The following is a 72,089-nucleotide window of genomic DNA, read 5'->3' as shown; positions in this document are numbered from 1 at the left end:
GGGCCCTTTTGCATTGTGCCACTCGACGCGCCATCCCGGCCACTAGCCACGCGGCCAGCGGCCATCTTGGCGACGAACCCGAAGATTTAAACAGCAGGTCTGGTTGCTCCAGACCTACCCAAGCTCCTGTGAAAAGGAGCACTCGCTCTGACCTTGCTGGTCCGAGTGAACAGCATCTTTCAACTTCTGCGTGGCTTGCATTTGCCAAGGCCTGTTTGCTCCGATCAGGTCGCCGACACCGCCAACAGCGAGAAGCCTACGTGGGACAGCTCGGGACCGACTCCTGGACGTCCTCGACCCCGGGTATCCACGTGGCTGCAGAAAGAAGCTACCCGACAACGCCTGTTTGCACCCGACATCGCCTGGTTCCAATCTGGTTCCACGGTAGTCACTGGCTAGTGACTTTGAACACTGTCCCCTCTGCTTTCAGGTCTTCAACTCTTCTGATCCACCCTTGGATCCACCGGAACTCTTCTCATCGAGCCGCCTGCAGCATCTTCAGCTCCAAGCACCATCGACCAGCGTGACGAAACCCGACACATCTTCGACCCTGTGCACCCGCTTCCTGTGGGTGAGGTAACTCAGCTCCGCCGGTGCTCCTGCACTGGTACACATCCCAAAGGCCTGTGTTTTAAGTTTCAGCTCCGTAGGTCACTCGGAAGGTTCCTAACTTTCTAACTTTGTGCTTTTTACGCACCATAGACTTTGTATTGAGAAGTGCGTGCACTTTGAACACTGCACCCGAGTCCCGTGGGCCTTTCCCGACTTAGTTAACTCCAGTCTCGAATAGCTCCAGCGATTCCCAAGGCCCTAGGCCTCTTCACTTTCCTTTAGGTATCTCTTATACCACTTATTTAGTATATGGTTTAGGTGGCCCCTAGGGCTCATCCATATTGTGCAACTTCTGTGTATTTTAAACTGTCTTGTGATTTTACGCTTGTGCTTCTGTGCTCATAAAGAGTCCAGGGGATTTTAATAGTTAATAAATCAATATATATTTTCAATATATATCTGTGTGGTGTCCCTTTCATTTGGTATTCAAGGGGGTTGTGTATGGTATAACAGCTGGCTTCACATGCCTTTCAGAGTTTAGCCTAAGACTGCTTTGTCCACGTTACCACTAGGATAACTGGTCTACAAGGTTGAATTACAACCATCATCATAAGGGTTGCTTGGCATGGTACAAAGTGATCACTAGAATTAATGAGCATTATATACCAGGCCAACTTCTCACACTGGTGAGCAGCGGATTGGGATCTGAGCTTGCTGTTGTTTTACCATTACAATCTTTGAGATTATCATTTGAAAGATCATACAGGTACCTGCTAGGTACATATAAAACAAGACTAGTATACTTAAGTTCTACTGAACTTAGTGTTGTAGAGCAAAGGGAGTAGCACACCCTAGCTACAACTACTAGATAGGTTTAGTAGGTAAACACCAGTGTAGGTAGATTGCAACACATCCACCCACACTAGAGCAATGTCTGGAGCAGAGGGGTCCAGTGGACTTACTCCTGTTGAGAGTGACCCTCCAAGGGCACCATCCAAATTTGCTATTTTTTCCTTTAAGGAATTAAGACAGCTTTGTGTCTTAAGGGGTCTGAAGACAGGGCCTTCCCCTACTACAGACCACCTAAGAGAGCTCTTAGACCAGTCTGAGACTCTAAAGCCCTCTAAGGCAAACCCCACAGGGGATGCTGAAGGAGGCCATCCTTCAGAGGATGACACTGTAGACCCCCCTGCCCCTATCATCCTAGTAGATGAGGAAGCCTCCACCACTGGAGCTCCTCAAGTAGATGTAGAGGAAGAGGAAGAAGAAGAGGAGGAGGTGGAAAGCAGTGAGTCAGATGATGACAGAGATAGTCAGGTGCTGGTCAGTAGACTGAACCAGGCTAACTTAAGTCAACTTGGGAATGAATCAGGTAACAACCCATTCAGACCCCCAGGTGGACTTAACCAGGGCCATAGGAGGAGAAGGCATCACTCAGGTGAATCCAATACCTCCCATGTCTCTAGAGGCTCTCATGGTCACTCCAGAAAGGAGATGACTAGCCCTCAGAGAAGGGAACATGAGGCCAAGATGAGAGAGGCTGAGCTTAGGATCCAGAGGCAAGAGTTAGAGGTTGCCCTGGCTAAGGAGAAACTTGCTAGAGCAAGACAGCCTAGAGAGAGTGGGGTAATAGAACCCACTGGTGGCAGCAATATCCACAAGGATAAAGACAGGTCTTTTGATAATAGAAACCTGAGTAAGATTGTGCCCCCCTACAAAGCTGGGGATGATATCCATAAATGGATTACTGCAATGGAGAGAGCCTGCAGAGTACAGCAGATCCCTCAGGAGCAGTGGGCAGCAATCTTGTGGCTCTCCTTTGAAGGTAGAGGCCGAGACAGACTCCTCACAGTTAGTGATGGGGATTCTAGAAACTACCTGGTCCTGAAGAGTGCTCTGATTGATGGGTTAGGCTTAACCACTGAACAGTACAGGTTAATGTTCAGAGATACCCAGAAGACACAGACTCAGGACTGGTCTGAATTTGTTGAGTGTGCCACTAAGGCTCTGGAGGGCTGGTTGCTGGGAAGTAAGGTTACTGACTATACAGGATTGTATAATTTAATTATGAGAGAGCAAATCTTAAGTAATTGTCAAAATCAGCTTCTACATCAGCACCTGGTTGACTCTGATCTGACCTCCCCACAAGAATTGGGTAGGAGGGCAGACAAATGGGTCAGAACCAGGATCAGGCCTAAGAACCAGGGTGGTGACCAAAAGAAAGAGACTACCAAGCCTCAAGAGAAGGGTGGGGATAAAAGTAAGGAAAAGACTTCCCCAGGGCCCCAAAACTCCAAGAATGGGGGTGGGTCCCAAGACACTTCTACATCCCAGAAAAAGCCTTATTGCCATACCTGTAAACAGGTGGGGCATTACAAAACAGATAGCTGTTGTCCCAAGAATGGCAATAAGGAGAATATACCTCCAGGTAAGGCTCCAACACCTCCTGTCACTGTTAGCAGTGGTCCCCCAGGTGGTGGGAGCACCCCCAAGAATTTGGGTGGGTTTACTTTTGGAGGACAGGTGGACTCTGGCCTATCCAGGTCCCCTAACTCAGATACTCTTGTCTATGAGACTGGCATGGGGTTTGCCAATTTCACAGCTTGCCCAAACACTTTGAGCAAGTATAGACAGGAGCCCCTCATCAATGGTTTGAAAGTTGAGGCCTTCAGAGACACAGGGGCTAGCATCACCATGGTGGCTGAATGTCTAGTCCCCTCAAGGCAACTTTTACCTGATGCCAGATATCAGGTGACAAACATTGATGGCATAGAAACCAATCATCCCATGGCAGTAGTCAATCTTAGCTGGGGAGGTGTCACTGGCCCAAAGAGAGTGGCAGTGTCAGCAAACTTGCCTGTAGATTGCCTACTGGGTAATGATTTGGAAATCTCAGCCTGGGCTGAGGTTGAACAGCAAACCCATTCTAGAATGGTAAATCTCCATGGAAAGGTTAGTGGGGCTGTAATGGCTACAGCCCCAATTCAAGATGTCCTTCCTGAAAAGGTTGGGAGGGCTGAGCAAACCTCAGCCCCATCTTTAGATAACTTCCCTCCTGGAAAGAGTAGCAGGGCTGTACTGGTAACAGCCCATACCCAAACTGAGTCTCCTCCTGAAAAGGTTGGAGGGGCTGTGATGGCCACAGCCCAAACTCAAACAGATACATGGGTAGTGAAGCCTGAAATGATGGATCACTCCACCCAAACAGAGAGCATGGAGGAGGAAGAGAAATCTCCCCCTCACCAGACTTTAGGAAAGGATCAGCCTCCTCAGGGAACTGATCTTACCCCTGATGAAGGAACTGTCCCAGAGGTTGTTAGGCCTGGCCTGACAGAACCTCTGATGGCAGTGGACCCTTCTCAGGAGGGACCCAGTCTGGAGCAGGTAACCTGCCCCTCTCTACCTTGCCTTACTCAGCCCAGGGCTGCAGAGGACAAGAAGGACAGTGAGACCCAAAGGGCCCCCTGTCAAATAAAGCACCCCCATCAACAGATTAGGGGCACCGAAACTAGTAGCCCTAGTGAGGTGAAAACTTTAAAAACTCCTGAGGGATCCCCCTTAAAAGTAGTTAGGGACCTTCCCCAGATGGATATTGTTGGGCACAGCCAAACCTGGGACCAAAAGGCCCCAAACCTGACCTGTCCCTCCAGTAAGCCAAACAGAGGGACCCAGCCTCCAGCTTTAGGTAGCCAGAGGTTGACCCTGAGAGCACAGTGCAACTCAGTCAGAGAAAGAAAGGCACACATGGTGGAGAGTGATTGGAGGAAGCTGAGCCCTACAGAGGAAACTCACTTCAGTACTCCATCCCAACACCAGCCTTTGACTTTGCAAAGACACACCACAGGTAGAGATTCCCTATGGTGGAGACCCTCAGATGCCCTTAGGGTGAGGGATTGCTTAGTGGACCATGAGACAGGGGGTTACCAAGCCAGAGCTGGTACTTCCTTATATGGCCACTTAGGCAATATAGGCTTACCTGGTCAAGGATAGCCTTATCTCCTTTCGTTTGGGGGGGGGTTATGTAGGAAGGTGGATATCTGACTATGGTTACCCCCAAACTTTTTGCCTGGTGTTTAGCTGGTTTTTGACTTAGTTGGCCTGGGATCCTGCTATTCAGGGCCCCAGGCTGATTGCTCTCTCCTTAAAATGGACTCCATGTACCTTAGGTGCATAACACAATTGGAATTGGTTCACCTTATAGGCCCCTGTAACAGTGTACCATAGGTACCCAGGGCATAGGTGTAGCCAAGGCCTGCCAGGGGCTGCAGCATGTATTGTGCCACCCCTGGCCTGGCCTCCATATTTGACACAACTGGCTGATCACTCAGCTGGGGTAAGTTGGTGTAATCACCTCTTACTTAGGTACAGTATGTCTGTGCCTAACCCTAAATTGGACACATATGTTCCTATCAGCCACTCCTATGGAAGGCCTCATCAATCCTGGAGGCAGAGTGCTTGGAAATATGTGAGATGGTGCTCTGGCATGAGCTGAGCCTGTCTGCAGCTGTCGGGAACCACTCCCTAAGCTGTTCCGGGATATTGCCATACCATATACTCTTAAGTGCATTATAATCCTCGCGGTTAAATGCTATCTTTGGTTTGGCTTTATCAAAACATGTCGAGTAAGGTGTCATACGAATTGGAATACTATCCCCTCGCCAATTCTGGCGACGGGGATAGCATTCCACCCTTCTAGAGGGACACGACATGTGTGTAGCCTTAACCCCGGTTAAAGTTAAACAGAGCCTCAGCTTCACAAAATGGACGCTGCCACCACAGACACAAGTCTGGCCTCCTGCTGCTGACCGAAACTCGGCAGATGGTGGCCTGGACAAAGGGTTTCCTGCCTTGGGAGGTGCGAGCACCACCCCAGACAGGATTTTGTGTATTAGGTAGGACAGGGCTGAAAAGAATCAGACATGCCCGGGGCACACAAGGTGTCCCCGTGCATAGGCCAGTCCAAACCGGTTCTGGGGCCTTCCAGCCCCAGTCCTGGCGCGGAGCTGGACAAAGGAAAGGGGGTGTAACCGCCCCCCTTCCTGGTTCCTCCCAGAGGAGGGACCTAGTAGGTGATCCACCCCCAGTTTGGGAATAAGAGGGGGAGCAGTGCCATTGCACAGCAGATCATCCCGAAATCAACTTAAAACTAAGAAGAAGACTGGACTTCGACATTCTGCTGCACAGAAGACTGAAGAAGAATCTCCCTTGTGGCCAAGGAGTGACCACCCTGTGAACACAGGTACCAACCAGCAACTCGACGTCTGCTTTGCCGCCGCCTCCCGCCGGAGACCGAGCCCAGAGCCCGACAAGAACCAGACTCCCAGACCTCTCAGAGCCCGATCCACAGTCCCTGCGAAGAAGGGACCCGTGGAGGCACCGAGTGACGTGGGACCGGACCTCTTGAAAGACACCCGAAAAGCTGACTGCGCAGCTTCTGAGGCATCCTCGACGTTGTGCTTTGGGGACTGAGAACCCCCACCACCGAGCAGCCCTTGCACCGAAGATCAGCCCTCCAGCATCTCCACGATCTGCGTGGGGCCCTTTTGCATTGTGCCACTCGACGCGCCATCCCGGCCACTAGCCACGCGGCCAGCGGCCATCTTGGCGACGAACCCGAAGATTTAAACAGCAGGTCTGGTTGCTCCAGACCTACCCAAGCTCCTGTGAAAAGGAGCACTCGCTCTGACCTTGCTGGTCCGAGTGAACAGCATCTTTCAACTTCTGCGTGGCTTGCATTTGCCAAGGCCTGTTTGCTCCGATCAGGTCGCCGACACCGCCAACAGCGAGAAGCCTACGTGGGACAGCTCGGGACCGACTCCTGGACGTCCTCGACCCCGGGTATCCACGTGGCTGCAGAAAGAAGCTACCCGACAACGCCTGTTTGCACCCGACATCGCCTGGTTCCAATCTGGTTCCACGGTAGTCACTGGCTAGTGACTTTGAACACTGTCCCCTCTGCTTTCAGGTCTTCAACTCTTCTGATCCACCCTTGGATCCACCGAAACTCTTCTCATCGAGCCGCCTGCAGCATCTTCAGCTCCAAGCACCATCGACCAGCGTGACGAAACCCGACACATCTTCGACCCTGTGCACCCGCTTCCTGTGGGTGAGGTAACTCAGCTCCGCCGGTGCTCCTGCACTGGTACACATCCCAAAGGCCTGTGTTTTAAGTTTCAGCTCCGTAGGTCACTCGGAAGGTTCCTAACTTTCTAACTTTGTGCTTTTTACGCACCATAGACTTTGTATTGAGAAGTGCGTGCACTTTGAACACTGCACCCGAGTCCCGTGGGCCTTTCCCGACTTAGTTAACTCCAGTCTCGAATAGCTCCAGCGATTCCCAAGGCCCTAGGCCTCTTCACTTTCCTTTAGGTATCTCTTATACCACTTATTTAGTATATGGTTTAGGTGGCCCCTAGGGCTCATCCATATTGTGCAACTTCTGTGTATTTTAAACTGTCTTGTGATTTTACGCTTGTGCTTCTGTGCTCATAAAGAGTCCAGGGGATTTTAATAGTTAATAAATCAATATATATTTTCAATATATATCTGTGTGGTGTCCCTTTCATTTGGTATTCAAGGGGGTTGTGTATGGTATAACAGCTGGCTTCACATGTCTTTCAGAGTTTAGCCTAAGACTGCTTTGTCCACGTTACCACTAGGATAACTGGTCTACAAGGTTGAATTACAACCATCATCATAAGGGTTGCTTGGCATGGTACAAAGTGATCACTAGAATTAGTGAGCATTATATACCAGGCCAACTTCTCACACAAGATGACTAGTAAATTCATAGACTTAGGGCTTATTCTGGCCAAGCGGGAGATCACTAGAAACTGGAAGTCCAAAGTGGGGCCCACGTATAAAAGATGGTATGGGGAATGTCTGAGATGGGCCGCGTGTGAAAGTACCCTACGGTACCAGATGGCCTGGAGGTTGAATGACGAGAAAGCTCTGGAAAGGGCGACTGCATGGGAAGTGATGGTGCAGGCGCTCCGGGATGTGGACGAGGAGGGGCAGGATGGCGAGAGCGAACTGGACGGGGCAGACCCTATCACTACACAGGAGAACACACCTTAGTGAAAGATTACTTCCTCCTGCATCACACCGGACACTTTTACACTATTAGTCCAGCGCAGAGCGACCACGGGGGAGGGTGGGTAGGAGGCTGTTTTGGAGGGATGTTGGGGTACCGAAAATTGGGGAGGGGGAGGGGTGAAAATCGCAAAAGCAACCCAGGGTTAGTTGCCTAATTGTAGGAGAGTAGGGTCTGCTATCCTATGGTCACCCCAATTTTTGCTTTTTGCTTCACTGGTTTTCGACTTACTGAGGCTGTGGGCCTGCTAATCAGACCCCCAGCCTGCTGTTCTCTCTCTAAATTCATAATACATGTGCTATAGGTACATACCACAATTGGAAATGGACTCCTTGTCAGCCCCTGTACCATGCGCTATAGGTGCCCAGGGCATAGGTGCCACCAAGGCCTACCAGGGGCTGAAGCATAGCTTTTGCCACCCCTGGCTGGTTCTTAAATTGACACAACTGGCTGATCACTCAGCTGGGGCAAGTGGGTGTAATCACCCCTTGCTTAGATATAGTATACCTATATCTAACCCTATATCTGGACACATATATAGCCTGTAAGCCACTCCTATGGAAGGCCTCATCAATCCTGGAGGCAGAGTGCGTGGTTTTATGTGAGATGGTGCTCTGGCATGAGCTGAGCCTGTCTGCAGCTGTCGGGAACAACTCCCTAAGCTGATCCGGGATAACGCCATACCATATACTCTTAAGCGCCTTATAATCCTCGCGGTTATATAGCAACTTTGGTTTGGCTTTATCAAAACATGTCGTGTAAGGTGTCATACGAATTGGAATACTACCCCCTCGCCAGTTCTGGCGACGGGGGTAGCATTCCACCCTTCTAGAGGGAGAAGACATGTTACTTTACTGAAACGCGGTTGATTTAAAATGAGCCTCAGATCCACAAAATGGATGCCCCTGCCACAGACACGGGTCTGACCTCCTGCTGCTGACCGAAACCCGGCAGAGGAGGCCTGGACAAAGAGTTTCCTGTCACAGGGCGGTGTCAAACCACCCCAGACAGGAGATAGTGGATTGGAGTAGGGAGGTTTCAATGAAACCAGACACTGCCTGGGGAGCACAAGGCTGCCCCTTGCAGGATCCGGCCAAACCGGTTCTGGGGCCTCCCAGCCCCTGTCCCAGCGCGGCCAGGATCAAAGGAGAGGGGTGTAACCACCCCCTTCCTGGGTCCCACCCATAGGAGGGGACCTAGCAGGATGTCCAACCCCCGAGATTCGAATAAGAGGGGGAGCAGTCCCAACGGACCTCAGATCATCCTGAAGAAACATAAGAAACGAAATCTGGACCCTTCGACTTTCTACACGACGTGAGAAGACTGAAGAATCTCCCTTGTGGTCAAGGAGTGACCACCCTGTGCAAACAGGCACCATCCAGCCCTCGACCCTTGCTTTGTTGCAGTTCCCGCCGGAACTCGAGCGACAGAGATCGACGAGATCAAGCTTGCCTGCCTTCTACCTGCCCGATCCACAGTCCCTGCAGAGCTGAGACCCGTGGAGGCGACCGGAAGCGTGGGGCACGCCATCTTGAAAAGGCCACGAGACGCTGACCGTGCGGCCCACGAGTGACCCTCGAAGCTGTACACCGGGGTTTGAGAAGCCCCAGCCCCGAGCTCCACTTGCACCAAAGCTCACCCCTCCACACTCGCTGAGTGCTGCGTGGGGCCCTTCTGCTTGTGTGCGCTCGACGCGTTGGCCCGGTCACTTGCCAGCTGGCTTGTGGCCCCTGTGCCGACGAACTTTGAAATCCGACTTGCTTTTCTGGTTGCTCCAGATCTGCACCAGCTCCTGTGAAAAGGAGCACCCTCTCTGACCCTCCTGGTTCGAGTGATAAGCAATCTCCCGGTTCCGCGTGGATTGCTTTTGCCAAGTGCTGTTTGCTACAATCTTCAAGCCGACGGTGCTGACGGCGAGAGCCTACGTGGGACAGATCGTGACCTGCTCCTGGACGTCGCAGATGCCCCAGAGCCCACGTGACAGCGGAGAGAAGCCTATCAACAACCGCCTGATTGCGCCCGACATTGCCTGGTTCCGTCCTGGTTCCACCCTGGTCACTGCTGAGTGACCCAGACTCTGTCCCCTCTGCTTTCAGGTACTTTTCTACTTCGATCCACCCTTGGATCGCACCGGACACTTCTGCTTCACAGCGCCTGCAGCTGCAACAGCTCCAAGCACCAAGAACCTGCGTGACAGAACCCGACGCCACTTCGACCCTGTGCACCCACGGCCTGTGGGTGAGGTAACTTTGCAACGCCGGTGTCTTTACACTGGTACACACCTCTAGGGTCTGTGTCTAAAGTTTTGTGTTCCTAGGTTCAGCGGAAGTATCTTTTAATTCACTTTAATTGACTTTTACGCACCATTGACAGTGCATTGGTGCGCGCCGCACTTTCCGTGCTGCACCCGTCTCCTGTGGGCTACTCCCGACTTCTTCATTGCTTGTCCTGACTGCTCCCAGCGAATCTCTAGGCCCTAGGCCTAACCATTGTTCGTAAAGTGTTACTTATACCACTTTTTTGATATATGGTCTGAGTGGCCACCCGCCCTCATCCATAAACGTGCAACTTTATATGTGTAACAGTGCTTTTGATTTAACGCTTGTGCCCCTTTCCTCATAAAGAGTACTGGGGAGTAATTTAGAAATAAATACATATATTTTTATAATATATACTTGTGTGGTGTCCTTTCATTTGATTACAGGATTGTATGTGGTAAAACAGCTCGCTTAACACGACCTCTTAAGTTAAGCCTTTAAGGCTGCTTAGTCCATGCTACCACTAGGATAGCTTGTCTACAAGGTTGACTTACAACCTGACATCTTTGGGGTTTGTTTGGACTGATACCCAGTGGTTCCAGAATTGGAAACACTACATATCAGGCCAACTTCTCACATTGGTGTGCAGCGGTGCGGATTTGAGCTTGCTGTTTGTTTTACCATTGCAATCTTTATCAAATTGAAAGATCACATCAAGTACCTCTAGGTACATATAAATCAAAAGCTTAGCATATTAAGTTCTACTGAACTTAGTAGTTGTAGATTAAAGGGATTAGCACACCCTGACTACAACTCACTAGCAAGGTACAGTAGGAAACCACTTAGTGTAGGTAAGTGCACCACTTACACCTCACTAGCAGTCATGTCTGATACAGGTAGAGCTTCAGGCTCTGCTCCTGTAATAGTTGATCCTATAGGGACAACATCCAGATATGACAACCTTAGCCACAAAGACCTGAGTGCCTTGTGCACAGCCAGGGGGCTAAAAAAGGGCAGAGGCCCTACCATTCCTTCCCTAGTAGCTCTCCTAGAAAAGGATGACCTAGATAAGGTGAGTCAGTCTCCCTTAGAAACAGAGGAAGGGATAAACTCCCCTGAGAATGAGGATCTTCAAGATGATGTAGTAGAGGAGGAAGAAGAAGAAGAAGGCTCAGATGTAGATGAGCCTGAAGATCAGGATCAGGGGGGAAACCAGGTACAGGTTGCCAGGCTTAACCAGGCCAACTTGGACCTACATGGGAATGGAGGGGGCCAGCACCACTCCAGATCTCATAACCAAATTCTCCCAGGTAATAGAAGGGAGAGATCTCTGTCAAGGGACTCTCACCTTTCTAGTGCCTCAAGAGAATCTCAAAGAGGAATGACTTCCTCCCAGAGAAAAGAGCATAGGGCCAGGATGAGGGCTGTCCAACTCCAAATAGAAAGGGAAGAGGTAGCCTTGGCTCAAGCTAAACTTGCTTTAGCAAGAGAGAGAAAATTGTGTGGCTTAGATGCCACTGGTGGCAGCAAAGTTCCTAAAGAAAAAGACAGGGCCTATGACAATAGAAACCTGACAAAAATTGTGCCCCCCTACAAGGAAGGGGATGATATCCACAAATGGATGACTGCTCTTGAGAGGGCCTGCATGGTACAGCAGGTCCCTGAGGATCAGTGGGCAGCAATTTTATGGTACTCCTTTTCTGAGAAAGGGAGGGACAGGCTCCTCACTGTTAGAACTGAGGATGCCAAAAACTACTCTGTTCTGAAGAGTGCTCTTATTGAAGGGTTTGGCCTAACCACTGAGCAATACAGGTTGTTGTTCAGAGACACCCAAAAAGCACAGACTCAGGACTGGACTGATTTTGTAGATTGTGCCACTAAGGCTCTGGAGGGTTGGCTGCAGGGAAGTAAAGTTTCAGACTATACAGGATTGTACAATCTTATGATGAGAGAACAGATCCTTAATAACTGTCAGAACCAGCTGTTGCATCAATACCTTGTTGACTCTGATTTGACCTCTCCCCAAGAATTGGGAAAGAAGGCAGACAAATGGGTCAGAACAAGGATTAAGCAGAAGAACCAGAACCAAGGTGACCAGAAGAAAACAGACCAGAAGGGTGGGAATCAGAAAGATAAAGAAAAGGACCAGAAGTCTTCAGGCCCCCAAACTAGCAATAAGGAGGGGGGTTCCCAAAATGGAAACAAGAAAAAGAAGAATGATGGCCCAAAGAAACCTTGGTGTAATACCTGCAAATCAGTTTCACACTGGGGCAGTGAATGCACTAAGAAAAATCCAGTCCCCACCACTGCAGCTCCTAAAGCAACTGCACCCCCTAGTACAGTCAGCAGTGGTGGTACACAGCCAAAGGGTTTAGTAGGGTTGACCCTGGGTACTGAGGTGGAATCTGGCCTAGTCAGAATCCCCACACAGGCAGTTCTCCTATATGATGTGGACATATCTTTGCCCACTGCAGTAAGCCCCAGTAACCTGGGCAAATATAGGCAGACTCCCTTAATTAATGAGAAACTGGCTCAGGCCTACAGGGACACTTGTGCCAGTGTCACAATGGTGACACCTGGCTTTGTGGACCCTGGACAGATTGTACTAGGTGAAAGTTACCTAGTGACCAATGCAAGCAACTCCACTACTTCCCATAGTGTGGCTGTTGTGAACTTCTCCTGGGGAGGGGTAGATGGCCTAAAGAAAGTTGTTGTGAGTGCAGACCTCCCAGTAGACTGTCTGTTAGGCAATGATCTTGAAAGCTCAGTTTGGTCAGAAGTGGAGTACAGGACTCATGCAGAAATGCTAGGGATTTCAGCTCATGTCCTTGCAGTGACAAGGTCACAGGCTAAGAAGTGCCTTCCTGAACCAGTGGTGGATCTTGAAACAATAGACCAACCACAACCCAAGAGAAGGAGCAAGAGGGTTAAGGCTGTGCCTTCCCACTTGCCCCAGGTTGAGGATCAAGTTTCACAGGAAACTGATTCTGCAGTCCAAGAGGAGACTGTCTCAGAGGAGCTTGAACCTGATCAGGTTGAGTTTCTGGGGACAGGGGGACCCTCAAGGGCAGACCTGGGGCAGGCCCAACTAGATTGCCCTTCACTTGAACCCCTCAGACAGCAAGCTGCTGCTGAGGCTGCAGGGAATGCTCAAGGTACCCATAAAGTGTATTGGGATGAAGGACTCCTTTATTCAGAGGCTAGAGACCCCAAGCCTGGCACAACCAGGAGGTTGGTTATACCTTTGAAGTTTAGGGGCTTTCTTCTTACCTTGGCCCATGATATTCCCCTTGCAGGACACTTAGGCCAGAATAAGACTTGGGACAGGCTTGTTCCACACTTTCACTGGCCTCACATGTCAGAAAATGTCAAGGAGTTTTGTCGCTCCTGTGTCACTTGCCAAGCCAGTGGTAAGTCAGGTGGCACAACAAAGGCCCCCCTGATACCACTACCTGTGGTGGGGGTACCCTTTGAAAGAGTTGGAATAGACATTGTGGGTCCCATGGATCCTCAAACAGCATCTGGGCACAGATTTATACTGGTGGTAGTGGATCATGCCACCAGGTACCCAGAAGCAATTCCCCTGAGGACCACCACAGCTCCTGTGGTGGCAAAAGCCCTCATTGCAGTTTTCTCAAGAGTGGGCTTTCCAAAGGAGGTTCTTTCAGACAGAGGTACTAACTTCATGTCTGGATACTTAAAAGCAATGTGGAAAGAGTGTGGAGTAAACTATAAGTTTACCACACCCTACCATCCACAGTGCAATGGGCTTGTGGAAAGGTTCAACAAGACCCTAAAGGGAATGATAAAAGGGTTACCAGAGAAGCTTAGGCGGAAATGGGACATCCTTTTACCCTGCTTGCTCTTTGCTTACAGAGAGGTCCCACAGAAGGGGGTTGGCTACAGCCCTTTTGAACTTTTGTTTGGCCACCCTGTGAGGGGTCCACTGAGTTTAGTGAAGGAAGGATGGGAGTTACCTCTCAAAAAGCCTAAACTAGACATTGTGGACTATGTACTTGGTCTCCGCTCCAGGATGGCTGAATACATGGAGAGAGCATCCAAAAACCTTGAGGCAAGTCAGGAATTACAGAAAGCCTGGCATGACCAAAAGGCTGTTCTGGTTGAGTACCAGCCAGGGCAGAAGGTGTGGGTGTTGGACCCAGTGGGGCCAGCAGCTCTCCAGGACAAATGGACTGGACCCTACCCTATCATTGAGAAAAAGGGAGAAGTCACCTATGTGGTTGACTTTGGCACCCCTAGGAGCCCCCACAGGGTGCTCCATGTCAATCGTTTGAAAGCATTTGTTGACAGGGAGGACATGAGTCTCCTCATGGCCACAGATGGGGAACAGGAGGAAGAGAGTGACCCTCTCCCAGACCTGCTTTCCCAGAACCCTGATGATGGTTCAGTTGATGGAGTAGCCTTGGCAGGCAGCCTCACTGAGCAGCAACAGGTGGACTGCAGACAGGTGTTGCAGGCCCACAGACATTTGTTTTCACTCACACCCAGTCAGACTAACTGGTGCACCCATGAGGTGGATACTGGTGACAATCTGCCTGTGAAGAATAAGATCTACAGGCAACCTGACCATGTCAGGGATTGTATAAAGGCTGAGGTGCAAAAGATGTTGGAGCTTGGAGTGATTGAGCCATCAGAGAGCCCATGGGCTAGCCCAGTGGTCCTTGTGCCAAAACCTCATACCAAAGATGGGAAGAGAGAAATGAGGTTTTGTGTGGACTACAGAGGTCTCAATGCTGTCACTAGGACAGATGCTCATCCCATTCCAAGAGCAGATGAGCTCATTGATAAATTGGCTTCTGCCAAGTTTCTGAGCACATTTGATTTGACAGCTGGCTACTGGCAAATCAGACTAGCTGAAGAGTCAAAAGCCAAAACAGCATTCTCTACCCCTAGTGGGCATTATCAGTTTGTGGTAATGCCCTTTGGTTTGAAGAATGCACCTGCCACTTTCCAAAGGTTGGTGAACCAAGTCCTTGCTGGGCTGGATGACTTTTGTGCAGCATATCTAGATGATATTGCTGTCTTTAGCTCCACCTGGGAGGATCACCTGATCCACCTGAAGAAGGTTCTGGAGGCCCTGCAAAAGGCAGGCCTGACTATCAAGGCGACAAAGTGCCAGATAGGGCAGAGCAAGGTTGTGTACTTGGGCCACCTAGTAGGTGGGGGTCAAGTTCAACCACTGGAGAGCAAGATCCAGACCATACAGGACTGGGCTCCTCCAACTACCCAGACACAAGTCAGAGCCTTCTTGGGCCTGACTGGGTATTACAGAAAATTTGTAAAGAACTATGGGTCCATTGTGACACCATTGAATGACTTGACATCCAAGAAGATGCCCAAAAAGGTTCAGTGGACAGTTAGCTGTCAAAAGGCATTTGATGACCTGAAGAAGGCCATGTGCTCTGCACCTATCCTGAAGAGTCCTGACTACTCCAAACAGTTCATTGTACAGACAGATGCTTCTGAGTTGGGGGTGGGAGCTGTGCTTTCACAACTTAATCAAGATGGTCAAGACCAGCCCATTGCTTTTATTAGCAGAAGGCTGACCCCCAGGGAGAAACGTTGGTCAGCTATGGAGAGGGAGGCCTTTGCTGTGGTTTGGGCCCTGAAGAAGTTGAGGCCATACTTGTTTGGTACTCACTTCCTAATTCAGACAGACCATAAGCCCCTCTTATGGCTAAATCAGATGAAGGGTGAAAATCCCAAACTGCTCAGGTGGTCCATTTCCCTACAGGGGATGGACTTTACAGTGGAGCACCGCCCAGGGACTGACCATGGTAATGCAGATGGTCTCTCCAGGTACTTCCACTTAGAACATGAAGACTTATCTGGTCAAGGTTAAGTTTAATGTCCCTGCGTTTGGGGGGGGGGGTTATGTAGGAGAGTAGGGTCTGCTATCCTATGGTCACCCCAATTTTTGCTTTTTGCTTCACTGGTTTTCGACTTACTGAGGCTGTGGGCCTGCTAATCAGACCCCCAGCCTGCTGTTCTCTCTCTAAATTCATAATACATGTGCTATAGGTACATACCACAATTGGAAATGGACTCCTTGTCAGCCCCTGTGCCATGCGCTATAGGTGCCCAGGGCATAGGTGCCACCAAGGCCTACCAGGGGCTGAAGCATAGCTTTTGCCACCCCTGGCTGGTTCTTAAACTGACACAACTGGCTGATCACTCAGCTGGGGCAAGTGGGTGTAATCACCCCTTGCTTAGATATAGTATACCTATATCTAACCCTATATCTGGACACATATATAGCCTGTAAGCCACTCCTATGGAAGGCCTCATCAATCCTGGAGGCAGAGTGCGTGGTTTTATGTGAGATGGTGCTCTGGCATGAGCTGAGCCTGTCTGCAGCTGTCGGGAACAACTCCCTAAGCTGATCCGGGATAACGCCATACCATATACTCTTAAGCGCCTTATAATCCTCGCGGTTATATAGCAACTTTGGTTTGGCTTTATCAAAACATGTCGTGTAAGGTGTCATACGAATTGGAATACTACCCCCTCGCCAGTTCTGGCGACGGGGGTAGCATTCCACCCTTCTAGAGGGAGAAGACATGTTACTTTACTGAAACGCGGTTGATTTAAAATGAGCCTCAGATCCACAAAATGGATGCCCCTGCCACAGACACGGGTCTGACCTCCTGCTGCTGACCGAAACCCGGCAGAGGAGGCCTGGACAAAGAGTTTCCTGTCACAGGGCGGTGTCAAACCACCCCAGACAGGAGATAGTGGATTGGAGTAGGGAGGTTTCAATGAAACCAGACACTGCCTGGGGAGCACAAGGCTGCCCCTTGCAGGATCCGGCCAAACCGGTTCTGGGGCCTCCCAGCCCCTGTCCCAGCGCGGCCAGGATCAAAGGAGAGGGGTGTAACCACCCCCTTCCTGGGTCCCACCCATAGGAGGGGACCTAGCAGGATGTCCAACCCCCGAGATTCGAATAAGAGGGGGAGCAGTCCCAACGGACCTCAGATCATCCTGAAGAAACATAAGAAACGAAATCTGGACCCTTCGACTTTCTACACGACGTGAGAAGACTGAAGAATCTCCCTTGTGGTCAAGGAGTGACCACCCTGTGCAAACAGGCACCATCCAGCCCTTGACCCTTGCTTTGTTGCAGTTCCCGCCGGAACTCGAGCGACAGAGATCGACGAGATCAAGCTTGCCTGCCTTCTACCTGCCCGATCCACAGTCCCTGCAGAGCTGAGACCCGTGGAGGCGACCGGAAGCGTGGGGCACGCCATCTTGAAAAGGCCACGAGACGCTGACCGTGCGGCCCACGAGTGACCCTCGAAGCTGTACACCGGGGTTTGAGAAGCCCCAGCCCCGAGCTCCACTTGCACCAAAGCTCACCCCTCCACACTCGCTGAGTGCTGCGTGGGGCCCTTCTGCTTGTGTGCGCTCGACGCGTTGGCCCGGTCACTTGCCAGCTGGCTTGTGGCCCCTGTGCCGACGAACTTTGAAATCCGACTTGCTTTTCTGGTTGCTCCAGATCTGCACCAGCTCCTGTGAAAAGGAGCACCCTCTCTGACCCTCCTGGTTCGAGTGATAAGCAATCTCCCGGTTCCGCGTGGATTGCTTTTGCCAAGTGCTGTTTGCTACAATCTTCAAGCCGACGGTGCTGACGGCGAGAGCCTACGTGGGACAGATCGTGACCTGCTCCTGGACGTCGCAGATGCCCCAGAGCCCACGTGACAGCGGAGAGAAGCCTATCGACAACCGCCTGATTGCGCCCGACATTGCCTGGTTCCGTCCTGGTTCCACCCTGGTCACTGCTGAGTGACCCAGACTCTGTCCCCTCTGCTTTCAGGTACTTTTCTACTTCGATCCACCCTTGGATCACACCGGACACTTCTGCTTCACAGCGCCTGCAGCTGCAACAGCTCCAAGCACCAAGAACCTGCGTGACAGAACCCGACGCCACTTCGACCCTGTGCACCCACGGCCTGTGGGTGAGGTAACTTTGCAACGCCGGTGTCTTTACACTGGTACACACCTCTAGGGTCTGTGTCTAAAGTTTTGTGTTCCTAGGTTCAGCGGAAGTATCTTTTAATTCACTTTAATTGACTTTTACGCACCATTGACAGTGCATTGGTGCGCGCCGCACTTTCCGTGCTGCACCCGTCTCCTGTGGGCTACTCCCGACTTCTTCATTGCTTGTCCTGACTGCTCCCAGCGAATCTCTAGGCCCTAGGCCTAACCATTGTTCGTAAAGTGTTACTTATACCACTTTTTTGATATATGGTCTGAGTGGCCACCCGCCCTCATCCATAAACGTGCAACTTTATATGTGTAACAGTGCTTTTGATTTAACGCTTGTGCCCCTTTCCTCATAAAGAGTACTGGGGAGTAATTTAGAAATAAATACATATATTTTTATAATATATACTTGTGTGGTGTCCTTTCATTTGATTACAGGATTGTATGTGGTAAAACAGCTCGCTTAACACGACCTCTTAAGTTAAGCCTTTAAGGCTGCTTAGTCCATGCTACCACTAGGATAGCTTGTCTACAAGGTTGACTTACAACCTGACATCTTTGGGGTTTGTTTGGACTGATACCCAGTGGTTCCAGAATTGGAAACACTACATATCAGGCCAACTTCTCACACTAATGAAGCGGTCAGACGTTGTAAGGAGCTACGAGAAGTGGGCAGGGATGAGGTCACCCGCGCCAAGGTTAAGGTGAACCCCCCGGATGGAGATCGACTAGATCACACTGAGCCTGTACATGTTGTATTCTGACTGATATTTATATTGTCTGTACAGTTCTATTGGTGATGCAATAAAAATGATGTTAAAAAAAAAAAAATGATACAAGCAAGCCGCTTAACATGCAAATCCCTGCTCCATCAATGCCCTCTTTGATGATATTTACTATCATCACTAATAATGGAACCAGATGCCAACTTTTCACATTTCACCCATTTCAATCTCTTCAAACTTTCTATTCAGCCTTTTCTCTGCATCCTTATTAGGATGAGAATTTTTCATCTTTTTATACATTTTATTTTTCAACTCTTCTAATTAGAGTTCATCAACATTTCGTTTCATTCTTCTCTTATTCACAGCATACTTCTTTTTGTGTTTTTGACATTTGCAGCAAATTATTATGATGAGCACAAATAAGCCTATTCCCGCTATTGGCATTAGTATTTTACTCATAAGACTTTTACCTAAGTTAGAAAACCAATTACCTACAGAGGAGAGTCTCTTCCAGGCACTATCAACCTCTAGTGGTTTGAGCTCTTTTTCCAAATTAGTTATGTTTCTCACATATTTCTTAATTTCAACACTTTTGTCAGGAATGTAAGTGCAACAATGTTGCGCTGTCAACATTCTACAGACTCCGTTCTCTTTTGCTAATAGGGTGTCAAGAGCAAGTCAATTTTGTAAAACCATAGATCTGATCGCCACCAATTCGGTATTGACCATCAGGAAACCTCCAGCAGTGTCAGTTGATAACCGATCTACCACTGTAGACAATTTTCAAATTCTGTGTGTATTCAGAGCCACTCCCACTGTTGGTATCAATGCACAAAATATATCACCTATTATTTCTCCTACACTTTCTCTTTTACTACGCACTAATCCATTTGTGTTTTCATTGCTTCCAGCGACTTCATTCACATGGTATATTTTTGGGAAGACAATTCCAAAATAACAGCTTCCATACCAGTGATCTGGCAATTTGAAATAGGCCTTGTTTCCACATATATAATAAATTCTGGGAAACACAGGTTCTGACCCATTTTTGAAACCCCAACCTTCAATTACCTTGTAATTGTGTTCGGATTCAGTGGAACCAATGAATATGTTATTATAGTAACTAGTCTTTTCTCTGTGAAGCAAAGCTGGTGCAGGAGCTCTACACACCCTGCACTGAGGGCAGCAGGGGGGACAGGTGCAGGTTCAGTGATGACAGGTGTGAATGTAACTCGTCCCCTCTTACTGACACGGACACGGGCAGCCCCAGATTAAGTGGATGGGAGGCAGGGCACTGGCCGCTGTGTGGTAGATGATATTGCAGACTCCCCATCCCCTGTGCCTGCCAATATGGAAGCATCACCACTGGCATCACAAGATGTAGTACTCTGTGTTTCAGCCACGGATTCCTCCTGCATACTACGGTCCCCTTCAGATGCGCTGGTGAGCTCTGTGTCACTGGCCTCCTACGCAGCTGTGGTGCTACTCTCGCCACCATTGGTTTCCAGTTCCCGTTCCTCCATGTCCAATGGCAATTCTGCATGAGAGACAGATGCAGGGTTGTGTTAGTGTCATCATCAGGACAAAGAAATCATATCAATGCAGTACAGGAGATGCCCAATTACACATGGGGACCACCACACCTTGCAATCACATTGCAGCAACACACTACATAGACCACAACAGTTCCAAATGCAAAAAATGGAAGGTGCACTCAATGAGAGTCCAAAGGAAAGGAAGTATATTGTATATCTTCTCCTTTATTAGCAGTTTTTTTCAAATACAGGCACAGCCAACGCGTTTCGTTCCATTAACCTTGTGGAACTTCGTCAGGGCTGTAAAAAGCGACAAACATATATATACATAAATATACATAAAAAGTCTTACAAGTACCAAAAAAAACACAACATTAGACAAACGATCATGACCCAAGACACACATATTGTTTCGATATTTTCTCAACAAGACAAAATTATAAAGAAAATACGTTTATGTCCATCTAGAATTTGAAAACACCCGTTGTTATGTGAGATAATGGCATGCCACCATCTGGGTGGCAATGTTCAAATTTCCTCAGGGTTACACCTTTAAAAATAAGCCTAATATGTGCAAACAGTTGTACAAAACAAAACCCATAAAAAATTATTATTTACATTTATGTACATCCAGAATTTAAAAACACCCGTTGTTTTATGAGATATTTGTATGCCATCATCTCTGTGGCAATATTCAAAATTCCCTGCAGTTACACTTTTAAAATCAACTAAGTATGTACAAACAGTTGTACAGAAAAACACATATATAGCACATAATATTTACAAGTGACATCGTCCATTTAGGCACTACTACATTGATACTGAGGATTATATCCAGTCAAACCCCTTGGAATACTTAAGAGAAGTTGAATCAGATCTATTTGTAGAAAGGGGATTTGGAAACAGCACTATTGGAACGAAGGGATAGTCTAAAAATAGGATAGACACATTGCCAAGTTTACTCATCGAGGACAAGTCATAGTTGAGCCGGTTGTAAGAAAGAGACCAGACAATTAAAACGAAAGAAAAGCACTTACCGAATTGATTCAGTATTGAAATTGGGATCTATACAGACCCGACTAGTGGATCGCAAAATAGTGGCCTCCAGGTATTCAAAGGCATATAACCTGAGATGGAGAATAGAAATTGCTATAATTCCTTATGTAGTAAAGAAGAGGATCAGAACAAGAAGCTACATCACATATATTCAAAAAACGATCATTAGTGCTCCATTAGTTAGGCCCCAAGGGTTTTGGCGAAGGGTTTGAACATGTTTTTAGGGAGAATAAGAAACGTGAAAAAGGCTAAAATGTGAATATGTCAACACATCTGATAATTCCTAGTGGTTGTCACATTATTTTAAAAATATAATAGAATATCCACTCTAGTCATGAGGGCTATAATACAGTAACATTAGAATATTGTAATCAGAGTAAAGAAGCACAACGAGAGTTGGACTCATATATAGTGACTCCAAAAGGTACCATCTCTGGCATGTTCCCTAACGTTCTAGTCACTTAGTATGCCTCATGAAGAAGCAAACGGGGTTTATATGGAAAGAGCCATGACAAATATTTACCTTCATTTATATAGAGAAGGTATAGTCAACTGGATACAACTTGGTGCGTCCAGTGGTAGTTCTTATGCTATGTCTCGCAGTCTTCAGGGTGCCGGTGATCTAGGTAGAAAACTGATTCAAGGAGGGGTAGGCATTCACAGGCAATCTGTTGCATGAAATATAACACAGTGTAGAGAAGGACTAGTCAGTTTCGATCGGACCCAATTTGTAAAGCTAGTATGTAGCATGTCCACCGATTGATGATAGACATTTAAAAAGCGAGAATAACATTTGCAAATATTACAAGAAAAGAAGTTACATCCATGTCACCAAAAATACAAGTTGTAACTGGAAAGATTTACCTAATATTCGCGAAGATGGTATCCTGTTATTCCCCCTAGTGCCAGGCTCCAATGTTGGCATCAATACAAAAAGGAAGAGGTCACCGGTCCGTAATAAAACTCGGTGTTCGCGGTGATAACCACTGTGCACCTGTAATTAAGGAGGTAGGCATATATGCACTATCAATACACCATGCGCGTTTAATAATCAGAAACGTTAAAGAGAAAAGTATTTGTCAGTTGCAGCGAATATAAATGACACTAACCAAATTAATAATCCACCCTGTGGAACAGACAATAGACCGCGTGTCCGGAAATACCCTTCAGGAGAGTCCATCAGTTAGCAGTTAATTGTAAATAGAGTAAAAATAATATAGTATATAATCCTGTATGAATCTTACTCGAAACAGAAGTACACAAAACAATCTTGTGGCGGGACAACTAGATACAGTCATAATGGTCCATTTTTCACACACCTGTCTGCCCTCGAGGAGTCCCGGTTACTATAAAATATATAATGTCCGTGCATAAGGCGAAAATCCGGTTACGGTAAAGGCAGCCCCATTTATATAGGATGCCCAAGAGCCATTCTGGACTAAACCCGCTATGTATAACGCCTTGTTTGGGGCAAAAATTAACATTATGATTATGCACTGCTGATCTATTAGAATCTACCGTAGAGTAGTAGCTCGAGGCAGCACAGCGGGCCATACCGAATACTTAGAACCCCAGTCCTCGCCGGAAATGCCTTGATCGGTCAGCGCGAAGCTCGCAGGTCAGTGCGAAGGTCGCCAACCCCCACTTAATTAAGCGACGCAGTCACAAGTATCATAGCGGCCCCCTAAGTTCCTACCTGCAGTTGGGTGCTCCAAATTCATGTAGCGTCTCGTGGCGGCGTCCCGGGTTGCATACAAGTTCTCCATCGCGCTAGATATGCGGAAGCGGATGGGGCGGATTCCTCCCACTACCATGTAAGTCCCGCCCATTAGCGCAGATCACGTGTCGCGGCCCATAGTCACTTCAAAACATTCACTCTATAAACTAGATAGCCCCGTTTCCCTTCGACAGTAAGCGTGGGAAGTATGGTGTGAAAAGTAATAAATTTTTTGTCCACTATTTAAGTGCACGGCGGGTTCTTAAGATTAGTCATTAACGCTGCCCTATTAAGGCTCACGGCGGAAAATATTAACAAAAAGCCAAGTAAGCATGGGGTGTGCACTATTAATGTCTAGTCCAATGTGGTGATGTAGCAAACGCGATAAGGCGAAGGCCCAGTAATGTTTATAAATGAATATATAGAGAAAGATCCTCCACGGGGTGTTATTAGAACAATTCAGTAAACAGCAAAGGGAAAATTAATAGATTAAGTAAAAAAGGCAATGTGTTTAAACAAGGATTCTTAAGAGGAAAGGAAAAGGGGGGGAAAAAAGTGATGTCGACCAATCAGTGTGCTAGATAAGTTCCAAATGTGTATTTACCAGGATATGCCATATTTGCAGACACCTATGTGAATTCACTATTCCCAAGGTTACTTTCAGTTAAGGAAATAGTGTAATTCACGGTCAGTGTTGTTCCCCATCTGTACCGCCCTAAGACGGCAAATCCATTTTGCTTCCCTTTGTCGGAGTATCAACTCACGGTCCCCACCACGGCTATCTTGTGGTATGTGGTCAATTCCATGAAACCAAAAGGTTAAATCGTCTGGGTGTTTCTCGTGATAATGTGTGCTGACAGGGTACCGTACATCTTTACTGGCAATGGCCCTGCGGTGTTCTTGAATCCTGATTTTTAGTGGATGTACCGTACTCCCAACATATATGTTCCCACAACTGCAGCCCAGCACATAGACCACATATGTTGTGTTGCAGTTTATGAATTCAGTGATTTTATATGTTTTGGAAGAATTAAAAGTGAATTCCTTGATTTTGTTACGGCCAGAGGGACATACATTGCATGAACCACAGTTAAAGAAACCTATAGGTTTTGGAGGGAACCAAGTCGGTCTTGCGTTTGTCACATAGCTCCTACAGAGAGTATCCCGTAATGATCTTCCTTTACGATAAGTCACCCGTGGGTTTTCACTGATTATATCTGAAAGGCTGGGGATACCTTTAAGAATTGACCAGTTTTTTTTGAGGATATTGTAAACCCTATTGCTATTATTATTGTATTGGGTGACAAATCTCAATGAGCAATTTGATTCGGAAATGGTTTGTGATTCGTTCCGTTTGGGGCGAAGTGTGTCTTCCCGGTTCAGGTTTATTGCTCTTGTTGCTGCTTTGTGAACCACATTTCTGTTGTAACCCCTCTTCAAAAATCTTTTGCTGGCCATCTGTATATTGCTTATAAAAGTGTCATCCTGGCTGCAGTTTCTACGGATTCTTACCATTTCCCCATAGGGAATGTTATTGATCACTGATTGTGGGTGAGAGCTATCAGCCCTCAGTACCGCATTACATGCTGTCTCTTTTCTGAAGAGAGTACTTTGTACGATATTGTCCTTGATATAAAAGTGTATATCTAGGAAATCGATTTCTGTTTTCCCATGTTTCATCGTTAACTTGACGTTGCAATTGTTGTTGTTAAGGTAGGCATGGTAGCACGTAAGCTGTTCACTTGTTCCCGACCAAAGGATAATAATGTCGTCTATGTACCTCCCCCAGAACACAATGTGTTCTGTCCAAGGGGAGGCACATCTGCCCCATGCATGTTCCCGTTCGTACCATCCCATGAAGAGACATGCGTACGACGGCGCAAATTTTGAACCCATGGCGGTCCCACGGGTTTGATGATACCAAGAGCCGTCGTGCAAGAAATAGTTATTACTGAGAATGATCTGTATCATATCAAGCAGCATCTCATTATAGTCATGTAGCTCCGCTCTCTCTTTATCAAGGAACGATCGTACAGCAGTGATGCCCAGATGATGTAGGATACAAGTATATAGGCTCTCTACATCAAGGGTTACAAATGAAAGTTCTTCAGACCATTGTAAACCCTCGAACTTTGTCAAGATGTCCTTGCTATCCTTGATGTAAGAAGGAAGATTCGTGACGTATTTTTGTAGGTTAAGATCAACAAATTCCGATAATTTTTCAGTTATTGAGCCGTTCCCGGAAATTATCGGGCGTCCTGGGGGAAAACTGCCCCCCTTGTGTATCTTTGGCAAGATATATATACAAGGATATCTCGGTTTGTCAACTTTTAGATATCCAAATTCATCATTATTGATCAAACCAGTTTCACGCCATTCGGTGAGTTTGGAAGTTAACATACAGTCTATTTGATTTATAGGGTTGCCAGAAATTAGTTGGTAACAGTTGGTATCATCCAACTGTCTCTGGATTTCAGACATGTAGTCTTGATGGTTCATTACTACTACGTTTCCACCCTTATCGGCTTCTTTGATGACAATTGTTTTGTCCGAACTTAATTTTTTTAAAGCAGATCTTTCACCAACCGTGATGTTATGGCGCGGAGGGGGATGCCGTTTCTCATTTGTTTCCAATTTGTATAAGTCATTTGTGACCTGTTCCTGAAAGGCATCGATATTAGGGTGATAGTTATAGGAGGGGACAAACTTGGATCTAGGTTTGAGTTTGCTAACATTATCAAGATCCTGCTGAATGCCTAGTTCCTCCATTATAGATTTCATGTCATGGGTCTCCTCATCATTCAAATTAAGTAAGAGTTGTATATTTCTAATATCTGACACTGTGTGGAAACCTGACTCTTTATTCTCCATGTTGTCATTAGTCCTGGGCATCTGGCGAGAAAAAAAGTCCCTAAGTTTCAGTATTCTCGTAAACTTATACAAATCCACATGCACATCAGTCAGATCCCCACCTTGAGAAGGACAAAAATTAAGACCCTTACTAAGCACTGAAATATCATCATCATCCAGTATTTTATTCGAAAGATTAACAACCTTCAAATCCAAGTCACAATTAACCACATCAATAGAATCATCAGTATAGACAACATTTCCATCAGTATAGGCAACATTTATTGTTTCGGTCTGGCTCCAGGATTGGGTTTGGGTGTGCTGTTGTTTACCTGGTTCCTTCTTGTACCTGCCCTTTCCCCTCCGACCGCCCCTCCTTGTTTTGCCTGTTCTCTTTGTGGGTTTGCCATATCTTTTTTCTGTTGAAGCCTGTTGCTGATGCGTAGGTTGGCCAACTCCTTCTGAAAAGGAGTGGCCCCTTCGGCTAAAGGGATTTCCCGTGAAGTAGTGGATGCTATACTACAAGTCGATGCAGATGTAATGCTGCTTCCTGACCTCGCATCATCATTGTCATCCCTTTCCTCCCGTTGTCTTTTTCTATCATCATTGCCCTGCAGGCTATCAAATTTCTTGGCGAAAGTGTATATACGCCCATCTTGGTAATCCTTATCGTCTCTGCGTATCTTTCTTAACTTTTTTCTTTAAGGTATACCTGATGCTCACTAATAACCTTTTTTAGGATGTCAAAGTTTTTCTCGATCAGGTCTTTTTGTTCAAATCCATTAATTTCTGACATTAAGGCTTCAATTTCCTCTCGTAATTTATCCCCCTTTTCCCGTGCGTGTTTAATTAGTATCTGCATCATGATTTTGGATGCATGTTCAAGATTTTCCTCCCATTCTGAAAGTAATGTGTCACTTAAATCTTCGAATGTGGGGAAAATCAGAATTCTTAATCCCCTGGGTACCTTCTTGTTGTTTAAATACTGTTCCAAGGTAACCCCATCCCACCATCGGGATAACTCAAGTTTCTTTAATCGTTCCAATTTCAGGAACAAGGCTTTCAGACTTGGTTTCTCAGGATTCCCCTGTGGGAGTGTGTCTTTGGGTCTATTAGTGCCAAATAAGTTGAGGGCCAGTTCCTCCCTCCCATCATCAAATCTTGCCATATTATTTTTCAGTTGTTTAAGAGCAAATACAAGAAAGAACCCGTGCAAGACAGTCAAATACAAACAGCAGAAAACCAGAAAGGGTCAAGGCAGCAGACCGGGTCAAGCACTCCAAGTTCTGTGTTTCTAAGTTTTGGGTCGGTGCAAAACTTCTTCCTACACCTGCTACCAGTAGGTGTTTAGGTCAAAAGATCCAAATGCAAAAAATGGAAGGTGCACTCAATGAGAGTCCAAAGGAAAGGAAGTATATTGTATATCTTCTCCTTTATTAGCAGTTTTTTTCAAATACAGGCACAGCCAACGCGTTTCGTTCCATTAACCTTGTGGAACTTCGTCAGGGCTGTAAAAAGCGACAAACATATATATACATAAATATACATAAAAAGTCTTACAAGTACCAAAAAAAACACAACATTAGACAAACGATCATGACCCAAGACACACATATTGTTTCGATATTTTCTCAACAAGACAAAATTATAAAGAAAATACGTTTATGTCCATCTAGAATTTGAAAACACCCGTTGTTATGTGAGATAATGGCATGCCACCATCTGGGTGGCAATGTTCAAATTTCCTCAGGGTTACACCTTTAAAAATAAGCCTAATATGTGCAAACAGTTGTACAAAACAAAACCCATAAAAAATTATTATTTACATTTATGTACATCCAGAATTTAAAAACACCCGTTGTTTTATGAGATATTTGTATGCCATCATCTCTGTGGCAATATTCAAAATTCCCTGCAGTTACACTTTTAAAATCAACTAAGTATGTACAAACAGTTGTACAGAAAAACACATATATAGCACATAATATTTACAAGTGACATCGTCCATTTAGGCACTACTACATTGATACTGAGGATTATATCCAGTCAAACCCCTTGGAATACTTAAGAGAAGTTGAATCAGATCTATTTGTAGAAAGGGGATTTGGAAACAGCACTATTGGAACGAAGGGATAGTCTAAAAATAGGATAGACACATTGCCAAGTTTACTCATCGAGGACAAGTCATAGTTGAGCCGGTTGTAAGAAAGAGACCAGACAATTAAAACGAAAGAAAAGCACTTACCGAATTGATTCAGTATTGAAATTGGGATCTATACAGACCCGACTAGTGGATCGCAAAATAGTGGCCTCCAGGTATTCAAAGGCATATAACCTGAGATGGAGAATAGAAATTGCTATAATTCCTTATGTAGTAAAGAAGAGGATCAGAACAAGAAGCTACATCACATATATTCAAAAAACGATCATTAGTGCTCCATTAGTTAGGCCCCAAGGGTTTTGGCGAAGGGTTTGAACATGTTTTTAGGGAGAATAAGAAACGTGAAAAAGGCTAAAATGTGAATATGTCAACACATCTGATAATTCCTAGTGGTTGTCACATTATTTTAAAAATATAATAGAATATCCACTCTAGTCATGAGGGCTATAATACAGTAACATTAGAATATTGTAATCAGAGTAAAGAAGCACAACGAGAGTTGGACTCATATATAGTGACTCCAAAAGGTACCATCTCTGGCATGTTCCCTAACGTTCTAGTCACTTAGTATGCCTCATGAAGAAGCAAACGGGGTTTATATGGAAAGAGCCATGACAAATATTTACCTTCATTTATATAGAGAAGGTATAGTCAACTGGATACAACTTGGTGCGTCCAGTGGTAGTTCTTATGCTATGTCTCGCAGTCTTCAGGGTGCCGGTGATCTAGGTAGAAAACTGATTCAAGGAGGGGTAGGCATTCACAGGCAATCTGTTGCATGAAATATAACACAGTGTAGAGAAGGACTAGTCAGTTTCGATCGGACCCAATTTGTAAAGCTAGTATGTAGCATGTCCACCGATTGATGATAGACATTTAAAAAGCGAGAATAACATTTGCAAATATTACAAGAAAAGAAGTTACATCCATGTCACCAAAAATACAAGTTGTAACTGGAAAGATTTACCTAATATTCGCGAAGATGGTATCCTGTTATTCCCCCTAGTGCCAGGCTCCAATGTTGGCATCAATACAAAAAGGAAGAGGTCACCGGTCCGTAATAAAACTCGGTGTTCGCGGTGATAACCACTGTGCACCTGTAATTAAGGAGGTAGGCATATATGCACTATCAATACACCATGCGCGTTTAATAATCAGAAACGTTAAAGAGAAAAGTATTTGTCAGTTGCAGCGAATATAAATGACACTAACCAAATTAATAATCCACCCTGTGGAACAGACAATAGACCGCGTGTCCGGAAATACCCTTCAGGAGAGTCCATCAGTTAGCAGTTAATTGTAAATAGAGTAAAAATAATATAGTATATAATCCTGTATGAATCTTACTCGAAACAGAAGTACACAAAACAATCTTGTGGCGGGACAACTAGATACAGTCATAATGGTCCATTTTTCACACACCTGTCTGCCCTCGAGGAGTCCCGGTTACTATAAAATATATAATGTCCGTGCATAAGGCGAAAATCCGGTTACGGTAAAGGCAGCCCCATTTATATAGGATGCCCAAGAGCCATTCTGGACTAAACCCGCTATGTATAACGCCTTGTTTGGGGCAAAAATTAACATTATGATTATGCACTGCTGATCTATTAGAATCTACCGTAGAGTAGTAGCTCGAGGCAGCACAGCGGGCCATACCGAATACTTAGAACCCCAGTCCTCGCCGGAAATGCCTTGATCGGTCAGCGCGAAGCTCGCAGGTCAGTGCGAAGGTCGCCAACCCCCACTTAATTAAGCGACGCAGTCACAAGTATCATAGCGGCCCCCTAAGTTCCTACCTGCAGTTGGGTGCTCCAAATTCATGTAGCGTCTCGTGGCGGCGTCCCGGGTTGCATACAAGTTCTCCATCGCGCTAGATATGCGGAAGCGGATGGGGCGGATTCCTCCCACTACCATGTAAGTCCCGCCCATTAGCGCAGATCACGTGTCGCGGCCCATAGTCACTTCAAAACATTCACTCTATAAACTAGATAGCCCCGTTTCCCTTCGACAGTAAGCGTGGGAAGTATGGTGTGAAAAGTAATACATTTTTTGTCCACTATTTAAGTGCACGGCGGGTTCTTAAGATTAGTCATTAACGCTGCCCTATTAAGGCTCACGGCGGAAAATATTAACAAAAAGCCAAGTAAGCATGGGGTGTGCACTATTAATGTCTAGTCCAATGTGGTGATGTAGCAAACGCGATAAGGCGAAGGCCCAGTAATGTTTATAAATGAATATATAGAGAAAGATCCTCCACGGGGTGTTATTAGAACAATTCAGTAAACAGCAAAGGGAAAATTAATAGATTAAGTAAAAAAGGCAATGTGTTTAAACAAGGATTCTTAAGAGGAAAGGAAAAGGGGGGGAAAAAAGTGATGTCGACCAATCAGTGTGCTAGATAAGTTCCAAATGTGTATTTACCAGGATATGCCATATTTGCAGACACCTATGTGAATTCACTATTCCCAAGGTTACTTTCAGTTAAGGAAATAGTGTAATTCACGGTCAGTGTTGTTCCCCATCTGTACCGCCCTAAGACGGCAAATCCATTTTGCTTCCCTTTGTCGGAGTATCAACTCACGGTCCCCACCACGGCTATCTTGTGGTATGTGGTCAATTCCATGAAACCAAAAGGTTAAATCGTCTGGGTGTTTCTCGTGATAATGTGTGCTGACAGGGTACCGTACATCTTTACTGGCAATGGCCCTGCGGTGTTCTTGAATCCTGATTTTTAGTGGACGTACCGTACTCCCAACATATATGTTCCCACAACTGCAGCCCAGCACATAGACCACATATGTTGTGTTGCAGTTTATGAATTCAGTGATTTTATATGTTTTGGAAGAATTAAAAGTGAATTCCTTGATTTTGTTACGGCCAGAGGGACATACATTGCATGAACCACAGTTAAAGAAACCTATAGGTTTTGGAGGGAACCAAGTCGGTCTTGCGTTTGTCACATAGCTCCTACAGAGAGTATCCCGTAATGATCTTCCTTTACGATAAGTCACCCGTGGGTTTTCACTGATTATATCTGAAAGGCTGGGGATACCTTTAAGAATTGACCAGTTTTTTTTGAGGATATTGTAAACCCTATTGCTATTATTATTGTATTGGGTGACAAATCTCAATGAGCAATTTGATTCGGAAATGGTTTGTGATTCGTTCCGTTTGGGGCGAAGTGTGTCTTCCCGGTTCAGGTTTATTGCTCTTGTTGCTGCTTTGTGAACCACATTTCTGTTGTAACCCCTCTTCAAAAATCTTTTGCTGGCCATCTGTATATTGCTTATAAAAGTGTCATCCTGGCTGCAGTTTCTACGGATTCTTACCATTTCCCCATAGGGAATGTTATTGATCACTGATTGTGGGTGAGAGCTATCAGCCCTCAGTACCGCATTACATGCTGTCTCTTTTCTGAAGAGAGTACTTTGTACGATATTGTCCTTGATATAAAAGTGTATATCTAGGAAATCGATTTCTGTTTTCCCATGTTTCATCGTTAACTTGACGTTGCAATTGTTGTTGTTAAGGTAGGCATGGTAGCACGTAAGCTGTTCACTTGTTCCCGACCAAAGGATAATAATGTCGTCTATGTACCTCCCCCAGAACACAATGTGTTCTGTCCAAGGGGAGGCACATCTGCCCCATGCATGTTCCCGTTCGTACCATCCCATGAAGAGACATGCGTACGACGGCGCAAATTTTGAACCCATGGCGGTCCCACGGGTTTGATGATACCAAGAGCCGTCGTGCAAGAAATAGTTATTACTGAGAATGATCTGTATCATATCAAGCAGCATCTCATTATAGTCATGTAGCTCCGCTCTCTCTTTATCAAGGAACGATCGTACAGCAGTAATGCCCAGATGATGTAGGATACAAGTATATAGGCTCTGGAACGAAACGCGTTGGCTGTGCCTGTATTTGAAAAAAACTGCTAATAAAGGAGAAGATATACAATATACTTCCTTTCCTTTGGACTCTCATTGAGTGCACCTTCCATTTTTTGCATTTGGATCTTTTGACCTAAACACCTACTGGTAGCAGGTGTAGGAAGAAGTTTTGCACCGACCCAAAACTTAGAAACACAGAACTTGGAGTGCTTGACCCGGTCTGCTGCCTTGACCCTTTCTGGTTTTCTTATAGACCACAACAGTGCCTGTAACCCTGAATATCTGCCATGACTGAGCCATGTTGAGGCCACACAGCACAGCACCCTGCCCGTGGATGAAGTGTAACAGACACACAACTTGCCCTGCACACACCTAGGGACATGATGTGGGGACAACAATCATTGCCACTGACAGACCTTCAGGGAACAGGAGGTGACAACACACACACCTATTAGGACATGACAGTCCACAATGCCAAGTTGGCCATAACAAGCACCATGTGCTACTCTAGGGCACCTTGGTGTCAGATGTGTGAGCCTCACTAATCATGGTGCATGCAAAGTAGGCATACATGATGTCACACTCAGATAGTGGACCCTGCTGTTCACCCCCTAATACATTCCCCACACTATCACAATGCTGAATCACCATGTAGATCCTAACACATCTGGCTATGATAAAACACAGCAGGGAGGATCAGCTTTGTAAGGGCAGTTTGTCCCAATGCCTGACACTGGCACACATCCCAGCAGCCACTCACATGACACAGCACAGCACCACCACACGAACATCACATGGGCAACCACTGCCACAGGCCCTGTACACCTGCATCCGCTCCCAGCCAAAGTCACCCTCCCCAGATACTCACCCCTGACTTGCTGGTGATGCTCCTTCAGACGTGCATCCAGCTCTGGATCAGTCACTGCCAATATGCGGACCATCAGTGGTATCATGTTGCGCCCTGCCAAACGCCCAGTGCGCAGTAGCATCCCCAATGTCATCTCTGCCACGTTCTTTGCCAGCCAGCTGATGTCGTCCCACCTCTTGTGGCAGTGGGTGTGTCATCAGTTGGATACCCCCAGGGCTCGCACCTTTGCTGCAATGGCCCTCCACACAGCCATACGCTGGTGTACCTTGAGCTGCAGATATGGGAGAAAAGAAGGGTATATGACCAGTTGCACAGTGTCATGTACCAACATCTATGAGTACAGTAGCCAAGACACAGACTCCGGACCTATTGTAATCTCCCTCCATTCAAAACTGGGGGACACCTCACAAGGGCACCGTGCATGGGCCAAACAGATGTGATAGCATGCATCCATGAGGGCGAGGAGGGTCCATGATTATGTCACACCCATGCAGGATGACTGCACTGAACCCCCTCAGTGGCTTGCAGACATCACCAGTCCCATGCATGTCTGCCCACTACATACATCACATATCTACCTGTGTCTGTGTGTAGAAGCACTGTGTGTATTACTGGGCAGCATTCAATGAGCATGTCCTGTGAACATATTTCTTTTATTGTGTGTGGCTTTGGGGCACATTGACTCACCAATAACATAGCCATCTACAGAAGTGTATTTGTGTGCAAATATACAGGGCTGAAATGGTGCATATCTACTATTCATTATGAATGAACAGGAGCAGGAACCATATAAGTTTGGGAATGTGTTCTCATTTGGGTGGGCAGGCAGTGGGCCTAGTCTCAGGGTTCACACTGAGTCGGGCAACAGTGGCACACAGAAACATTCACCCGAGCAAATACTGTCCTGGCACCTACATGTCCAACATCCTGTGGCTCTTTATGGCTGATAATGTAACACACTCACACATAAAACTACAGGCAGGGAAAACAGGGACCTTGGGACACACTCACACCCTCGCCCTGGAGACAGCTTGTTTGTCAGTGTATGACACAACCCCAGACCCTCAGGCATTTAGTGCAGCAGCACAACTACATGTCTGACACCACCTGCCCTACAGCTCCCTTAATGCTAACTTACCACTACATTGGGGCCACCATACAGCCTTGGGTACTCTGCCAGCACCTCGTCCACTAGGACCTCCAGCTCCTCACTTGTGAATGGAGTAGCACAGATCTTCTCTGTCCTTGCCATCATTGTGGACATGGAACACCTGTAGTGGAATTGAGTGATGAGGGGTCCCTGGCATTAGCAGGAGAGGGTCCCAGGCAGCTGGCACTTGAGGCAGAAGCCAGAGAGGGTCCCAGGCAGCAGGCTCTATGAGCAGTGGAAATGTGAGGCTCACTCCCACAGATGTATAGCCCCCTGGGATCGTTTGTAAGGTGCAAAGCTGCAACAATTGGTTTTCCAGGTCTGCCTCATTCAAAAGCATCCGATGACCGCCATGCGGTGGCAGAGCACGCCTTCCGCGATTTTCAAACCTGCGTCATGCCACCGCAATCATCGCTCCCATTGGCTGTAGGCAATGTTCCATGGCGGTGATGCACCGCAGGGGCCCGGAGTGCGCTACCGGGATGGTGCATTCTTCAAAAGCATCCAATGACCACCTCCGCGGTGGCGGAGCACGCCTTCCGCAATTTTCAAAACTGCATCATGCCACCACAATAATTGCTCCCCTTGGCTGTAGGCAATGCTCCATGGCGGTGTCGCACCACCGTCGCCAGGCGGCAGCTACCGCGATTTTGGTGGCAGAGCATGCCCACCACCATCTAGCCATGTCTCCGTGCCAATGACTACCGCACTTGTGGAGGGGGTGGTGCTGGTGTCACACCGCCGTCGCCAGGCAGTAGCTTCCAAGATTTGGGGCACATACAATGGCAATGTCCATCGTGAACACTGCATCAGTACACAGCAGCAACATGGTTAAGGGCACAGCATTGTGCACACAATGCCATTATTCCATATAATCCACAGGTGGACGCACGTTATGTGTGTTGCACATTGGTCAATGGTCCCTGCCATGTCACTTATGCATTGGATGGTTGATGATGCTTCACAGTGTTAAGCTGGTGTCAATAATGTGTAAGAAATCAATGTGTTGGGGGTCAGTGCAGACCTTGGCAAGGCTTGTCTCACTGTATGGTCTTGTCACTTACTTGTGCTTTCATATCAGCTCATGCACACAAGTGACAGTTTTCCTGCTACTGTGATCATTGGGTTGTGGATGTGTGCCATGTTCACATGATGCATTGAGGTGTGACAGGTACAGCAGATGGGTATGTGACAGTCATGGTCATTGTACACACAATGGTGGATGGTACAGTACAAGGCGTTCACATGTGAAATGTGGTGTTCAGTATGTGTGCATTCACATCGACCTATGTGTTGTTTGCGGCACTTGTGTATTGTAAATGGAGAGGTGTGCCCTCTGTATGTCTCAAATGTCCACCCATGTAACCTGGTGTGCCACGCATCCATCATGGCAGTCTTTGCTATTCCGTGACATCCTTAACGGTATGTGCTGTGGGCATCTCATGATGGTTGTCTGTGACATTTGTCTATTTACATCTGAACTAGGAGGAGGCCTAATCTCATACGTCACCTGACAGTGCTGGAGGACATGGAGGATATAGTGATCATTCGCAAATTCCGCCTCGACAGACCGACACTGAAGACCTTTTGTGATGTGTTGGAGCCCCACCTGCAGCCTCATCGCCACTACCCAACAGCATTCACACCCACATACAAAGTGATGGCAGCCCTCCACTTCTTTGCAACTGGTTCCTTCCAGGAGACCGTGGCCAGCGCTGCAGGGATGTCACAACCCATGTTCAGCCTGGTGCTGAGGGATGTTCCTGCAGCCATGATGTTATATAAGGATCGATACATACATTTCCCCAGGGGAACAGAATTGGCCGTTGTGACGGGTGACTTCTATCCCCTTGGGCACATCCGCCATGTTGTTGGCGCCATCGATTGCACCCATGTAGGTCAGGTGCCACCACAGGCAAGTGAGCACATTTTTTGAAATCGTAAACATTATCATTCAATCAATGTGCAGGTGGAGTGCCTTGCGGACATAACCATATCACATGTGTGTGCAAGATTCCCCGGCTCAGCCCATGATTTGTACATCCTGAGGAACAGCATGGTGCCCCGGATGATGGCAAATCTGCTTCCCGAGCATGCTTGGATTGTGGGTGAGTATGCCTAGTGCTATGGTGTGCTGTGTGTGTGACCTGCTGCCCTCTGCCTGTGCAACATTGCAATGCGTGTTTTTCATTCACAGGTGACTCTGCATATCCCATCCGTCCATGGCTGCTGAGCCCATTACGGAATCCCAGGACCCCGGCTGACGTCAGGTACAATGAGGCTCATGGCAGGACCCGAAGTGTCATTGAGCGGACTTTTGGCCTATTCAAGTCAAGATTCCGCTGCCTTGACAGGACTGGAGGTGCACTGTCATATTCGCCTGGAAAGGTCTGCAGGAACATTGTGGCATGCTGTACGCTACACAACATGGCCATTCACAAGGGAATTCCCCTGCTCCTGGATGATGGTGAGAACCCAAGGCCCCCGCCTGTTCAGGGCCCTGAGTCCAGTGATATGGACAGTGGCGAGGAGGAAGGAGTTGACATGCGTCAACAGCTCATCACCCGCTACTTCACTTGAAGGTGGGTGACAGGTACGACTTGTACATTGTGTGGTGTAACTGCAGTTGTTGGGAAGGGCTATGAGCGGATGTTACAGACAGGCACGTGTTGAGTAACCTGTGTGTGGAAATGTGGCTGTGACATTTCACATGTGGACGTATACAGAACTCTGTTTGGTGATACTTGCAGCACATTGTATTGTCTGCCTGTAGACTAATGTGGATGTTTTGTGTAGTGTTATGTCTGTGATGCCACACTAACGCCAGTGACTGTTGTTCTGTTGTTGTCTCCCTATGTGCCTCTAAAATCTACAGGCCTACCTACTGTGCATCTTTTGGATACATCATGGACCTTTTCAAAACTGTAGATATTGCTGTAAAAACCAAACTGCACAAATTGAAGTGTGTAAGGTATTTTATCTATAAAGGTGACATGTGAGGGGTGCGGGCATATTTACATGAAGGTGGTGATGGAGCAGTGAGTTGACAGTCATGTTATATTAGATGCAAGAGTAGACACCACATGGATGTGGGGACCTAGTCCAACAGACAGGCGCCATTGACAAGGCAGTGTGGGGAAAGACAGTCCAAACAGTCAATGCAGTGGGGAAGAGGGTTTCCATCAGGGCTGACTCCGTGACTGGTGTGTGGCTGGTGCTTTGCCTCCAGAGACTCCCAGGCTCTTCTTTGGACGTCCCCTTGGTCGCTTAGGCGGGGGGCCTGCTGCATGGCCCGCGGCGTCTGAGGACTCACCCCTCTCTGTGGCCACAGGGGAGAATGGTGCACTGTCTTCCTGCAGCACCACAGAGGGAGGCCGAGGTGGTATTTGGACGATGGCCTTTCCCTCAGTAACGCCACTTGCTGGGCCATGAGGTCCACCATTTGTCCCATGCGTGTCGATGGACCTCATCATGAGCTCAAGCAATAGTTCGTCAGACCGGCCACTTTGTCCCTGGACCTGTTCATATGCCCCAATGACTCTGGTGAAGTGGTCCAGGGATGGTGTGCAAACCTTCTGCGGTCTGGGGGTGACCCTGGCCCTCCCACCTGCCCTGCTGGTACAGACCTGTTGCCTCGCCACTGTGGGTCTAAGCATACTCTCCCTGTACTCCACAGTTGTTGTGTCCTGGTCATCCCCTGGGGCAGGGAGGGTGCTGTAGCTGGTACTGGTGGTGGTGGTGGCGGAGGTTGCAGCTGTGGAGGGACAGGCTGTGACTGCAGGGGTCTGCTGTGCTGTTGTTGTACTAGCAGCCGTGGTGGTGGGGAGGATGGGGGCCTGGGACCTGTTGGGTCCTGGCACACCAGATTGGCCGGCCTGGAGCTCATCGTCCAAACTACCCTTGGAGTCAACATCCAAGAGTCCATGTACCGGGGGTGGAGACTGGCTCTGCTGGTCGTTGTTGTCGTTAGCAGCGAGTTCTTCATCACCTGTGGATTAGATGGGGAATGTTCAGTGTTGGGCACTGTGCAAGTATTCTGTTTGGTGCATGTCATCGACTGTCTGTACACTACACAATTGAGAGATTGTCACTAATATCATTAAGTGCAATACTGGGCATAATACCATGGTGCAGAGGAACATAAATTACTGGTACATGTAATTTATTGAGACATCGCATGCAATAGGTGCTGTCTGTAGTGATGCAGTTCTCCCACCCCAAAGAGGCCTCCAAAGCAAGATGGCTACCTACCTTTTAGGTGAGGGTGAACAGTGCAATGGATGACACATGCTCCTGGGTGGGGGAGGGCTCCATGATGCTGGGGTGTGGGACAGGGGGCATGGTGGGAGTAGTAGTGCAGGCCTCCCCCCCAACAAGCCTCCCAAGCAAGATGGCTACCTACCTGTTAGGTGAGGGTGAACAGTGCAATGGATGACACATGCTCCTGGGTGGGGGAGGGCTCCATGATGCTGGGGTGTGGGACAGGGGGCATGGTGGGAGTAGTAGTGCAGGCCTCCCCCCCAACAAGCCTCCCAAGCAAGATGGCTACCTACCTGTTAGGTGAGGGTGAACAGTGCAATGGCTGACACATGCTCCTGGGAATGGGAGGGCTCCATGCTGCTGGGGTGTGGGACAGGGGGCATGGTGAGAGTAGTAGTACAGGCCTCCAACCCCCAAACAAGCCTCCAAAGCAAGATGGCTACCTACCTGTTAGGTGAGGGTGAACAGTGCATTGGCCGACACATGCTCCTGGGTGGGGGAGGGCTCCATGCTGCTGGGGTATGGGACTTTGGGCATGGTTGGAGTATTAGTGCAGGCCTCCCCCAAACAAGCCTCCCAAGCAAGATGGCTACCTACCTGTTAGGTGAGGGTGAACAATGCAATGGGTGACACATGCTTATGGCAGGTGTTGGGGAGGGGTCCATCTTGGTAGGCTGTGAGACAGGGGTCATGGTGGGAGTCATGGTACAAGCCTCCCACCCCCAAACAGGACGCCCAAGCATGATGGCTACCTACCTGTTAGGTGAGGGTGAACAGTGCAATGGTGTTTGGTTTGTGCAAGAAAGTACATATCAGTGTGTTGGTTAACATTTCTTTGAACTTACCAGCCTCCATTCCCCCGGATAATCCTGTGAGACTCTCAGGATGCAGTATGGCAAGCACCTTCTCCTCCCATGGTGTGAATGTTTTTGGTGGAATGGGAGGACCACCACCAATCCTCTAAGCCAGCTCCCGGTTCTTGCTTCTCCTCTCTTTGACAACCCTCTTGAGATCATGCCACCGCTTCATGATCTCCTTCTTGGATCGCCGGGTGGTCCCTACTGCATTGACCCTTTGAACTATCATTTCCCACATTTGTGTCCTTCTGGCTAATGGTGTCTGTTGGACAAGGCTACCAAACAGCTGTGGTTCCACTCTCACTATCTCGTTTACCATGACTGTCAACTCACTCTCTGTGAATTTGGGCATTTTCTGTGCTGCCATGGTGCGTGGTGTTTGGAGTGTTTGTGGGTGCAGGGGTGTGTGTGGTGGGTGTGGTGTTGATGTGTGAGGTGTGTTGTGTGCTGGGGGATAGTTGGTGCTGGTGTGATGGTGGTAGTGATGGTGGTAGTGGTGGTGGTGATGGTGTGTGTGCTGTGTTCTTTTGCCTCTCCTATCAGATGTGGTGTATGGCCTTCTCTTCTGGAGTGTTGCAAAGGATTGTGGTCAGTAAAGGGGCTGGTTTTATACTCAGCTGTGTGGGTGTGTCCAAATGGGATTTTGATGTCAGTTGTGTTGTGGGTGTTGTCCATGGAATGGTATTTTTTTGGCATTTGTTTTTTCATTGGTATGTGTTTTGGGTAGTTGGAGGGCATGGCTACTTTGATTTGTGCAAATTTTGGCATTGTTGTGGTGTATTGGCATCTTCCACCATGTTTTTCAGTCACCGCCCGCTGCGGGGGCTATGCTGCAGCTCTTCCGCTGTCTCTCCCATTAACTCCTGTGTGCGACCGCGGCGGTCGATAACAGCGGATCGTACCGCGGGACCATCAGGGATATCCTAATTTCCTGTGCGGTGTCTCCGCTTTGCTTGCGGCTGGTTGTAGCTTTTCCGCATCTTTTCCAACCACCGTGGTCGGTTTTTGAACATCACCGCCCACGTCGGGCGGTTTTGGTTTCCCTGCTACCGGTCTTTTTTGGAGGTTTATCCTAATTTGATCGCCGGTTTATCCGCGGTACCAGCAGGCGGTTGTTTCCTGCCTCCATGGCGGTCGGGTGGTTTTCCGCCCACTATCTTGATGGGGCCCGAGGAGTTCTTTTAACTTTTAATTCTTATGACTCCCACCTTTTTGCAACATGTTTTTAATTTTGTATATTGTAAAGGTTTTAAGTAATCACACAATAAATTCAATCAACCGACCAGTAAAAATATAAAATCTCACAAAATATATAAACAGAAAGCAAAACAACAAAGTCACTAAAATAAGCCAGATTTATAAATACTAATATAAAACATGTACAACAATGGATACAAATTGAGCTATACCTTGAGTAAGGAAACATTTTTTAATTGCATCAATCAAAGTAATAAACATAGGACATTTAAAATAAATATCAAACTAACAAATAAACTCCATTAAAATAAAACTAATTTAAAAACATAAATAAAACTAAATTAATATTCACAATTCACCACAAAAAAGTAAAAAAAAATATTTTGAATAATAAAATGTCCACTTCTTCTTCCGCCTAGAAAAACAGCAGGGGAAGTATTGTACTTTTGAAGGAAAAATATCACTATTTACACTCCAACCTAAGCTGCAAAAGAGAAAGTGCTTTGGAGAGGTGAGATGTACTATTCCAAGTCATACCTAAGCAACAATAGTTAACGTGTAGGAATTTGAAGCGGTTAGAGTTACTTTTCCCACTCCAACCTAAACCATATTAGCAATTCCTACTTCAACCTAAGCAACAGTAGGGAAAGTGATGTTACTTGTAGAGGGTCAGGCTTACTATATCCACTCCAACATAAGCAACAGGAGGCAAAGTGTTGGACTTTCTACTTAAATGTAAGCATCAGTAGTGACAGAGTTTGACTTTTGTGGGGTCAGAGTTTACTATTCCCACTCCAACATAAGCAACGTTAGTGAAAGTATTGTATTTTGGAGGGGGCAGATTTATTATTCCCACTCCACCTAATCAACAGTAAAAAAAAGCCCTGGACTTTGGTGGGGGAAGTGATGTCCTATTTCCACTCCATTCTGAGAAAGTGCTAAATATATATATAATTATTATTACAAAATGTATATTAAAGTAAATAACAATAATATAAAAATATAACAAATATATTAATAAAAAGTGTGCATTTTTACTATAAAAAAACATAAACATCATTTTTTTTTAAAAAGACTTAAAAAAATTCTAAAGAATAAAAATATTAAAACATTAAAAAATGTAACTTTAACAAACTGAAACATAATGCATTAAAAATAAGTTAATCAGTTAAAATATATCATATATAATTAGTAACATAATGATTCAATTAAAATAAAAAGTTTACATAACTATTTGGAAAAACATTAAGGGCCTCATTGCGATGTCAGTCGGAAAGCAAACCAGACTTCTTGTTGGAATCGTTTACGACCAACTCGGATTCAGGGAGTCTGACCGACCGATTACTATGGTTCCAGACACCGTTCGTTCGGACTCCTATTGACTTCAATGGGAGCCTGTGTTCCGACCGACAACACAAGCACCCATTGAAAAAAGGTGTGGTTGCGAAAAACCTTGCACCCTGTGGTGGGCACCCCATGTTGCCTGCCCCAATGTGCATGGTTGTAAAGAGGTGTCCAATGGGTACCCCCATGGGTGCCAACCAGAGGCCTCCGGGTGAAGGGGGGGCCTGCTACGTGTCCCCAAAGTCAGTTTCCGACAGACGTTCAGTGTCAAATGAACAGATTCAGAAAGGCTGTCCAAAGCTGACATCATAATAGGTCAGTCGGAAACGCGGTCCACAGAGCTGTAAGATTCGGCTCCGACCGACTCGAAGTCTCCTAATGCTGGAACAACCGAGTCAGACAGACCAAACAGTTACCTACCATTGTAATCGGTCAGTCAGAATGTTTGCGAGTCGGTTGGAATCATGGGTTCCAACTCGGACTGGGACAATCTGAATACCATTCGGAGCTTTTCCAACAGACATCGTAATGAGGCCCTAAATAATTAATTATTTAAAACTGCATGTCCTATACAATATAATTAACAGCTGAAAAATTTAAATAACAATTTTAATAATTATTAATTCTAATTACCCAATTAAATTTTAGAAATGGTCCTGATGGTTGCCAATATGTAGTTATAGTTAGAACCCAACTTTCCATAGGAAAAACATTTTTGTTTTGCTAATAACTTTGGCGCCACTTGACGAATCTCCACAACATTTTCGCAAAACTTCCCCTTTTTGGTTCAGCTGCTGTGTTGAAAATTTTGAGGTGATCCATCAAGAAGGGACGAGTTTTCACCAAGTTAGGTCTATGGGGATTTTTTCATTTCTTGAAAATGACTGCAGCCCGCAGTGCTGAACGGAATTATACCAGATTTGGCAGAAAAGTAGATGTTGTTCCAGAAAGATTGCTTTTTGTGAAATTGTGTAAATCTGTTTAGTATTTTTTGAGATATCTATCTTTTAAAAACATGCATATCTGGTGACGCGAGTCCTTGCAGTGGACAAGTGAATCCTAATAAAACTTTATTCGGTGCCAATACTTCAATAAGAGATGTAGCATCTTTGATTACATTTTAATCCCAAATAACCAATGGAAATTGGTGAAGGACCTGCAGGTAATCCAGCTGTCTGAGAGTGGTCATGAACCTCTGTGTTTTGAGTGACTGAGCTTGAGCATCCCTCTTATTATATCACTAGTACTATCCCAGATAACAGTAGGAGAGACATAAAATGGAACGCAGCTGTCTATTAAGCAGATAAGGACATATTGATGGCGGTCAATAGGGAATTTCTATTGATCATCCAAGCCGCTGTTAATGATGATCATAACGGGCTACTAGAAAAGTAAAGTGGCATGCCAAGTGAGCATACACGTTACTGGTCTACAATAAGGATGCCCAAACAGAATGATAAGGAGAAGAAGAGTGCCACTGGATAGTACGACAAGGAGTGTAAACTTCCCAATTTAAAAGTATTTAAAGCACACAAGGACCGGGATCATTCGTTAGCCATAGATCAAAGATTTAAGAGTGAAAAGAGCAAATATAAAGCCCTACTTAAGGAGACAAAATTAATCTTCCAGCAAGAAGTTTGGAATGACCTGATCAAGACAACTAAAGGGCAAAAGAACAGCATTTTTGGAGAGGAAATCACCAGAGTGCTAAGGGATGGTCTAAGTAGTCGTGACCACCATTATAAGGCTGTATATATTAACAGTGATGGTCCAATGCACCTAGAAGAACCAGCAAGCCATGGATCAGTTGATGAATTAAATATTCTAAACCCAGAGGTAGAAAGACCAACAGTAAAGAAAAAGGCCAAGCAAAGCTCCAGACCCTGATTATGTTCCAGTGGACATGTTTCCCTCCAAGGTCTATTCAATGATTTTATTTAAGACCTGCAGGTTTTGAACAAAAATTGTATTTCCTCTTCAAGGCAAACTGCTATATTAGTGCTGTTCCATAAAAAAGGAAGTAAGTTACTTCCCAGTAGTAATAGGCCCATTTAGGGCCAGATGTATCAAGATACACTTTTGCTATTCTCAAATAGCGATTTTTAAGGAATCGCTATTTGAGAATTGCAAAATGGTATGTATGTAGAAATTCGCAATTTTTTAGCATTTCCTTAAAATTCCCTAATTGCGATTAGCAAATTGCTAATCATAAATAAGGAATAATTTCCTAGTCATTTCCATGGGCCAGGAGGCCCATAGGAATAAATGTGAAATTATTCTCAATTTGCTAATCCCAAATTGAGAATAATTTCAAGGGTGCAAGGATGTCCAAAGGCCACCCTGTTGCACCCCTGAAATAGGCATGGGTGCACATGTGGTACACATACATGCCCTAAGGGGATGTATGTGCATCACATGGCACTTTGAAAAATGCAAAAATGGGCATGTTTCACGAAATTCGCAAATTATCACCAACTTGAAGTTGGTGGTAATTTGCGATTTATGATTCCTTACATGCAATCGCAAAATAAGGAATCACACATTTGGAATTTCTTATTTTGCACTGAAATTTGCTACATCATACCATTTTGCTCAAATGAGTTCGCAAACGCCAAATTTCGGCGTTTGCGAACCCATTCGAGCTTCATACATCTGGCCCCCAATTGCTTGATATTACTGGGAAATTCTTTGGTCGTGGTATTTTAAACAAGTTACAGGTCTTGGTCGATAAAAATAGTGTACTAATCGATGCACAGGCTGGATTTCGCAAAGGCATTAGAATCATTGACCAAGTAGTCACGTTATATATGATAGGTGCTAAATATGAAAGGATGCTTAAAACACCGTTATACCTCTCGTATACAGTTCTAAAAGCGGCATTCAATCTGGTAAAAAAAATGATGGCACTCACTTGAAAGTAGCCAGAAGGATATTTGCATCTATGCACAACAAATGAAAGTAATGACAATTTCTATGACCCTGCCTCTAAGGAAATCAGCAAGGATACCAGGCCATGTGACCATACTGAAAAGGCAGCCAATACCCTGAGGGTCAAGCAAATGCTATTCTGCAGGTTAAAGAGAGGTGGAGAGGCTCGCTCAATCCTGTTACTCATTCCCAAGAAGGGGCCTAGAGACCGGCCAGGGAACAATTGGCTCATTGCCTTAATGGTTGTCAATGGCAAAGCATTTGTGAAAGTTAATTTTAAGAAGCTGGAGCAATGGGTGGCAAAAAAATACCTAAATATATCCATAGAGGATGCGGCAATGAGTATAACCTGATAACAGTGGTGGCCCTCTGGGTAGTGACAATGCAGAAAGGCACACTTCCCCTGATCACAGCAGTCATAGACTTCTCAAACACTTTTGATTGCACAAAGAGAGGTTTGTTATTGACCATTATTTTGGGATTTGCATCTGAGGGCTACAAATGTAACTTTTTGAAAAACAAAAATAGCCCACCTCAGTGGCCTGTTTTTAGGATGCGAGCTTTCAAGTAAAGGAAAAAGCCTGTCAGCCAATTACTTAGAAAAATGTGAGCTGCTCCAACCTCCAAAAACATTGAAAAATTTACAATCAATACTGGGATTCCTAAATTTTGGTCGAACATACATTTTGGATTACGCAGAAAGAGTAAAACCTTTCTGTGACTTAATAAAACTTGATTTTTCAGTAAAACATTAAACACAGGAACACACAGATACACTTAGTTCTTATTATAGCTTACAAACACTTACAGACATGCGTAAACGTTTGCAACCTGGTGATCAATATAATTGCGGGTCAATCTGGATACACCTATCTGCCTTACAATGAAGGTGAAACAGTACCGATTGCTTACAAACCACATTTGTACACAAATGCTGAGACTGCTGTAGTCAGAGAAAGAGCCCTGGCTCAAGGGAAACGTATAATAGTCAAGACCCCAGTTCCAGCCTAAGAGGCTGCAACGAAGGCAAGCGTTCCTAATGCTAAAGCCTTACATCCGAGATGGATACAATGGGCTAATTCTCTCACTGCAATAGATGTACAATATAGGTACGACCCATATTTAAAGACACAAACATTACTGCAATACGAACAAGAATATCCTCTTCCAAATGAAATAATGCCTCTAGATCAGTATGAATACATAATTTACACTGACGGATCTGCTTAACCGGCCATAGGAAGTAAGCAACAATGTAGCGCGGCATGTGCAATCATCAAAGGTCACATGCGGGATTGAAAGTTCCATCTAAGTTGTTCTAAAACGCAATCTCTAGGAGAGTGCACAGCACAGTTGGCAGAGTTAAATGCCTGTATACCGGCACTTATAAATATGGATCGAGAAATCCCCACACTAATTGTGTGCAATTCCTTTTTACTGTGTACAGTCTGAGGTAATAGAAATTTTCAGGTAGCCAAGGTGTCCCCCAACTCGCACCCTATCCATGCACCCATGTTCCATGTATGTCGTGTAACTTCTGTTCTGTTCATGCTAGAAAGACGCATATGGATTTGCGTCGAACCTTAACATGTCAGCTATCCAGTCATGCATGAAAATCCTGTTCATTAGGCTTCTAAACCTATGGTGCCAACGTCTTTACATGGTACACTTTTGAATAAAGCACACGTTTTCTCCATGTTTCCTGGCCCAGTCGAGCTAGGCCCTTAACGAGTCTCCAAGTTCATTTCTGCCTCTGCTTCCTCTGAAAGCTGCAGTTCAGGGATGCATCCCTGACCTCTACCTTACATCCTGCACAGACGAGCGGTGCCCGGCTCGGCCTGCTTGCCTGCCAAAACGTTATTTTGCCTACAGTTATCTGTTCAGCCTCCTCGAAAACACATTCCAGTCTAGTGAAATAGGTAAACATATTCCCGGCTGCAGAGCAAAGGGTCCTGCCTTCCTGTCTCCATGCAAGTAATTTACTGCTCCCGTTACCATGGTAGGCCCATGGCCCCCGCACTCTACATGAAGACTCATATGCAGGCACTGGCATTCAGTGATGAACGGCCTCTGCCCGAGAGACCTTTTACTTCAGACACTACATCCTCCAAACATGAGATACCAGATATGCTATAGGTGCAGGTCGTTCTGACACCCCAGACATCAGTCTCCTCTACTCGTGCAAAAGTCAAAGCCCCCAGTTCTCCCCAGTTACACGTCATGCTCAGTTGCGCGCGCATCTAGGTCAGAAGTTTCTGCCAACTCTGCAAACTTTCACTAAGCATCCACCCACTTGTGACGTTTCATGTGACGTTTCTCTGACATGTCAAGTGCACGCCCATGTGTACGCCTTCTTACACGCCTCCTGTTACGCACATGTGTTCTTATCTCTCTCTTTTCACCTGTAACACCTACTGCATTTGAATCAGGTATACTGTTTTACTATATATAATGTATGATGTTAATAAAAAGTTGAATATCCCTTCCTGAGCCTTTGTGGTGATGGAACTCGATGTCCATACCTCGAGGTATTATTTTCATTAAAGCCCGTATGACTCAGATTCCACGGACTCTGCCTCTCATTACTTGAGCTATCCTTTTACTTTTAATTGTATGGAAAAATGATACGGTAATTTTATTTACCTCATAATTTGGCGCACGAATAGGAACCACCCCCTTCCCCACTCGCCGGCGATGTCCCGCAGGCCTTGACCCCTTCTGCGGCAGCGACGGAACCAGTGCACTCCTGCGGGTTTTCCTGCTAATCTAACTCGGGCCTACGGAGGAGACGGTGACTGCGACCCAGCATCCAGACGAGGCGGTGAGGAATGCGGAGGATCCCGACCAGAGCACCTAGTCGAGAGAGCAAAGTCCGAGGTATCCAGAGGCCCACCTGTTCCGAAGCACATGCGTAGGAGAATCGACACCTGACGCAGTCCAGTCCAGTCCAGTTTCCGAGGCCTTCAGTTTCTGCTTCCCGGTGAGTACCGTTATTGGGAACGCATCAGACGGGTTCATTAATTTGTGCCCGGTCAAGACAGGTCTGGGTACACAGACCTGGTCCGGTCGTGTTTATTTAGGTAAATACGGTAACATGTGTCTCTTTATGGGACCGGTCTGTACTGTTCTAGCAGTGCATCTAGTAATCCAGTGCATCTAGTAATTCAGTGTTCTAGAGTCTCGAGAATTTACCAGTATTGTGTTTTCATGTACCAGGTAGTAATTGTTCGAAAATGTTTTAATGTGTTTCATGTTGTGGTATGAATGATTGTTTGCTATTCATTACTGTGTTTATTGTGTTCACGTTCAAATCAGTCTCAATATGCCACTGTTCTCGAAATTACGTCAGATAGGAACTAGGAAAGGGATACTCGAAGAAGCAGTTACCGTCCCGCCTAGGGACACTCCTGGACATTTCATGTATAATAAGCATGGCTTAGATGCCATACTGTACCTAGATTTGTGGGTGGACTACACCAAGGATTTGGAAGAAAAGTATAGATGGCCTGTCTCAGGGACATGGGATGCTGATTGCATCATGAGAGTAGAAGAAGCATTATGGAAGAAGAAAGCCAGACAATCCCAGAAAAATGCCATAGAATTATGGGGTAAAGAAGCGCATAGAAGAAACGAAAAAGAAATCAGGAAAGCAGAGAGAAATAGAGAAGAATCAGAAAAAGCTAGAGAAAAAGAGTTATTAGAAGAAGGAGAACGAGAAAGAATAGAACAACAACACAGACAAAGAAACGCCCTTATTACAGGACTGTATCCAGTTCTTGCCGAGGGCCTGCCCAAGGCGACCCCGGAAGTAACACGTAACTTGCCACCACCATTGGTCCCGACTAAACTCCGTCATAAACAAACCGCAGCAGATATTTTCCTTTCTGCCTATTTAGATGATGTTGCTCCAGCATATACTAATGTACCCGTACCACCTGTTAATAATGCACAGCAGCCTGCTCCGTCTGTTCAACCCACTGTTCAAGCCACGACCCCTCCACGTTCCCAAGTCACGCTTCCCGCGCCTGTTACTTCCCCTACTGCTACTGCTACTGTTACTGTCCCACCTACTATTGGTCCTTTTAATCCTTTCGCGACAGCTGTAACACAGAGTCCACCTCCGGTACATATGCCACCTATACCCGCTACGACATCTGCAGCTACTGCCCAGTCAGTTCACGCCCTCGCTTCCGCTTCAGGAGGCGCAGTAGGAGGACATCTTCACACCCCGCCACAAACAAAACAAATAACGCTTAGAGATCTAGCATTACAGCGTACACCTAGAGCAGCTACATTCGAAACCCTTAGACAATACATGACAGATTGTAGATATGACCCAGTACCTGGCAAAGGGGACATGATGTTATCTTCGCTACGTCTACGACGCGTTACGGATTATTTGATGCTCTTTCCCGAAATGATTGAACATCTAGACAATATATATCATTTTATTAGAACAGGGGAGAGACCTGAATGTATTCGCGAGGCCATGGCACATCAGAAGGTTGAGACACAAAGTATGATTTTACGATTTCTGATTAATTGTTTGATAAGGGAACGAGATCGACCAGGTACCAGCCAAGAAGAAAAGGACAAGTTGATAAATTGGAGTAATAACATAGCTGATGGTAAACATGATAAACAAAATTGCATAGACACCATGTACAGAAAGATCCGGAAAGAAATAGTAATAATACACGAAAAAGAGAAAGAAGCTAGGAGCCGAGAAAGAGAGTGAAACCGAGGAGGAGGAGGATGGGTTAGAAGAGACAGATGACCGCCAAGAGATGATAGCGTACGTAGGTAGAGCAAGACCTTTTGACAGACCTATACGCCCAGAAAATAAAAGACGTTTTCTTTCCCCCATACCAGAACAATGTTCTCTTGAACATTTATTCCAAGCCACTGATAAAATCCTGAAAGAAAGAATAGGTTACAACGAACTTAGTACAATGCGTGAACAAGAACTAGCACGGTCTGCAGTACAGTGGGCTGATAATAACAGCGTATATAAAGATGATTCAGTAGCACAAACATTTTTGAGTCTTACTCCAACTGAACAGCGTTTAGCTGGTATGTACATGATCCAGCATCTCATTATGCTATATGAGAGTCAGCATTCTGATCCAGGTCCCCTATATAATATACTAGATGACTTACTCCTGAATAGATGGAGAGGCCTAGGTACCGATTTAATTAATGTGATTCTTGAACAACGTCATAAATACAGAACATTTTTGACTCCACATTTTGTTCCCGTTCCACCTCCAGTAGGGAAACCTTTCTACATAGACAGACAGAATCCCTTACGAGAAGTTCATCCCATCCAGACGACTCCAGGGGGTGCGCTTCAACGCGGATTCGTATATACACCCTTAAGTAAAATGGAATTATTGGAAATGAAGAAAATAGTGCCTTGTCATGATAAAGATCCAGCAGGGTTTCACCGTGAATTAAAAGACATGTTACTAATGGGAGACTACACATATCCCGATATTATGAAAATGTTAAAAGTACTGTTACCAGCCGGTATTTACGAGAAACTCAAAGAAAAAGAATGGGAGGTGGGAGATAAAAAGATTATCTGGACTGAATTAGAAAACGAAGAAAGTACACGAATCCCAGGTACTGGTCTTGGGGACAAAACTAAAGCATTACCAGGATTATTGGTACAGGTTTTGCCGAGGTTATTGACAACTAAAAAGGAAGACTGGGATGCAATCTCAGCCTGCAAACAGAAACAAGACGAGGATACTAGTGATTTTTATTCCAGATTTGAGAAATGTTTTGTTATTAATAGCGGCCTGAAAACAAGTAGTGAATCATATCCACATCTTTTTGTGACTAAATTAGTTGAGAATTCCTTACCCCAAGTTAAGAATAGAGTCCTGAAAGTAGAGAGCACATGGCAAGCAAATACACCTTCCCAAATGTTACAAATGTTACAGTACCACCAGAACCGAATTAGAGAGGAACATGATCATGAACAGAGACGTATGAAAGATACGAAAATGAAAGTACTGGTGGCTCAGTCTGTTCCAGCAGACGGTCAGAGAAAAGGTACAGCACCTCCAGGTCAGTCTGCAGCTCCCGTTAAAGGGAATTGCAATTACTGCAAACAGCCAGGTCATTATATAAATGAATGTTTGGTTTTGAAACACAATATTGCTACCGGCAGGACGCAAGAAAGACTGCGTCCTCCTAGACAGGAACATATTCCACAGCATATTCCACAGAATACGCAACCACCACAGCAAGCACAACAGACAGTAGCTGTACCCCAGCCTCAACCACAGCCTATTGCTGCCACTCAACATGTCACGCAACAAATGTACCAGTATGCACAGTCGGATTACCCTGATTATCAGCAGTACTCATGAAACAGCCTAGAAAGGGAGGTTGGCTTGCCTCTTATTGAGGTTCCTGTAGATCAAGAGGGTCCCTATGTACATAGTCAGGTATTAGGGAAAGACTACCATCAGTCATGACGAGGTTCCAGGGGCACCCCTCTCAGGCTCACAGAATGTTTCCCTGGGTTTTTCAGGAAAGCCTATTGTTAATGAAGTGTCAAAGCCAGTTTCTCTTGAAGTTGGTCCGTTGTCCCGTACTACTGATCTGTTACTCACGAAAGCATGTCCAGAAAATCTGCTTGGTATTAAAACGTTGAAAGCTTTAGGAGCTGTGATATGTTGTTCTCCGGAAGGAGTGAGATTATTCTTACGTGACTTCAAGGGTCACTATGTGTTACGAGATTTTGATCCAAGATTGCAAAATGTACCAGCACATTTATGGGCACAAGGTCCAACTGATGTAGGTTGTATGCACATTACACCTTATCGTGTCACTCTCAAGCAAGGTGTTGTACTGCCCCGAATCCGACAATACAAATTGCCCCCCGAGGCTGTAGTGGCCTTATTGAAAATTATTGACGAATTGATCGCCCAAGGAGTAGTTATAGAAACTGACTCCAATGTATGTAATTCTCCAATCATTCCGATTCTTAAACGAACTGACCCAAATGCACCACCAGTCTACAGATTGGTGATCGATCTTCGAGAACTGAATAAATGCATCGTTCCCCAGTACCCAGTTGTGCCAGACATATCCTCCTTATTGACTGCCATTGATTCCGAAGCTGCGTTCTTTACTGTAATTGACCTCAAGAACGCTTTCTTTAGTGTCCCCATTCATCCGGAAAGTCAATTTTTATTCGGATTCTCTTTAAATGGCCGAAGTTTCAAATTTGCACGTGCACCTCAAGGGTTCACGGAAAGTCCCAGTATTTACAGTCAAGCCCTGAAGAAACAACTAGACAGTATTCACATGCCTGCTGACACTGCTCTGCTCCAATATGTAGATGACTTGTTAATCACTGCACGGACCGAACGTGACTGCGAGCACGCGTCACTGACTGTCCTATGTTTCTTGGCCGAAAAGGGGCATGAAGTGTCCCCTTCGAAGCTACAATTCTGTGCCCAGCAAGTGGTATACCTTGGGCACTTGCTGTCCAAATGGGGGAGACAACTGACACCAGAACGTATTCAGTTAATTGCACATCTGCCACAACCCAAGACACAGAAAGAGGTACGGGCCCTTATTGGCCTCACCTCGTACTGCAGACAATGGATCCCTCAGTATGCATATCTAGCCAAGCCACTCATACAGTTGACAACACAGGAGGCAGCGACTTCGACTGTCCTCCCTTGGACTCAGGAACACACACAAGCTTTTGACGAGTTAAAGAAAGCCTTATGTCAAGCACCTGTTTTAGCGACACCATGTTATAACAAGCCTTTTACACTTTTTGTTACTGAACGCGATGGCACAGCATTATCTGTGCTCACACAAGATCAAGCAGGAAAACACAAGCCTTGTGCTTATTTTTCTAGTACATTGGATCCAGTGGCCCAGGCTCTGCCTGCGTGCCTCAAATCAGTTGCAGCAACAGCTTTAGCAATCAGACAAAGCGATTCAATAGTGTTAGGACATCCCCTGACAGTACAGGTTCCACACTCTGTGGAAGTTCTTTTAAACCGAACCCAGACTCAACACTTGACCATAGCAAGACTGACTGGATACGAATTGACATTATTTCAGCCACACATAGAAATCAGACGTTGCAATACATTAAACCCTGCCACATTGTTACCCTCGAGTGTAATTGACCCGACACCACATGACTGCGTAGAAGTCATCAATACTGTACCGAAGCCCAGACAAGACTTGACAGACATCGCATTACCCGATCCAGACCTGACACTTTACGTGGATGGTTCATGTATGAGAACAAGCACAGGAGAGCTAGTGGCCGCCTATGCAGTGACCACTGAAACTGAAGTCTTAGAAACACATCGCATTGACACACTGTCTGCCCAAGCAGCAGAGCTCATCGCTCTGACCCAAGCCTGCATTCGAGCCAAGAACCTGAAAGTAAACATATATACAGATTCACAGTATGCATTCGGAGTTGTTCACGACTTCGGTATCCTCTGGCAAGAAAGAGGTTTTTTAACTTCTCATGGAGCCAAGATACAGCATGGTCCCCTTATTCAAGCTCTGTTAGAAGCAATACACTTACCTGCATCCATTGCTGTCATGAAGTGCAAAGCACATACGAAAGTCACTGATACTATTTCCCAGGGTAACGACCTGGCAGATCGAACAGCTAAACACACAGCTCAGACTCAGACAAACCCGATAAAGACTATAGTACCAACAAGCATTTACGAGCAGCAGCAAAACAGAAAGTGCGTACCTGCATGATCTGTTGTCAGTTCAATCCAGGCAAAGGTGTTCCCGTGGAACAAGGTGGTTTCCACCCTCCTGATTATCCTTTTGAAGTCCTTCAGATGGATTATATCCAGATGGACCGATGTAGAGGATTCAAATATGTCCTTGTAGTTGTATGTGCCCTTTCCAGATGGACAGAAGCATATCCAGTCCCAGATTACACTGCCGCGACCACTGCCAAGCAGCTGGTTCGTGAATTTTTCCCGCGATACGGCTTGCCCCGTGTCGTGTACTCAGATAATGGACAGCCATTCTCGTCCGAGCTTATGAACCAGGTATCACTCCTGTTAGGTTACCAATGGAAATGTCACTGTGTACGACATCCCGAAGCAGCTGGTTTGGTCGAAAGACACAACCAGACCCTGAAAACACGATTAGCCAAAGTATGTGCAGAAAAAGGTGTAGATTGGATCGTAGCACTGCCAGTTGCACTCTTCTATATGCGCATGGTAGCCCATTCCAGAACCGGATTATCCCCCTATGAAGTGGTTTTCGGGCGGCCTCCCAATATGTGGGGTACGCCTATGCCTAAAAAAGATCACCGATGTTGAAAGTACTATGTTGACAGATTACCTAGCTTCCTTGATGTCTGCACTACAATCATGTCGTTCACAGGTTGCGGCTGCCTTCCCGGATAACACCCAAGTGAAACCACATGAAGTCGTCCCTGGAGAGCTGGTGTACGTCCGGAATTTCGATCGAACAAGTCCGCTGGAACCCAGATGGAAGCAGCCTAAACTGGTGTTGATGACAACGAGGACCGCAGTCAAGCTGGAAGGTCGCAAGGGGTGGTTACACTCCAGCCATATCAAGAAATTTCATGGACTGTGTCCAGAGACACTGATCAAAGACTGCCCCCTTTCGGACACTGAATCTAAACTTCCCCTGATAGAAAAAACTCCCCAACAGGAGTATCGTACAAAGTTAAGGTCTAGTAAGTCAGACAGCGTTTAATTGTTTAAGTCCCCCCCGGGTGAAGCGGTTAGACAGGTTTCTGACATGAATAAGATAGACCCCAGTAGTCAGAGAGATAGGCGTATCAAGAAGAGAGAACAATACTGTAAGAACTTGCATAGTCGTTGTGTTATAACATTAATTTTCATGTTTCTTCTGAGCATTTTGATCATATGTGTAAGCTTCCTGTTACATGATTTCTTTCCTCCTTTCAATTCACACGTACATACTTTCTCTAATGATTCTGCAGAGCACACTTTCAGCGACCTACCCCCACATAAATTATCCCATCGATTAGCAATGCGCAACAATACATTCATTCGTATGTTACACCATACTCACCAGACCAGCAATGCCACGAATTGTTGGGTATGCGGCCGACTCCCACCTTATCAGAAATACAAGGGAGCTCTGCCCCTCTTTCCTTACCCGTTCACACATAATGGTTCATGTGGTGCATGGTTTGCTTTAATGTCTTCCTTAGATAGTAAGTCCAAGGTTTCCCAAGGCAATTGGATATGGGGGAACCTGAATACAGTCATGAACAAAGCATGTTTCCCAGATGCCGACGGTCTCCCACAAAGGATAGGGACCGATCTAGAAAATGAAGTGTATGCATTAGGTAACTTTTCCCTCAATCTCATGATCCTGAACGTCCAGTCCGAGATTAATTCGAACTTGCCGTTTATAACAGTTTTACCAGTGAAAGGTGAATTATGTGTTAGAAAGAATGGTTCAGTACATCTAGGACACAGTGATTGTAATACTGTGGTCGAATTCAGCGATAAAGGAAAGTCTACTTTCAAAGCCTCACGCCATTCTTATTTTATTTGTGGTCATACAGCTTATGTACATCTGCCCCCTGATTTGGATGGGACGTGTTATATTGCGTTCCTATTGCCACCTGTTTTTCTAGCCCCGCCTGATTATCATCGAAATTCACGCCTTGTGATTGCCAGACACAGAAGAGTCCTTCCTCCAGTTATCGACTATTCCGAATCAGCATGGGATCAGTATAAGGATTATGTTAAAGGATACTTTTGGTTCATAGGTCCTGTCCAGAACAGTAAAATAATACGCAGATTAACAAGAACCCTTGAAGTAGTAGTGAACGAAACTACCTCTGCCTTAGGTAACCTGACTGAAGAACAATCTGCTATGAGACTCGTAGTTCTTCAAAATCGCCTTGTCCTTGACATCATACTGGCCGATAGGGGCGGGGCTTGTAGAGTCATCGGATCCAGTTGTTGTGTTTTCATTCCTAATAGCGCGCCATCCGTGTATAAGGCCATAACAAGGCTTCACGAAATAGCTCTCCTGATTCACCAGAATCCAGGCACCTGGACTTGGTCCGGTTGGCTCTGGAGTGTGTTGTCCACCTGGGGATGGAAATTGCTATCATTCCTAGGAATAATACTGCTTATTCTATTCAGCTGTTGTCTCTGTCTGCAATGTGGGCCAGCGATTTGCGGCTTGTGCGCCACAGCTTGTATTCCCCGTCCAAGTTCACGTTGCCGTTCCCGAATGAAGAAAGAAGAGCAAATGATGTTATATGAACAGATAGATGGTCTCATGAATATAGATATATCTTAAAGGGTGAAGTAGGGGCCAAGGAGGGAATGAGGTAATAGAAATTTTCAGGTAGCCAAGGTGTCCCCCAACTCGCACCCTATCCATGCACCCATGTTCCATGTATGTCGTGTAACTTCTGTTCTGTTCATGCTAGAAAGACGCATATGGATTTGCGTCGAACCTTAACATGTCAGCTATCCAGTCATGCATGAAAATCCTGTTCATTAGGCTTCTAAACCTATGGTGCCAACATCTTTACATGGCACACGTTTTCTCCATGTTTCCTGGCCCAGTCGAGCTAGGCCCTTAACGAGTCTCCAAGTTCATTTCTGCCTCTGCTTCCTCTGAAAGCTGCAGTTCAGGGATGCATCCCTGACCTCTACCTTACATCCTGCACAGACGAGCGGTGCCCGGCTTGGCCTGCTTGCCTGCCAAAACGTTATTTTGCCTACAGTTATCTGTTCAGCCTCCTCGAAAACACATTCCAGTCTAGTGAAATAGGTAAACATATTCCCGGCTGCAGAGCAAAGGGTCCTGCCTTCCTGTCTCCATGCAAGTAATTTACTGCTCCCGTTACCATGGTAGGCCCATGGCCCCCGCACTCTACATGAAGACTCATATGCACGCACTATTTACAACAAGGGGTGGTGAGGGACAGAGTCTCTGAATTAAGCAGAAAGCTCTCACCCAGTCAAGAGATCAGGGCTAGATCCAACACCGTTTTTTAGCTCACTGCACCATCCCAGTTTCAGAACCTGGCTGTATGCAAATTAGTCTGTTCCTGTCCCAGTGCATGATGGGAACAGGACAAACCAAACTACAAGAGCCAATTCTTACACTGGGAAGGAAACAAGCTCCCGGGGACCGGCTTCTGGCATTACAGCCGTCTTCGGCCTGGTTTGCTTGAATCCTGATGGTGCAATGAGCAAGGGTCTCACATCTGAGAATACCCTTCCACGCTTAGGGTGGACAAAAATATTTACAACAAGGGGTGGTGAGGGACAGAGTCTCTGAATTAAGCAGAAAGCTCTCACCCAGTCAAGAGATCAGGGCTAGATCCAACACCGTTTTTTAGCTCACTGCACCATCCCAGTTTCAGAACCTGGCTGTATGCAAATTAGTCTGTTCCTGTCCCAGTGCATGATGGGAACAGGGCAAACCAAACTACAAAAGCCAATTCTTACACTGGGAAGGAAACAAGCTCCCGGGGACCGGTTTCTGGCATTACAGCCGTCGTCGGCCCGGTTTGCTTGAATCCTGATGGTGCAATGAGCAAGGGTCTCACATCTGAGAATACCCTTCCACGCTTAGGGTGGACAAAAATATTTACAACAAGGGGTGGTGAGGGACAGAGTCTCTGAATTAAGCAGAAAGCTCTCACCCAGTCAAGAGATCAGGGCTAGATCCAACACCGTTTTTTAGCTCACTGCACCATCCCAGTTTCAGAACCTGGCTGTATGCAAATTAGTCTGTTCCTGTCCCAGTGCATGATGGGAACAGGGCAAACCAAACTACAAAAGCCAATTCTTACACTGGGAAGGAAACAAGCTCCCGGGGACCGGTTTCTGGCATTACAGCCGTCTTCGGTCCGGTTTGCTTGAATCCTGATGGTGCAATGAGCAAGGGTCTCACATCTGAGAATACCCTTCCACGCTTAGGGTGGACAAAAATATTTACAACAAGGGGTGGTGAGGGACAGAGTCTCTGAATTAAGCAGAAAGCTCTCACCCAGTCAAGAGATCAGGGCTAGATCCAACACCGTTTTTTAGCTCACTGCACCATCCCAGTTTCAGAACCTGGCTGTATGCAAATTAGTCTGTTCCTGTCCCAGTGCATGATGGGAACAGGGCAAACCAAACTACAAAAGCCAATTCTTACACTGGGAAGGAAACAAGCTCCCGGGGACCGGTTTCTGGCATTACAGCCGTCTTCGGCCCGGTTTGCTTGAATCCTGATGGTGCAATGAGCAAGGGTCTCACATCTGAGAATACCCTTCCATGCTTAGGGTGGACAAAAATATTTACAACAAGGGGTGGTGAGGGACAGAGTCTCTGAATTAAGCAGAAAGCTCTCACCCAGTCAAGAGATCAGGGCTAGATCCAACACCGTTTTTTAGCTCACTGCACCATCCCAGTTTCAGAACCTGGCTGTATGCAAATTAGTCTGTTCCTGTCCCAGTGCATGATGGGAACAGGGCAAACCAAACTACAAAAGCCAATTCTTACACTGGGAAGGAAACAAGCTTCCGGGGACCGGTTTCTGGCATTACAGCCGTCTTCGGCCCGGTTTGCTTGAATCCTGATGGTGCAATGAGCAAGGGTCTCACATCTGAGAATACCCTTCCACGCTTAGGGTGGACAAAAATATGTACAACAAGGGGTGGTGAGGGACAGAGTCTCTGAATTAAGCAGAAAGCTCTCACCCAGTCAAGAGATCAGGGCTAGATCCAACACCGTTTTTTAGCTCACTGCACCATCCCAGTTTCAGAACCTGGCTGTATGCAAATTAGTCTGTTCCTGTCCCAGTGCATGATGGGAACAGGGCAAACCAAACTACAAAAGCCAATTCTTACACTGGGAAGGAAACAAGCTTCCGGGGACCGGTTTCTGGCATTACAGCCGTCTTCGGCCCGGTTTGCTTGAATCCTGATGGTGCAATGAGCAAGGGTCTCACATCTGAGAATACCCTTCCACGCTTAGGGTGGACAAAAATATTTACAACAAGGGGTGGTGAGGGACAGAGTCTCTGAATTAAGCAGAAAGCTCTCACCCAGTCAAGAGATCAGGGCTAGATCCAACACCGTTTTTTAGCTCACTGCACCATCCCAGTTTCAGAACCTGGCTGTATGTAAATTAGTCTGTTCCTGTCCCAGTGCATGATGGGAACAGGGCAAACCAAACTACAAAAGCCAATTCTTACACTGGGAAGGAAACAAGCTCCCGGGGACCGGTTTCTGGCATTACAGCCGTCTTCGGCCCGGTTTGCTTGAATCCTGATGGTGCAATGAGCAAGGGTCTCACATCTGAGAATACCCTTCCACGCTTAGGGTGGACAAAAATATTTACAACAAGGGGTGGTGAGGGACAGAGTCTCTGAATTAAGCAGAAAGCTCTCACCCAGTCAAGAGATCAGGGCTAGATCCAACACCGTTTTTTAGCTCACTGCACCATCCCAGTTTCAGAACCTGGCTGTATGCAAATTAGTCTGTTCCTGTCCCAGTGCATGATGGGAACAGGGCAAACCAAACTACAAAAGCCAATTCTTACACTGGGAAGGAAACAAGCTCCCGGGGACCGGTTTCTGGCATTACAGCCGTCTTCGGCCCGGTTTGCTTAAATCCTGATGGTGCAATGAGCAAGGGTCTCACATCTGAGAATACCCTTCCACGCGTAGGGTGGACAAAAATATTTACAACAAGGGGTGCTGAGGGACAGAGTCTCTGAATTAAGCAGAAAGCTCTCACCCAGTCAAGAGATCAGGGCTAGATCCAACACCGTTTTTTAGCTCACTGCACCATCCCAGTTTCAGAACCTGGCTGTATGCAAATTAGTCTGTTCCTGTCCCAGTGCATGATGGGAACAGGGCAAACCAAACTACAAAAGCCAATTCTTACACTGGGAAGGAAACAAGCTCCCGGGGACCGGTTTCTGGCATTACAGCCGTCTTCGGCCCGGTTTTCTTGAATCCTGATGGTGCAATGAGCAAGGCTCTCACATCTGAGAATACCCTTCCACGCTTAGGGTGGACAAAAATATTTACAACAAGGGGTGGTGAGGGACAGAGTCTCTGAATTAAGCAGAAAGCTCTCACCCAGTCAAGAGATCAGGGCTAGATCCAACACCGTTTTTTAGCTCACTGCACCATCCCAGTTTCAGAACCTGGCTGTATGCAAATTAGTCTGTTCCTGTCCCAGTGCATGATGGGAACAGGGCAAACCAAACTACAAAAGCCAATTCTTACACTGGGAAGGAAACAAGCTCCCGGGGACCGGTTTCTGGCATTACAGCCGTCTTCGGCCCGGTTAGCTTGAATCCTGATGGTGCAATGAGCAAGGGTCTCACATCTGAGAATACCCTTCCACGCTTAGGGTGGACAAAAATATTTACAACAAGGGGTGGTGAGGGACAGAGTCTCTGAATTAAGCAGAAAGCTCTCACCCAGTCAAGAGATCAGGGCTAGATCCAACACCGTTTTTTAGCTCACTGCACCATCCCAGTTTCAGAACCTGGCTGTATGCAAATTAGTCTGTTCCTGTCCCAGTGCATGATGGGAACAGGGCAAACCAAACTACAAAAGCCAATTCTTACACTGGGAAGGAAACAAGCTCCCGGGGACCGGTTTCTGGCATTACAGCCGTCTTCGGCCCGGTTTGCTTGAATCCTGATGGTGCAATGAGCAAGGGTCTCACATCTGAGAATACCCTTCCATGCTCAGGGTGGACAAAAATATGTACAACAAGGGGTGGTGAGGGACAGAGTCTCTGAATTAAGCAGAAAGCTCTCACCCAGTCAAGAGATCAGGGCTAGATCCAACACCGTTTTTTAGCTCACTGAACCATCCCAGTTTCAGAACCTGGCTGTATGCAAATTAGTCTGTTCCTGTCCCAGTGCATGATGGGAACAGGGCAAACCAAACTACAAAAGCCAATTCTTACACTGGGAAGGAAACAAGCTCCCGGGGACCGGTTTCTGGCATTACAGCCGTCTTCGGCCCGGTTTGCTTGAATCCTGATGGTGCAATGAGCAAGGGTCTCACATCTGAGAATACCCTTCCACGCTTAGGGTGGACAAAAATATTTACAACAAGGGGTGGTGAGGGACAGAGTCTCTAAATTAAGCAGAAAGCTCTCACCCAGTCAAGAGATCAGGGCTAGATCCAACACCGTTTTTTAGCTCACTGCACCATCCCAGTTTCAGAACCTGGCTGTATGTAAATTAGTCTGTTCCTGTCCCAGTGCATGATGGGAACAGGGCAAACCAAACTACAAAAGCCAATTCTTACACTGGGAAGGAAACAAGCTCCCGGGGACCGGTTTCTGGCATTACAGCCGTCTTCGGCCCGGTTTGCTTGAATCCTGATGGTGCAATGAGCAAGGGTCTCACATCTGAGAATACCCTTCCACGCTTAGGGTGGACAAAAATATTTACAACAAGGGGTGGTGAGGGACAGAGTCTCTGAATTAAGCAGAAAGCTCTCACCCAGTCAAGAGATCAGGGCTAGATCCAACACCGTTTTTTAGCTCACTGCACCATCCCAGTTTCAGAACCTGGCTGTATGCAAATTAGTCTGTTCCTGTCCCAGTGCATGATGGGAACAGGGCAAACCAAACTACAAAAGCCAATTCTTACACTGGGAAGGAAACAAGCTCCCGGGGACCGGTTTCTGGCATTACAGCCGTCTTCGGCCCGGTTTGCTTGAATCCTGATGGTGCAACGAGCAAGGGTCTCACATCTGAGAATACCCTTCCACGCTTAGGGTGGACAAAAATATTTACAACAAGGGGTGGTGAGGGACAGAGTCTCTGAATTAAGCAGAAAGCTCTCACCCAGTCAAGAGATCAGGGCTAGATCCAACACCGTTTTTTAGCTCACTGCACCATCCCAGTTTCAGAACCTGGCTGTATTCAAATTAGTCTGTTCCTGTCCCAGTGCATGATGGGAACAGGGCAAACCAAACTACAAAAGCCAATTCTTACACTGGGAAGGAAACAAGCTCCCGGGGACCGGTTTCTGGCATTACAGCCATCTTCGGCCCGGTTTGCTTGAATCCTGATGGTGCAATGAGCAAGGGTCTCACATCTGAGAATACCCTTCCACGCGTAGGGTGGACAAAAATATTTACAACAAGGGGTGGTGAGGGACAGAGTCTCTGAATTAAGCAGAAAGCTCTCACCCAGTCAAGAGATCAGGGCTAGATCCAACACCGTTTTTTAGCTCACTGCACCATCCCAGTTTCAGAACCTGGCTGTATGCAAATTAGTCTGTTCCTGTCCCAGTGCATGATGGGAACAGGGCAAACCAAACTACAAAAGCCAATTCTTACACTGGGAAGGAAACAAGCTCCCGGGGACCGGTTTCTGGCATTACAGCCGTCTTCGGCCCGGTTTGCTTGAATCCTGATGGTGCAATGAGCAAGGGTCTCACATCTGAGAATACCCTTCCACGCTTAGGGTGGACAAAAATATTTACAACATTGGGTGGTGAGGGACAGAGTCTCTGAATTAAGCAGAAAGCTCTCACCCAGTCAAGAGATCAGGGCTAGATCCAACACCGTTTTTTAGCTCACTGCACCATCCCAGTTTCAGAACCTGGCTGTATGCAAATTAGTCTGTTCCTGTCCCAGTGCATGATGGGAACAGGGCAAACCAAACTACAAAAGCCAATTCTTACACTGGGAAGGAAACAAGCTCCCGGGGACCGGTTTCTGGCATTACAGCCGTCTTCGGCCCGGTTTGCTTGAATCCTGATGGTGCAATGAGCAAGGGTCTCACATCTGAGAATACCCTTCCACGCTTAGGGTGGACAAAAATATTTACAACAAGGGGTGGTGAGGGACAGAGTCTCTGAATTAAGCAGAAAGCTCTCACCCAGTCAAGAGATCAGGGCTAGATCCAACACCGTTTTTTAGCTCACTGCACCATCCCAGTTTCAGAACCTGGCTGTATGCAAATTAGTCTGTTCCTGTCCCAGTGCATGATGGGAACAGGGCAAACCAAACTACAAAAGCCAATTCTTACACTGGGAAGGAAACAAGCTCCCGGGGACCGGTTTCTGGCATTACAGCCGTCTTCGGCCCGGTTTGCTTGAATCCTGATGGTGCAATGAGCAAGGGTCTCACATCTGAGAATACCCTTCCACGCTTAGGGTGGACAAAAATATTTACAAGGGGTGGTGAGGGGCAGTGAGATAAATAACGGTGATGGATCAAGCCCTGATCTTTGGACTGCGTAAGAGTGGTCTGTTTAACTCAGACGCTCTGTTCATCACCACCCCCTTTTTGTAAATCGTTTTTGGCCACTATAGGTGTGGCAGGGTATACTCAGACATGAGCCCCTTTCTCACTGCTCCATCAGGATTCAAGCAAGCCGGGCGGAAGAAGGCTGAAATGCCAGAAACCGGTCCCCGGTAGCTTGTCTCCTTTCTGGTGAAGAATTGGCTTGGTAGTTTAGTCTGCCCTGTTCCCATGATGCACTGGGCCAGGGACAGACTGATTTGCATATAGCCAGGTTCTGAGCTTGGATGGGGCAGTGAGATAAATAATGGTGATGGATCAGGCCCTGATCTTTGGACTGGGTAAGAGTGGTCTGTTTAACTCAGACACTCTGTTCATCACCACCCCCTTTTTGTAAATCGTTTTTGGCCACTGTAGGTGTGGCAGGGTATACTCAGACATGAGCCCCTTTCTCACTGCTCCATCAGGATTCAAGCAAGCCGGGCCGAAGAAGGCTGAAATGCCAGAAACCGGTCCCCGGTAGCTTGTCTCCTTTCTGGTGAAGAATTGGCTTGGTAGTTTAGTCTGCCCTGTTCCCATGATGCACTGGGCCAGGGACAGACTGATTTGCATATAGCCAGGTTCTGAGCTTGGATGGGGCAGTGAGATAAATAACGGTGATGGATCAAGCCCTGATCTTTGGACTGGGTAAGAGTGGTCTGTTTAACTCAGACACTCTGTTCATCACCACCCCCTTTTTGTAAATCGTTTTTGGCCACTATAGGTGTGGCAGGGTATACTCAGACATGAGCCCCTTTCTCACTGCTCCATCAGGATTCAAGCAAGCCGGGCCGAAGAAGGCTGAAATGCCAGAAACCGGTCCCCGGTAGCTTGTCTCCTTTCTGGTGAAGAATTGGCTTGGTAGTTTAGTCTGCCCTGTTCCCATGATGCACTGGGCCAGGGACAGACTGATTTGCATATAGCCAGGTTCTGAGCTTGGATGGGGCAGTGAGATAAATAACGGTGATGGATCAAGCCCTGATCTTTGGACTGGGTAAGAGTGGTCTGTTTAACTCAGACACTCTGTTCATCCCCACCCCCTTTTTGTAAATCATATGCACGCACTGGCATTCAGTGATGAACGGCCTCTGCCCGAGAGACCTTTTACTTCAGACACTACATCCTCCAAACATGAGATACCAGATATGCTATAGGTGCAGGTCGTTCTGACACCCCAGACATCAGTCTCCTCTACTCGTGCAAAAGTCAAAGCCCCCAGTTCTCCCCAGTTACACGTCATGCTCAGTTGCGCGCGCATCTAGGTCAGAAGTTTCTGCCGACTCTGCAAACTTTCACTAAGCATCCACCCACTTGTGACGTTTCATGTGACGTTTCTCTGACATGTCAAGTGCACGCCCATGTGTACGCCTTCTTACACGCCTCCTGTTACGCACATGTGTTCTTATCTCTCTCTTTTCACCTGTAACGCTTACTGCATTTGAATCAAGTATACTGTTTTACTATATATAATGTATGATGTATAAAGTTGAATATCCCTTCCTGAGCCTTCGTGGTGATGGAACTCGATGTCCATACCTCGAGGTATTATTTTCATTAAAGCCGGTATGACTCAGATTCCACGGACTTTGCCTCTCATTACTTGAGCTATCCTTTTACTTTTAATTGTATGGAAAAATGATACGGTAATTTTATTTACCACAAGTCATATAATGAATACTTGCAATACTGTGTTCAAAACGGGTTCAAAGATGCAGAAGGTGGGACAATTAAGTTTAAAATACAATGGGAACATGTAGTGCAGTTGGGTCATCAGCGTATTGGCATTCATGTTGAAGGGCATTCCTTGACTGAAGAAGGCGCGAAGCGGCTGTACGCACGGCTTCCGTAGCTGCAATTACTCTTCTAGAACTAGCATAGACTGTGAGATTTTGGTGGCTGTTATTGCTTTAAGTAAAAACAGCTGTGCAGTACCAAAAGGATTTCCACACAAGTACTCCAACAAGTTAAATGCCAATAACATTCCATTTGCTCAGATTCCTGGAGTGTGGGATAGAGTAATTACAAACATGGATCATAGGTTAGGTTTAATTCTAGCAGCAAACGAAGGGATAGGTTCTGCACGTGCTGGAGTTACGGTGACTGTTTTTTTATTGAAACAACACTATTGGTGGCCTGGTTTAACAAAGCAGACTAAAGACTTAAGGCCCCATTAGGATGTCGGTTGGATTGCCACTGCCCGCATGGCGGTGGCGATCCGCCCGACATCCATCCCCATCCGCCACCCATTTCCACAGCCATATTACCAAGGCGGGGGGATCATGGCGGACGCGCTTTTCCACCCGGTCGACAAGTCGACCGGGCGGAAAATGTATTTATTTATTTATTTATTAAAGTTTTTTATAGCGCTAGCTGGACCTGAGGGTATCAGAACGCTTCACAGCATGTACAAATTATGAGCAGACAAGTTTTGAACAGAAAACGAGAGCAGAGAAGAGAACAAAAACAAAAACATATTCAGTATACCAACTCAGAGGCAATATATAAACAGTTGCGGAACATGTCTCCAGTTGAAGGTATTTCGATAGTAAACCTTCCTCAAGTCCTTTCTGGGTTACCCTTTACGGTCGAGAGTGTTCTAGGAAGAGGGCTTTGAGAAGTGTCTTGAATTTCAGGAAGGAAGTGGTACGTCTGATGTGGGGTGGGATGGAGTTCCAGATTTTGGGCGCATTACCCGCAAAGGATTTATTTCCAGTTTTGAGTTTCCGAGCTCTCAGTGGAATGAGTAGAAGCATGTTGGAGCTTCTGAGGTTCCTGGACTGACTGGCCCTTTTGAGTTTGGCAGCCAGATATTCAGGTTTGCCTGTGTGTAAGGCTTTCTCGTGAGACAAGCTGTGCAAAAGCTGGCTCCTCTATCAATAGGAATCCACTTCAGTTCCCTAAGTGCCGGAGAGATATGCTCAAACTTTTTCATTCCTGTGACCATTCTTGCGCGGCATTGAGGGTAGTGGTCAGGGGACCTAAGTGAGATTTTGCTGATCCAGTCAAAGTTGAGATTCCATAATCAATTCTGGAAAGCATCAACGCCTGTGTGGCCTGTTTGAGATCTTTTAGAGGGAGGAAGGGTTTTATTCTGTACAGTAGCTTCAGGTTTAGGAACGCGCATTTTGCGGATATTGAGATGTGTTTTTTCATGTCCAGCTTGGGGTCGAGGGTAATCCCTAGGGATTTCACAGAGTCCGTTGGAGCAAGAGCCCTATTGAGGGCGTCTAAGGCTTTGAGCCAATCCTCGATTTGAGGGTTTTTGTCTCTATTCGATATGAGGAGAACTTCTGTTTTCTCTTAGTTGAGTTTGAGGAAGTTCATTGAGAGCCACCGTTAGACCTCTTTGAGCGTGACATTCAGTCTGTGGATGTCATCGATCGAGGTAAGCATGGGCGGAAAATCCGTTTCGCTTGCGGATTTTGCGGATTTTCGGTAAATTCGCAATCCGCGAGATCCGCGAATCTCCCGCAAAATCCGCAAATCCGCGAGCAGCGGATTTTATGGCTTGCTCGCACTGTTCGCGTGAGTTCGCGGCTTGCCAGTACAACTTCGCACCCCGCGAGTAAGTGCTAAATTGCAGAAATACGATCTTAGCAAAACTGAAACTACTTACCAGGTTCAAAAGTTCAGGCTCATCATTAGTAGCCATTTCCTGTAGTGCTTCCTGAGGGGCCCCTCCAGAGTTCAGTTGCCAGTTGCAACTATTATGTGACCCTGCTCTGAACCTCAGAATAGTTACACATATGCCACAAAGGTCCTGAATTACAGCTAAGGGAGACAAGCAGGAGCCAGGCTGGAAGTTAAAATCCATTAATCAGCCCCTAATTCATTATTGTCAGTTGGGGCAGGGCAGGTGTTGTAACTAATTTTGCAACAATGAAAGCACTTAGCAAGTGCAAAAGATCACTAATCAGGAAGCACTAAGGAAGCAGGTGCCAGCTAAAAAAATATTCTGTGACACATTAATCAGCCCCAAATTAATTCAGGTCACTTGAGGCAGGGAAGGTGTGCTTTGCTTTGCCGAAAACAATGTACACTGGACAACCAGAGGGTGTGGTGATGAAACAGAGGGTGGCATGGGTGGGCCAGAGGGTGGCATGAGTAGTCAGAGAGTGGCAGTGGTGACAGAGAGTGGCAGTGATGAAGAAGAGTGTCCCAAACAGGCTGGACACGTAGAAACAACAAGTTCGCAAAACTTGCGACCCGACAGGTAAGTTCGCAAATTGCGAAATTGTAAAAACCCTCGCGAACTGGCAGAAACACGCGCGAACACAAAAAAAAAAAATCGCGGGAATTCGCGGATTTTGCGGATTGCGAGTTCGCAAATCCGCAAAATTCGCGAACGCGAGATTCGCAAAATTCGCCCATGCTTAGATCGAGGTGGTTTCCAGGATGTTTGGCTCCTAATGATGTTAAAGAGTTCATTGGGACGGTTTTTAGCGTTGTCTAGGGCAGCGCAGAAGAAAGATGTCTTTTTGTTCTTGATGTGCTTATTGTAGCTTCTGCGTGCTGCCTTGAGTTGATCACGATGGAGGGAGAAGGGATTATTCCATCAAGCTCTTTCCATGGTTCTAAGGTGTGTTCTTTCCTCATTGATGTCAGTGGTGGACCAGGACCTAGAGGGAGTGATTCTGGCTTTTTTTAGTTTCAGGGGCGCCAGCCGGTCCAAGGTGAGCGTCAGGTTAGAGTGGTAGAGTGAGGTAAGTTCGGAGGTTGAGACGTGCTCCGCTTCGATTGGGAGGAGAGTGCTTAGCCCTTCTTCTAGTTTGTCTCGAGGGACTCGGGATGTGTTCCTGGCCCATTTCGGAGGATCCAGAGTGAGAAATGTTAAGAAGAGTCCAGGGGAGGCAGAACTAATCGTGGCACGCAAAATGGTACAAAAAAGCTACAGACAATCTATTAAGAGAAACAAAATCGACTCCAACATTTCTGGTGCTCTCTTTTAAGTGTGAGTAAGCAGCCAAACCCAAAATATTTCTGAGCCCTGATGACCAAACAAATGAATTGCAGCTGCTGTCTGGGCACTGTGAATATCACAGAGCCAAAATCAGTTACTTTTCTTACCAAACATGTCCTAGCAAGTGAAAAGTGAAGGAATAGACTGCTCTCAGTACTATAATACCCCCTGCATTTCAATATACTAAGTGGCAGGACCCGCAGGGTGCCTGTCACGTTCTTCCAAACCCAAATACTGCATTGACAGAGACTCAGGCCCTTAAGAAAATGAACAATAAGCTCCTGAGAAATGTTAAGAAGAATCCAGGGGTGGCAGAACTAATCGTGGCACACAAAATGGTACAGAAAAGCTACAGACAATCTATTCAGGGCATTATAGCAGCACTTAACCCAGAAAACACTGCCTTAAACATCTGGCTGACTAAATTTATCCATCTTGTATACAAAAGGTTTAGGGAACTTGGAGGCCCATCGGACAGCTCTGCTGTTCCACCTATCATTCTTCCTGTTCAAAGGGGCCTCTATGTTCTGCACCAGCACTTTGTAAGTATCTCTCCCATGGAAGTAGCGCTGGAAGCAGTCATATGTGCACTTACTTATTGTTCAGAAGTGTGCCTCAACAAAGAAACCAGTTTTCTGCTTTTTTTTTTGCAACCGGGTGCTTATTAAGGTTAATATCACCTATCCCTAAGAAACAATTAGCTGCTATTTTCAAGCACCCGTAATTTCCTAAAGCCATCATAATCAATTTGCTGTCAGCCCGCGAAGGCACTTGTTAGACTATTCTGCATGTATGTACTTATTCGTTTTTTGCTCAGCTCTTCTATAATGTCCTAGTATTCTGTCTGATTTTATAAAGGTGATTGGTTTTTATTACAATTGCACATTGTAAATATTTTAATTAACCATATACAATACAGATTAATTGAATTAAGAATTACTGGTAATGCTTCACATTTACTTACAACATTCCTTTAAAGCTAGACCAATTGGCCCTACCAATGCTTGTTTAAGAGGTGTTATAGGGTTTGGAATGCAGGAGAGGGCTCCCTGAGCTCTCAGAAATGTCAACAGTAAATCCCAGCAATTTTAACAGTTGGGAATATGTAATTAAAATAAATGTTGAAGGATGAGGCGCATTGTAGGCAGCCATGATACTTTCAAGCTAAGAGGTAATCATTATTTTATATTTTGCTCATTTGTAGATGATATGGAAGCTTTGTCAAAGAAGCATCAAAGTCAAACTGTGCTAAGTATGTATTGTTTAATGAAGAGCACGATTTCCTGCTAGAAGTAGAACAGAGTACACGTTAATTAGATTTCCACTGGGTTTTATTCCAACTTTGAGTTTTTCTCTGAGTTGGAAATCAGAGACAAATACCAAATGTAGATATTGTGACTGTAAGGTTGAGAGCCTCATAAACATGTTGTACATTTGTCTTGTCCTGCTACAATTCTTCAGAAAATGGTTAATACTAATGTTTTTGGAACTGGAACAGGAACTTGTAGAGATGCAGTTTTAGCAAGCTTGAGGATGGGGTCACTGCAACTTTCTCTACGGCTCATGAAATTCATGTATTTTGTTGATTGAAAAATCAAATGATCTAAGGTTTAAGTCCTATATGTTGATATATTATTCTCAGTCTGCGATTTTAGAGCCCGGCATAATGATAGTGAGTTTAATAATAATGAATATTGCTGACTAGCAATAAATGTCTGGCCAGAGAGATTTAACTCTTCGTGATTCCAAATTGATTTTATTTGTAAAAAGGGAAACCCATTTTTAAAATTCAAAATGTATCTCCAACTTGCATATTTTACATATTGTTCCTTAAATGTAACACATTAATGCAATTAAAGAATGTTTTTTCTTTTACTAGGCATCTTTTTGAGCTCCAAAGAACAGCTATCTAATTTCGTCTTTACATTGGCAGACCAGTTCTCAAAAGAAGTTACTTATGTGAATGTAAAATATTTATTTTTCATGTCCCTAATTAAATTTAGGTCAGTTCCTCTCAAATAAATTAGACTCTACCAAAATGAGCCTGCCCTTTTTTATGTTTTTGGATCAGTTAGATGTTTATTTCACAAATATTACTAATTGATTTTAGCAAGCTATAATTTATAATTTCAGCACATTCTCATGTTTTACTAATTATGACAGTATACCATAACAATCATTATTATGAACTGCTATATTCTGTTCCCAACTGCTTTCTAGATAATCAGTCCCATTCCATATCTTAAAAATTTCATCTATCTAGAAGGCAAAATAAATAGGATGATGAACGAGATGTTGCACAATGGGAAAACTTTCAACCCCAGTCACAGATCTGGGTTTAATCCATTGTTATTTTGCTCAGCAAGCCACCCCAGTTCAGACATGTCCATATGCAAATCAGTCTTGACCCTTAGCCTCATGGGAACAGTCCAGCCCAAACTGCCAAGCCATGTCTTCCCTGGACCAGAATCAAGCATCCTAGGACCGGTTTCTGGCTATCAGCCATCTTCAGCCAGGATAGCTTGACTCCAGTGGCGTAGTGAGCACGGGAACCACCTCTGGGCATACCCTTCCCACATAGGGTGAACAGCAAAATAAACAAGATGATGAATGGAATGTTGCACAATGGCAAAACATTCACCCCCAGTCACAGATCTGGGTTTAATCGTTATTTTGCTCACCAAGCCACCCCAGTTCAGACATGGCTATATGCAAATCAGTCTTGACCCTGTGCCTCATGGGAACAGTCCAGCCGAACTGCCAAGCCATTTCTTCCCTGAACCGGAATCTAGCATCCTAGTACCGGTTTCTTGCTATCAGCCGTCTTCAGCCAGGATAGATTGACTCCAGTGTCGTAGTGAGCACGGGACGCATGTCTGGGCATACCCTTACCACATAGGGTGAACAGCAAAATAAACAAGATGATGGACGGAATGGTTGATGAGGGTTGAAAGCCCGAAACCGGTCCTTGGATGCTTGTTTTGAGTCCAGGGAGGACCTGGCTTGGCAGTTCGGGCTGGACTGTTCCCATGGGGCACAGTGTCAAGACTGATTTGCATATGGCTGGGTTCAAACTGGAAAGGCATAGTGAGCAAAAAAATGCTGGATTTAGGCCCAGATCTCTGTACTGGGGTGAATGTATTGCATTGTTCTGAATTCTGGCCATCACCTGTTGTTTTTGCATTTGTCACCCCGAGTGGGACGTGTATGCTCAGACGAAAGTCCTGTGCTCTCCATGCCACTGGAATCAAGCTATCCAGGCTGATGACGGCTGAAAGTCTAAAACCGGTCCTTGGATGCTTGTTTCCAGTCCAGGGAGGACCTGGCTTGGCAGTTCGGGCTGGACTGTTCCCATGGGGCACATGGTCAAGACTGATTTGCATATGGCTGAGTTCTGACTGGAAAGGCATGGTAAGCAAAAAAACGATGGATTTAGGCCCAGATCGTGGTACTGGGGTGAATGTATGACATTGTTCTGCATTCTGTCCATCACCAATTGTTTTTGCATTTGTGACCCCGAGTGGGACGGGTATGCTCAGAAGTGAGTCCCGTGCTCTCCATGCCACTGGAATCAAGCTATCCAGGCTGATGAGGCCTGAAAGCCCGAAACCGGTCCTTGGATGCTTGTTTCCAGTCCAGGGACGACCTGGCTTGGCAGTTCGGGCTGGACTGTTCCCATGGGCCACAGGGTCAAGACTGATTTGCATATGGCTGGGTTCAAACTGGAAAGGCATGGTGAGCAAAACAACGATGGATTTAGGCCCAGATTTCTGTACTGGGGTAAATGTATGGCATTGTTCTGCATTCTGTCCATCACCTGTTGTTTTTGCATTTGTCACCCCGAGTGTGACGGGTATGCTCAGACGTGATTCCCGTGCTCTCCATGACACTGGAATCAAGCTATCCAGGCTGATGAGGGCTGAAAGCCCGAAACCGGTCCTTGGATGCTTGTTTCCAGTCCAGGGAGGACTTGGCTTGGCAGTTCGGGCTGGACTTTTCCCATGGGGCACAGGGTCAAGACTGATTTGCATATGGCTAGGTTCAAACTGGAAAGGCATGGTGAGCAAAAAAACCACGGATTTAGGCCCAGATCTCTGTGTTGGGGTGAATGTATGACATTGTTCTGCATTCTGTCCATCACCTGTTGTTTTTGCATTTGTCACCCCGAGTGGGACGGGTATACTTAGACGTGAGTTCCGTGCTCTCCATGCCACTGAAATCAAGCAATCCAGGCTGATGAGGGCTGAAAGCCCGAAACCGGTCCTTGGATGCTTGTTTCCAGTCCAGGGAGGACCTGGCTTGGCAGTTCGGGCTGGACTGTTCCCATGGGTCACAGTGTCAAGACTGATTTGCATATGGCTGGGTTCAAACT

Source organism: Lissotriton vulgaris, chromosome 3_1 (assembly GCF_964263255.1).
Source record: "Lissotriton vulgaris chromosome 3_1, aLisVul1.2, whole genome shotgun sequence".
In the NCBI taxonomy this organism is placed as follows: Eukaryota; Metazoa; Chordata; class Amphibia; order Caudata; family Salamandridae; genus Lissotriton; species Lissotriton vulgaris.
Note: the sequence above shows the minus strand (reverse complement) of the source record.